Genomic DNA, 67919 nt, shown 5'->3' with positions numbered 1-67919 from the left:
CATTTCTGGACTTTACTATGAGTTTGTGTGTTTTTCTGTGATTTCAGGTAAATTCTGACTGAAATTGAGGGATTTGAGCAAAACTCTGAAGAAGGCTGACAAAAGGACTGCTGATGCTGTTGGAATCTGACCTCCCTGCACTCGAAATGGATTTTCTGGAGCTACAGACCTCCAATTGGCACGCTCTCAATGGCGTTGGAAAGTAGACATCCAGGGCTTTCCAGCAATATATAATAGTCCATACTTTATTCGAAGATTGATGACGTAACTTGGCGTTAAACGCCAAGTTCATGCTGCTGTCTCGAGTAAAACGCCAGAAAAACGTCATGATCCGGAGTCAAACGCCCAAAACACGTCATAACCTGAAGTTTGACGCCAAGAAATGCCTCTACACGTGGATTGATCAAGCTCAGCCCAAACACACACCAAGTGGGCCCCGGAAGTGGATTTATGCATCAATTACTTACTCATGTAAACCCTAGTAGCTAGTCTAGTATATATAGGACATTTATCTATTGTATTAGACATCTTTTGACCACTCTAAGTCTTTTATCATTCGGTCACTTGATCGTGGAGAGGGCTGGCCATTCGGCCATGCCTGAACCTTCTTTTACTTATGTATTTTCAACGGTGGAGTTTCTGCACACCATAGATTAAGGGTGTGGAGCTCTGCTGTACCTCAAAGATTAATGAAGTTCTATTTTCTTTTATTCAATTCTCTATCTTATTCTTATTCCAAGATATTCATTCGTACTCAAGAACATGATGAATGATGATGAGTTAGATAACCCTCATTATTATTCTCACTGATGAACGCGCGTGATTGACAACCACTTCCGTTCTACATGCAACAAAGCTTGAATGTGTATCTCTTAGATTCCCCAACAGAATCTTCGTGGTATAAGCTAGATAGATGGCGGCATTCATCTGGATCCGGAAAGTCCAACCTTGTCTGTGGTGTTCCGAGTAGGGTCCTGGGAATCCGGAAAGTCTCACCTTGTCTGTGGTATTCCGAGTAGGATTCCGTTCATGAATGACTGTGACGTGCTTCAAACTTTAACCTGCTGGGCGTTAGTGACAAACGCAAAAGAGGGATTCTATTCCAGTAGGAGCGGGAACCAACCGGTGATTGGCCGTACTGTGACAGAGTGCGTGCATTAGCTTTCACTGCGAGGATGGGATGTAGCTATCAACCATGGGTGATGCCTCCAGACTGGTTAGCTGTGCGAGTGACAGCCGCACAGGTTATTTCCCCGAGAGGAATGAAAGTAGCCACAGCTGATAGTGAACCCCTATACAAAGCTTGCCATGGAAAGGAGTAAGAAGGATTGAGTAGAAGCAATGGGAAGGCAGGCGTCCGAGAGCTCTACAGCATCTCCATTCCGCTTATCTGAAATTCCCACCAATGAATCTGCATAAGTATCTCTATCCCTTTTATTATTCCTTTTTATTAGAACAATCCAATTATCCCTTTTTATTAACTTCTTTCTATTTTATTTAAACCCATAATCCAATTTTAATCTCCCTAACTGAGATCTGCAAGGTGACCATAGCTTGCTTCGTACCAACAATCTCTGTGGATTCGACCCTTACTCACGTAAGGTTATTACTTGGACGACCCAGTACACTTGCTGGTTAGTTGAACGGAGTTGTGAAGAAAATAAACAGTGCCATAAGAGTATACATCCTTTATAAACAAATAACAAGTGATCACAATTTCGTCCACCAAGTTTTTGGCGCCGTTGCCGGGGATTGTTCGAGTATGGACAACTGACGGTTCATCTTGTTGCTCAGATTAGGTAATTTTCTTTTCAAAAATCTTTTTCAAAATTTTTCTTTTAAATTTTCGTTTTTCTTCACATTATTTTCGAAAATAATTAATAAAAATCCAAAAAAAATTAGAAAATCATAAAATCCAAAAATATTTTGTGTTTCTTGTTTGAGTCTTGTGTTAATTTTTAAGTTTGGTGTCAATTGCATGCTTTTAAAATTTTTTCTTGCATATTTTTCGAAAATTCATGCATTCATAGTGTTCTTCATGATCTTCAAGTTGTTCTTGATAAGTCCTCTTGTTTGATCTTGATGATTTCTTGTTTTGTGTCTTTTGTTGTTTTTCTTGTGCACTTTTGCATCCATATTTTTCATGCATTAAAGATTTCTAAGTTTGGTGTCTTGCATGTTTTCTTTGCATCAAAAATTTTTCAAAATTATGTTCTTGATGTTCATCATGATCTTCAAAGTGTTCTTGGTGTTCATCTTGACATTCATAGCATTCTTGCATGCATCTTGTGTCTTGATCCAAAATTTTCATGTTTTGGGTCATTTTTGTGTTTTTCTTTAAAAATTTTAAAAATCAAAAATATCTTTTCCTTATTTTCCTCCAAATTTTTGAAATTTTGGGTTGACTTGGTCAAAAATTTTCAAAATTAGTTGTTTCTTACAAGTCAAGTCAAAATTTCAATTTTAAAAAATCTTATCTTTTCAAAATCTTTTTCAAAATCATATCTTTCTCAAAATTTTTTATTTATTTTCGAAAATTTCAAAAATATTTTTCAAAATATTTTCAAAATCTTTTTCTTATCTTTATATGTAATTTTCGAAAATTCACTAATAATTAATGTGATTGGTTCAAAAATTTGAAGTTTGTTACTTTCTTGTTAAGAAAGGTTCAATCTTTAAATTCTAGAATCTTATCTTGTAGTTTCTTGTTAGTTAAGTCATTTTAAAAATTAAATCTTTTTCAAAATATCTTTTTCTTAAAAATCTTCTTATCTTTTAATTTATCTTTTTCAAAAATTTTATATTTTTCAAAATTTGATTTCAAAATATCTTATCTAACTTACTATCTTCTTATCTTTTTCAAATTTGATTTCAAATCTTTTTCAATTAACTAACTAACTTTTTGTTTGTTTCTTATCTTTTTCAAAACCACCTAACTACTTTTCTCTTTCCTATTTTCGAAAATATCTCTCTCTTTTTCAAAAATTCTTTTTAATTAATTAATTGTTTCATGTTTTAATTTTAATTACATTTTATCTCTAATTTTCGAAAATCACTAACCCCTTTTCAAAAATTATTTTCGAATTTTCTTTTCTCTTTTCTTATCCTATTTAATTATTTAATTACTAACACTTCTCTTCACCCCTCTTCATCAAAAATCCGAATCTATTCCTCTTCTTCTACCCCTTTCTTTTTCTACTAACATAAAGGAATCTCTATACTGTGACATAGAGGATTCCTTCTTTCTTTTTTTGTGTTCCCTTTTCTTTCATATGAGCAGGAACAGGGACAAAGGCACTCTTGTTGAAGTTGATCCAGAACCTGAAAGGACTCTGAAGAGAAAATTAAAAGAAGCTAAATTACAACAATCCAGAAGCAACCTTTTAGAAAATTTCGAACAAGAGGAAGAGATGGCCGAAAATAATAATGATAATGCAAGGAGAATGCTTGGTAACTTCACAAAGCCAACATCCAAGTTTGATGGAAGAAGCATCTCCATTCCGGCCATTGGAGCCAATAACTTTGAGCTTAAGCCTCAACTAGTTGCATTAATGCAACAAAACTGCAAGTTTTATGGACTTCCATCTGAAGATCCTTACCAGTTTTTAACTGAGTTCTTGCAGATCTGTGACACTGTAAAGACAAATGGAGTTAATCCTGAAGTCTACAGACTCTTGCTTTTCCCTTTTGCTGTAAGAGACAGAGCTAGAGTATGGTTGGATTCTCAACCCAAGGATAGCCTGGACTCATGGGATAAGCTGGTCACTGCATTCTTAGATAAGTTCTTTCCTCCTCAAAAGCTGAGCAAGCTGAGAGTGGATGTTCAAACCTTCAAACAAAAAGATGGTGAATCCCTCTATGAAGCTTGGGAAAGATACAAGCAGCTGACAAAGAGATGTCCATCTGACATGTTTTCTGAATGGACCATATTAGATATATTCTATTATGGTCTCTCTGAATTTTCGAAAATGTCATTGGACCATTCTGCAGGTGGATCTATTCACCTGAAGAAAACGCCTGAAGAGGCTCAAGAACTCATTGACATGGTTGCAAACAACCAGTTTATGTACACCTCTGAGAGGAATTCCGTGAACAATGGGGTACCCCAGAAGAAAGGAGTTCTTGAAATTGATGCTCTGAATGCCATATTGGCTCAGAACAAAGTGTTGACTCAACAGGTCAACATGATCTCTCAGAATCTGAATGGACTGCAACATGCATCCAACAGTACTAGAGAGGTAGCTTCTGAAGAAGCTTATGATCCTGAAAACCCTGCCATGGCAGAAGTTAATTACTTAGGTGAACCTTATGGAAACACCTATAACTCATCATGGAGAAATCATTCGAATTTCTCCTGGAAGGATCAACAAAAACCCCATCAAGGTTTTAACAATGGTGGACGTGCAAGGCTGAATAATAGTAAGCCATATCCATCATCTTCTCAGCAACAGACAGAGAACTCTGAACAAAATAATTCTAATTTAGCCAATATAGTCTCTGATCTGTCAAAGGCCACTTTCAGTTTCATGAATGAAACCAGATCTTCCATCAGAAATCTGGAAGCACAAGTGGGCCAGCTGAGTAAGAAAGTTATTGAAACCCCTCCCAGTACTCTCCCAAGCAATACTGAAGAAAATCCAAAAGGAGAGTGCAAGGCCATTGATTTAATCAAAGAGGCCGAATGCACTAGGGAGGAAGAGGACGAAAATCCTAATGAGGAAGACCTCCTGGGACGTCCCTTAAGCAAGAAGGAGTTTCCTATTAAGGATCCAAAGGAATCTGAGGCTCATCTAGAGACCATAGAGATTCCATTAAACCTCCTTCTGCCATTCATGAGCTCTGAAGACTATTCATCCTCAGAAGAGGATGAAGATGTGACTGGAGAGCAAGCTGCTCTATATTTGGGAGCTATCATGAAGCTGAATGCCAAGCTGTTTGGTAATGAGACTTGGGAAAGTAAACCTCCCTTGCTCATTAGTGAACTAGATACTTGGATTCAGAAAACTCTACCTCAAAAGAAACAAGATCCTGGCAAGTTCTTAATACCTTGTACCATTGGCACCATGAGCTTTGAAAAAGCTCTATGTGACCTGGGGTCAGGGATAAATCTTATGCCACTCTCTGTAATGGAGAAGATGGGGATCATTGAGGTACAACCTGCCTTGTTCTCATTACAATTGGCAGATAAGTCCATAAGACAAGCTTATGGGTTAGTAGAGGACGTGCTAGTAAAGGTTGAAGGCCTTTACATCCCTACTGATTTCATAATCCTAGACACTAGGAAGGAAGATGATGAATGCATCATCCTAGGAAGACCTTTCCTAGCCACAGCAGGAGCTGTGATAGATGTCAACAGAGGTGAATTAGTCCTTCAATTGAATGAAGAATATCTTGTGTTTCAAGCACATGGCTATCCCTCTGTGACAAAAAAGAGCAAGCATGAAGAGCTTCTCTCAGTTCAGAGTCAAGAAGAGCCCACACAGTCAAACTCTAAGTTTGGTGTTGTGAGGCCACAACCAAACTCTAAGTTTGGTGTCCAAACCCCATATCCAAACTCTAAGTTTGGTGTTGGGAATACCACACTTAAATTGACCTGATCACCTTGTGGCTCCATGAGAGCCACTGTCAAGCTATTGACATTAAAGAAGCGCTTGTTGGGAGGCAACCCAATTTTATTCATCTAATTTTATTTTATTTTGTTTCTTTGTTATTTTTGTGTTTTATTAGGTACATGATCATGAGGAGTCACGAAAAAATCAAAAAAATTAAAAACAGAGTCAAAAACAGAAGAAAAAAATTTTTCACCCTGGAGGACGCACGGGCTGGCGTTCAACGCCCAGAAGGAGCATCTTTCTGGCGTTCAACGCCAGAACAGAGCACCATTCTGGCGCTGAACGCCCAAAACAAGCAACAACCTGGCGTTTAACGCCAGGATGCGCACACAGAGGACAATCTGGCGCTGAACGCCAGAAACAAGCATGAAACTGGCGTTCAACGCCAGAAACATGCATAACATGGGCGTTTAACGCCCAGAACGTGCATCAAGGGGCGTTTGAACGCCAGAATGATGCATGAAGGCATGTTACATGCCTATAGGGTGAATTAATGGTATTTCTTTTCACCTCAGGATCTGTGGACCCCACAGGATCCCCACCTACCACATTTCTTTTAATCCTATTCACACTCTCCTAATCCAAATCTCATTCTCAACGTCACACTTCCCAAAAACCTTCACCAATCACCTCAATTCCTCTTCCCAACTTCCCCATTCACCATTCACATCAACCCCTCTTCCCCATACACCCCACCTACCCCCACTACTTTCAAATTCAATTTCCCACCCTTTTCCACCCAATATGGCCGAACCTATACCCTCCCCTCTCCCTATAAATACCCTTCTTTTCTTTTACATTTCCACACAACTCAAACCCACATTCTCCACATAGCCGAACCCTCTCTACCATATTTTCTTCTTCTTCTTCTACTCTTCTTTTCTTTTTGCTTGGGGACAAGCAAATTTTTAAGTTTGGTGTGGTAAAAAAAAAGCCTAAGCTTTTTTTTTTCATTCACCATCAATGGCACCCAAGACCGGAGTCTCCTCAAGAAAAGGAAAAGGGAAGGCAAAAGCTTCCACTTCCGAGTCATGGGAGAAGGAGAGATTCATCTCCAAGAGCCACCAAGACCACTTCTATGATGTTGTGGCAAAGAAGAAAGTGATCCATGAGGTCCCTTTCAAACTCAAGAAGAATGAGTATCCGGAAATCCGACTTGAAATTCAAAGAAAAGGTTGGACCAAGTCCTTACGGACATATGTGTGGAAGGCGCCCAATGGAGAGTAGACTCCAAAGGCAAGCCAGTCCAACTAAGAAGACTGGACCTCAAGCCTGTAGCTAGAGGATGGTTGGAGTTCATTCAAAGATCCATCATCCCTACAAGCAACCGATCTGAAGTTACTGTGGATCGGGCCATCATGGTTCATAGCATCATGATTGGTGAAGAAGTAGAGGTTCATGAAGTCATAGCCAATGAACTCTACAAAATAGCTGACAAGCCTTCATACATGGCACGGCTAGCATTCCCCCACCTTATATGCCATCTATGTTACTCAGCTGGAGTTATCATAGAAGGAGATGTCTCCATTGAAGAAGACAAGCCCATTACCAAGAAAAAGATGGAGCAAACAAGGGAAGCTCCTCACGGCCTCCAAGAAGAACATGAGGAAGTGCATCATCAACAAATGCCTCAAGGAATGCACTTTCCTCCCAACAACTATTGGGAGCAACTCAACACCTCCTTGGAAGATTTGAGCCATAATGTGGAACAACTAAGGGTGGAACACCATGAACACGCCCTCACTCTCCAAGAAATAAGAGAAGATCAAAGAGCAATGAGGGAGGAGCAACAAAGGCAAGGAAGGGACATAGAAGAGTTGAAGAACATCATTGGTCCTTCAAGAAGAAGACGCCACTAGAGGTGGATTCATTCCTTGTTCTTTATTTCTTTCTGTTTTCGGTTTTTAATTATTGTGTTTATCTATGTTTTGTGTCTTTATTTCATGATCATTAGTATGTAACCATGCCTTAAAGCTATGAATAAAATCCATTAGTCCTTCACCTCTCTTAAAAGAAAAATGTTTTAATTCAAAAGAACAAGAAGTACATGAATTTCGAATTTATCCTTGAATTTAGTTTAATTATATTGATGTGGTGACAATACTCTTTGTTCTCTGAATGAATGCTTGAACAGTGCATATGTCTTTGGATCTTGTTGTTTATGAATGTTAAAATTGTTGGCTCTTGAAAGAATGATGAACAAAGAGAAATGTTATTGAGGATCTGAAAAATCATGAAATTGATTCTTGAAGCAAGAAAAAGCAGCGAAAAAGAAAGCTTGCGGAAAAAAAAAGAAAAAAATGGCGAAAAAAGAAAGAAAGAAGGAGCAGTAGAAAAAGCCAATAGCCCTTAAAACCAAAAGGCAAGGGTAAAAAGGATCCAAGGCTTTGAGCATCAATGGATAGGAGGGCCCAAGGAAATTAAATCCAGGCCTAAGCGGCTAAACCAAGCTGTCCCTAACCATGTGCTTGTGTCATGAAGGTCCAAGTGAAAAGCTTGAGACTGAGTGGTTAAAGTCGTGATCCAAAGCAAAAGAGTGTGCTTAAGAGCTCTGGACACCACTAACTGGGGACTTTAGCAAAGCTAAGTCACAATCTGAAAAGGTTCACCCAGTTATGTGTCTGTGGCATTTGTGTATCCGGTGGTAATACTGGAAGACAAAGTGCTTAGGGCCACAGCCAAGACTCATAAGTAGCTGTGTTCAAGAATCAACATGCTTAACTAGGAAAGTCAATAACACTATCCGAAATTCTAAGTTCCTAGAGAAGCCAATCATTCATAAACTTCAAAGGAAAAAGTGAGATACCAAAACTGTTCAGAAGCAAAAAGCTACAAGTCCCGCTCATGCAATTAAATTAATATTCATTGATATTTTGGACTTTATAGTATATTCTCTTCTTTTTATCCTATTTGATTTTCAGTTGCTTGGGGACAAGCAACAATTTAAGTTTGGTGTTGTGATGAGCGGATAATTTATACGCTTTTTGGCATTGTTTTTATATAGTTTTTAGTAAGTTTGAGCTACTTTTAGGGATGTTTTCCTTAGTTTTTATGTTAAATTCACATTTCTGGACTTTACTATGAGTTTGTGTGTTTTTCTGTGATTTCAGGTAAATTCTGACTGAAATTGAGGGATTTGAGCAAAACTCTGAAGAAGGCTGACAAAAGGACTGCTGATGCTGTTGGAATCTGACCTCCCTGCACTCGAAATGGATTTTCTGGAGCTACAGACCTCCAATTGGCACGCTCTCAACGGCGTTGGAAAGTAGACATCCAGGGCTTTCCAGCAATATATAATAGTCCATACTTTATTCGAAGATTGATGACGTAACTTGGCGTTAAACGCCAAGTTCATGCTGCTGTCTCGAGTAAAACGCCAGAAAAACGTCATGATCCGGAGTCAAACGCCCAAAACACGTCATAACCTGAAGTTTGACGCCAAGAAATGCCTCTACACGTGGATTGATCAAGCTCAGCCCAAACACACCAAGTGGGCCCCGGAAGTGGATTTATGCATCAATTACTTACTCATGTAAACCCTAGTAGCTAGTCTAGTATATATAGGACATTTATCTATTGTATTAGACATCTTTTGACCACTCTAAGTCTTTTATCATTCGGTCACTTGATCGTGGAGAGGGCTGGCCATTCGGCCATGCCTGAACCTTCTTTTACTTATGTATTTTCAACGGTGGAGTTTCTGCACACCATAGATTAAGGGTGTGGAGCTCTGCTGTACCTCAAAGATTAATGAAGTTCTATTTTCTTTTATTCAATTCTCTATCTTATTCTTATTCCAAGATATTCATTCGTACTCAAGAACATGATGAATGATGATGAGTTAGATAACCCTCATTATTATTCTCACTGATGAACGCGCGTGATTGACAACCACTTCCGTTCTACATGCAACAAAGCTTGAATGTGTATCTCTTAGATTCCCCAACAGAATCTTCGTGGTATAAGCTAGATAGATGGCGGCATTCATCTGGATCCGGAAAGTCCAACCTTGTCTGTGGTGTTCCGAGTAGGGTCCTGGGAATCCGGAAAGTCTCACCTTGTCTGTGGTATTCCGAGTAGGATTCCGTTCATGAATGACTGTGACGTGCTTCAAACTTTAACCTGCTGGGCGTTAGTGACAAACGCAAAAGAGGGATTCTATTCCAGTAGGAGCGGGAACCAACCGGTGATTGGCCGTACTGTGACAGAGTGCGTGCATTAGCTTTCACTGCGAGGATGGGATGTAGCTATCAACCATGGGTGATGCCTCCAGACTGGTTAGCTGTGCGAGTGACAGCCGCACAGGTTATTTCCCCGAGAGGAATGAAAGTAGCCACAGCTGATAGTGAACCCCTATACAAAGCTTGCCATGGAAAGGAGTAAGAAGGATTGAGTAGAAGCAATGGGAAGGCAGGCGTCCGAGAGCTCTACAGCATCTCCATTCCGCTTATCTGAAATTCCCACCAATGAATCTGCATAAGTATCTCTATCCCTTTTATTATTCCTTTTTATTAGAACAATCCAATTATCCCTTTTTATTAACTTCTTTCTATTTTATTTAAACCCATAATCCAATTTTAATCTCCCTAACTGAGATCTGCAAGGTGACCATAGCTTGCTTCGTACCAACAATCTCTGTGGATTCGACCCTTACTCACGTAAGGTTATTACTTGGACGACCCAGTACACTTGCTGGTTAGTTGAACGGAGTTGTGAAGAAAATAAACAGTGCCATAAGAGTATACATCCTTTATAAACAAATAACAAGTGATCACAATTTCGTCCACCACCTACTGATAAACCCCATTTGTAGGGTTTATCTTGTACTAAATTTAGGGGATTTTATAACCTTTTACCCACATTTATCCATTGAAATAGCATGGTTTTATAACTTCTCCTTTAATTGTGCTTAAGAGTGAAAACATGCTTTTTAGGTCTTAAAATAAATAAATTTAATTCAACTTAATTCCATTAGATGCCTTGATATGTTTGTTAAGTGATTTAAGGTTTAGGAGGCAAAGATTGGATCAAGGGAATGAAGAAAGAAAGCATGAAAAGTTAGAGAACTCATGAAGAAATGAAAGAGCCGGAAAGCTGTCAAGCCGACCTCTTCGCACTTAAATGACCATAACTTGAGCTACAGAGGTCTAAATGATGCGGTTCCGGTTGGGTTGGAAAGCTAACATCCGGGGGCTTCGAAATGATATAAGATTTGCCATAGTTGCATCGCACATAGGGGCACGCACGCGCACAGTACGCGGACGCGCCGATGGTGGCACATGATCCACTTAATGCAACTCGTGGCCAGCGATTTTAGAAGCCTTGTGGGTCCAATCCAACTCATTTCTAATGCTATTTAAGTCAAGGATTGAAGGGGAATCAACATACTTTTAATCATTAGCTTAGTTTAGTAGTTAGAAGTAGTTTCTAGAGAGAGAAGCTCTCACCTCTCTCTAGAATTAGGATTAGGATTAGGTTTAGTTCTTAGATCTAGGTTTTAATCTTTGCTTTCTTCCACTTCTATCTCTCAATTCTTTGTTGCTACATTCATCTTCTTCTATTCTTTTGTTGTAATTTCCTTTAGTTGTTCTTATATTTTGTTGTAGATCTACTTTTGTTCCTTCCTTTCTCTTTCAATTCAATCAAGGTAATTCATAATAATTGTGTTCCTTTTGATTTGTTGTTGTTAATTCTTTGCAATAATTGTTGTTAGATCTTGTTCTAGTACTCATATCTTGCCAAGAGCTTTGTTAGTTGTTAGTTTATTTCCTTGCTATTTATATTTCTTGTATAAAATCTTAAAAACCCCAAAATAACTCATAACCAATAACAAGACACTTTATTACAATTCCTAGGGAGAACGACCCGATGTTTGAATATTTTAGTTTATAAATTTTAGGGGTTTGTTTTAGTGACAAACAACTTTTTGTATGAGAGGATTAGTGATTGGTTTAGAAACTATACTTGCAACGAGAATTCATTTGTGAATTCTAAACCGTCAAAAATCCAATCATCACCTACGTAAAGAACACGCACGCACGATAGAAGCTCAACCACGTGAGGACTTCAGCAACTCCCACTCCAAATTGCTTCCCGAGTTCATTTCTTTGCTCTGTTATTTTTGATCCCTTGAAGTCATTGAAGTACCTTAACTCTGAAACATTCAAAGAAAATTGATCACGAGATCGAATGGTATAAAAAAGAATTAAGAAATCAATGATTAAGAGGAAGAAGAAGAGGAGGAGGAGGAGGAGGAGAAATGGCACCAGATTGGATGAGCTTCTGTTCTTCTTTATTAGTTGCGCAGCTGCAGAATGAAGGAGAAGATGAAGCTAGGATTTTGATAAAGAAATGACAAGTTCTAGTATTTACAAAAAATATATTAGGGATAAAGAAGGAAAAAAAATCGTTAAAATGGGCTCGAAATCCCATGTCCCCATATGTCCCAAGTAGAGGCTGATACAGAAATTTGACTAAAAGACATGTACAAAGATGTGTATTTTGTCCTTGTCTCCTAAACTAAACATATTACAAAATGTGGTATTGTCCATTGTCTCTATCTCTGTAGTGCATCCAAACATAGCTCATAGGAACACATCCCCAACACCAGAAATATGAACTAGTAAAAAGGGGAAAAATCTCGGTAATGGTGCATACAAGATTAATTACACAATATGGCATATGTAGAAAACAGAAACTTATAGAGGACATGACGAAAATGGTAACTTGGTAAGGAAGTATCCCCACAGGTACCAAAACCGTACAAGGTTAGTATTTGAATGCATATACTGAAGATAAAAGTGGTATGTCAAAGTACTAATTTGTTGTCCATTCATGTTTGAGGTTTACCTTTTCTCCTTTGATATAATCCTCGCTGTGGCATTTTTACAAATATCTTTGGTGCATTCATGTTCCACTTCAGAACCCAATTTTCCTATCAGCTTCCTCCAAAAATAGAAACCCATATGAGGAATTATCCTGGACCACAGGGCTAGCCCTTAAAATGGTAGTGATTTCATCAGCTTCTACTAGTGTTTTTTAGTTTCTTTCACCTACCAAATGTAAATGAAAGAATCTCCCAGTTAAGCATAAAGAATTAAGGGAGAAAATTCAAATTCAAGTAATATCCAACTTAAATTCAAGACAAGACAAACCAACTCAAGGAAAGCAAAGGTGAGCAATGAGCCGTACTCAGGGGAGTAGACGATGCAACGAGGCGAGGCAGGGCGGCAACAGCACGATGGCACAAGGCAGGGCAGTGAAAGCGAGACAACGTGAGGCAGGAGCGATAACACGAAGACACGGGATAGGTGAACACGCATCGGAGACAGGGCTAAGGAAGCAATAAGGAAGGGCGAGCAGGGAGAGGGAGATAAGGACTGGTTTTGAGACCTTTTACCTGGATTAGGGTTTGTTCATCATTTTTCAAAAAATTCTGATGCTGAGAAAAGAAAAAGAACAAACACATATTATTTTTCTAGTTAATTGATTTTTATTTTTCCTTTTTTTGAAAATAATTTGATAATTTAATTTTAATTTTAATTATTATTAAAAAAGGGTATACTTGTTATAAAAATAAAATGAATTATTTATTTATTTAAAAAAATTAATTATAAAGATATATTTATTTTTTATAATTATTAATGTATTTATATATATATATATATATATAATTTAATATTTTTTAAAAAATAAATAAAAAACAAATGCTAGTAGAGATAAATATAATTCATATGACAAGTTTTTATGTGTCTACTTTTTTTATATTGTATCAATATGTATAAATTAGTAATTGTACCAAACTAATCACCCTTGTGTATAGATATAGTTCTTTAAAATTCTAGAAGAGAGTATCAAGGCCACTATGGCACTACTTGATCCCTTGTATTCGTCCCTGGTTTCATCGTTGATTGAGATTTTCATTGAGTTGGTTTTTCTTTTATTTATGTTAGAATTTTTGTTTATCATTCTTTCTTTTATGTTTATAGCTACTTTTTATATTTTATTCTATTCAAGCACACTATAGTGAACTGCATGTAGGTGCGGACAACCTGCTAGTATATATATAATCAGAAATTTCTCTTTATGTAAACAACAATATTTAATTATTTATACTTAATAATTTGTTATTTGTTGTTCTTTTTCATCATTTCTCTATTGACTAATGTTTATACCACAGTTTTAAAAACTAGACCGGATCGGCCGGTCTAACCGTGAAGTGGTATATAAAAACCGTTCTCAAATTGTTGAACCAGCTGGAAATTGGTCAGTCGGACTGAATTAGAACCCGGCCAGTTTTTGAAAAACGACATCGTTTTTGCATTTTGTTAGAAAATGAAATGGCCATTCTCCTTAGCCTCAACCTCTTAAGTCATTCCTCTGTCTTTCTCCCCAAAACACAATCCTAGGTTACAAGTCCCCTACTGCCACAAGGAGTGAGCCTCATTGCTACCGTTCGTTGCTCTTAGGCACCACCATGTTTGTCCGGTCATCTGTGCTTCTTCCTCATTCAGCAATTGGTGCGTCTTCCTCGAGCTCGCCGTTTGTTGCTGCCTTGTTGGTCTTCGTCTGCTCAGTTGCTCTTTTGCCGCTATTCGTCGTGCTTAGCCACAACCATATTGGTATGGTCGTCGTGGTTGAAGAATCCAACCCCTCTCCTCATTCACAAAGCGTAACTTCTTCCTTAAGCTCGCTGTCTGCCGTCTACCCTTCGTTTGTTGAGTCACACTTTTGCCTTCGTCTATCGTTCTGCTTGTCTTCTGGTCTTCGTCTCCATCGTGCTTCTGCTCCTCTGCTTATACTACTTAGAAGGATGGCAATGGCTTCATTTTTTTCTAAAGGATGGTTCTTTGTTCTTACATGGTTCTTAGCTAGTTCTTTGTTCAGAAGTCAGAATATTGAGTTTTGGAATTCTACTAGTGCCTTTTAATTTGATGAGCTTCTGTTTATTATGATCGAATATTTGAAAATAGGTGTTTAGAATTGAATTATAGCCTGGAATTTTGGGTAGAAAGTTATGGAATTTGAAAATAGGTGTTTGAAATTGAATTATGATTTTTTTTGCAGCTCACTATGGTTATTATTCCACGTTCCTTTTTTTTAGTTAAAAATCTCTTACGCTATTATCTCTGTTCAGTACTCTACTGTGCTGCTATTTTCTGGGTTATGATTATCTTGTATAGTAATGTGTTGCTGGAGTGATGTGTTGCTTTGTGTTTTGTGATTAATTGTGCTTAGATTGTGAGTTTGTGACTACATTTCTAGAGTAATATGTTGTTAGAGAATTAGAGCCAATTGCTTGATTAATTAATCACATGAAACACTAATTCAAATATTTTTTTTCACTTGAAGCCTTGAAGATGTGAATGTCATAAACATTGTCATTTTATTCTATTATAATATTTGTGAACATTGCAGATTTAAGCTACTAAGCAGCAACTTGCTTTCTAATTTTGTTGTAATTCAATTGATTTGTTAGGTTAGAGATTTTAATTTCTGAATTCTAATATATGAATATTGTTTCCATATGATCATGTTTTAGGAATCAATATTATTTAAAATAATTCTTAATTCCATACTCATATATGAGATTTAGAGTTCAAATTAATCCTTATAAAACGATTTTTTTGGTTAAACCACAATTGAATCGGTTAAACTAATAAATCAGTGACTAGAACGGTTCAATGACCAGTTCGATTTTCAAAACCTTGGTTTATACACCATTTAGGACACATATATAAAGTATTTTTTATATATGAATTTAGTATATGCATTATTAGTTTCTTTTTGTTTCTTTCTTTTTGTTAGTTTGTTAATAAAAATGATTTGAGAATCAAATTTTGTGAAATGACAAACCAAATAGTATATCAATAGATTTTTAGACTTAAATAAGATTTCTATTGCTATAATATATATATATATATATATATATATATATATATATATATATATATATATATATTGTATTTACAGTTTGTTGGTTTTTGATCTAATATACTTAAAAAATATTTATTTTAGTCATTGTCGTTAACTTACTCTATTAAATATCTACACCACAAATAAATCACATAGTTATAGGCTAAAGTTAATATTGTGATATTTAATGTTAATAATCATATATTATTTAAAATTTAGTTAAATTGTAATTTATATATTATTTAATTAAATTAAAAACAAACAGTTTAACCAGTAATCGATGGTTGAACTATTAATACGCTTATCCATGGTTACAAACATAACTCAAGTTTAACTTAATTTATTTAACTCTCCTTTTTTTCTTAATTCTTACTTCTAAGGATCCAACAAAAAGAAGAATATATAAAATTCACTGTTTTTAAGAAAAATAAAGAGAATTCAGCATAGTTTAAAAAGATTTATCCATTCTTTATTGGTGTCTAACATAAATACAAAGGTACTTTTCTCTTCTCCTCTTCATTTCTTATCCTTTCTTATCCATGGTTATTTTTCAATTTTTTCATTGTAGTTTCTATCTAAAATTCTGCATATTTGTCGTTGTCACAAGACATAGAAAATTGTGTTTTTTTTGTTTGATTTGTGGGATGCTCATTAAATTATAACGATGAGATGTAAGTTTTAAAGGGCTTGTGCATTTCAATTTAAAATTATAGAAGTAAAAAATAAAATAAATTAATTGGTATAAAAAGGGAAATGTTGTTGTTATTGTGCTATAGCAGATAAAACAAAATCATAGTTATTTTGAAGGATTAATATACAAAATTAAAAAGTCTTCTTATTCTTCTTGAGATTTTTTTATATCTGTACATGAAACAAATGAGAGGTGATTTATTAGTTTCTTTTTTCCTTTGTTTTTATTCCTTGTTTCATTTAGGTCATCATTAACTATAGTCTTCAGTTGTAAATATAAACTCAGGTTATAGATCTTCGTATATGTTTACGTGCATATACGTTATGTATGCTTTTATCTTGAGTTATAAAGATATATTATGTACTTATATATTGTGATGTTATTATTACATATACCTACCTACCTAATGTGCTATATTCTTATATGTATCCTATGTTCTTTGAATAGTTGCTATGTTTGAAAGATGTAAAATTTGGCATTAATTGTATTATCATAATATAGAAAGTGTAAAATTCATCTTTGATTGTTATCACTAGATTTTAAGTGAATAATTTCATATTACCATTTCAAATTCAAAAACACCTAGACTTTTATTTTGAATGTGGTGGATATTGAATAGAATAACTTACAGTTTCTATTCAAATTTGATAGAATCATTTACATTTCATGTAACAACCCTTAGCAATATAGTTTGAATTTTATAATGCATCTTTTCTAACAAACAAAAATGTTATGAAAATGTAAAGTTGAATAACCTATCAGTGTTAGTGAAGTACATTGTTAGTATATCCTAATTACAACTTGGGATCAAGATGAAAATTGTAGAGTCATTTATTTGCTATATCCACAAATTGATAAGTTTTGATAGGAACCAAGTAAGGAGAGGGTAGTTAAAAATCTTTTCTAGGTGAGTGGGAGGAGTGAATATGGTGAAAGAAAAATAAGAATAATTGAGAGTTTTCAAGTGTGGTTCAGTGATACTTTTTCTTTTGGTATCTTTTAACACTTGATCCAGCCAAGTGATGAAAGTAAAACAAGAGTGCTACCATAGTGGAATTTTACAAACAAAATTAGAAAAGAACATGACAATTAAATACATCACAATAGAGTTACCGGTAAGAAAAATCTTTATGGTTCTTTAGGTAAATCCTTAAATTCACAATGCTTTCTCATGATGATTCCTTTTTGTTGTTGGAAGAAACATTACAAAGCCACCATCAAGTAAATATTATTATCATCATGACTCATCAACAATTAACAAGTAAAAATTCTACTAGGTTCATGTATTACCAGGTTACACAAATATAAAGACTCAATAAGTTTCACAACATGCACGGCCAACTTGGTCTTCACCAAAGTTACTGTCCACCATTTTGATATTAGTTTATTAATTAACAATCCATTGCTTAGTAATTAAACATACCAAAAGAAGGAAGATATTTTAAGGTTGTAAATATTTTCAAACTTATTTTGGATTAAGAATATTATGATAACTCATTCTTACCCTGGATACGACTTATGCAATTTAGACATGCAATTTAGAAGCATGATGTATACTCCGTATATCATATTTGTTATAAAAAATATTTTCTAGTTAAGAAAATTTGAACCATGTACTTTATAGTGTGTTCCATATGAATGAAAAATACTTTGTATGAATGTTAGAAATTTTTCTCCATTTTATGAGTGTTGTTAGTGAGTTTGAGTAAAAAAATATGATAGTATCATTCATGTGAGTGATTCTAGGGCCAATTAGTTGTGAGTATTAAACTTATATATTTACTTACAAGTAGTAATGTTACCCAAGGTATTGGCCTTCATCTTAACACATATTTTTCAAATATGTAATTGTTTTTGAAGCTTCAATTAGTATCCATTAGTTGTGCTGGAATTGGTCTGGAGCTTACATTCAAATAAATTAAAATATAACCTATATTGTCTATTATAAAGGCACATATCAATGATTAACTTCAAGAACATAAAAATGTCTTTTCCCACTTAGTGGGGTCAAGATATGTATTAAATAATCCTTTTGTATCCTATCATGATCCATGACTATAACTAGGCCAATAAAATTAAATTTCTTTTCAATTGTTTAAGTCACGATTAAAGTTCTCCTTGGAAAATTTTTTGACTACCATGCATTTATTTCAGTTCTTTTAGTAAGGCTTTAAAGTCTTTTTAGCACACAATGAAACAACTAAGACAAGATTAGGCTTCCTTATTTATAATAGGTGCTATCAAATCTATTATTTTTAATTCTAAATATCCTGATGTGCAATTCATCTTTATCTTTGTAGCATTGAGCTCATTCTCTTGTTGGATTTTTAATGCATAACATCCACCAATGCCCTACGAATTCGGAGGTCCTATATGTATATTAAAGTTTTCTCTCAAGTGATGCTTTTCTATCAATATGAAGGCTAAAAACACTCTTTCCTTTTGAAGATTAAAATATTCTTTCGGGTTGCAAGTGTTCATGTGGACCATGTGAGTTAGCCCTCAATTTTTAGTATTTAATGCATCATACCTTGAGATATGTAATGATGCCTTTTCTAGCTTTCCATATAAATTATATATTGGATATGATGTAATATTTGGTTAAATATTTTATGATTTTTTTTGTTAACAAATCTTTATTTTGTTTCAGTGATGAGCAATAATTTGACATTGGAAGATGCATGGATTCTACGGTGCTGATAGTTTTGTGGAGCTAGGTGAATGTTGGGTAGAAATGATTAAATACGTGGCTAATGAACCATCCATTGGACTTTTTTTTATCCAACAACATACTCAAACAGATGTGCCCAATATTATTAAACTTCGAAACAATGTTATTGTGAAGTCTCGTGAAACAAGTTTACACACACAAGATTTAGAAGATTCGATCGTAATGGTTAGATCGATGAAGGAGTGTGGATTTTCTATAGTTGATGAGATGATTGGAGACATTAAAAAATCTCTAATAACTATGGGAACAAAACAACCAAAAAAGGGGTTGATTCATCCTGCAACAAATATTGATAGAACTAGTTTTGCGGGTAATTCTGCTATTTATGCTCTTGAAAGCAGTGAAAAAAGGAGTAACTAGTTTTCTAATGTTTTAAATTTTTCAAAACGAAAGCCATATCTCTACCCTAATATACCATTTTTAATCACTAATGCAGGCATTACATCTTCGCAGGGTATGAAAACTGAAGAGTTCAACTTGTCAAACTTGATTAAAGATGAACCTCAATTTCAATCTCAACCTCAACACAATGATGTTAGGGATCTTGAGAAGTTATTAGTCTCAGAAAAGTATGATGACTTCAAAGCTAATATAGAAGCTAAACTTGAGGAGTGGCTAAAAGGAACTAACAGCCATTATGACAATTGTCAAACAGTTCACGATAAAAAGCTTTAGTTTGGTTACACTTTGTTTAAAAAGCTTCAAATTTCAGTGTATTTCGTGACATTATTTGAGAATGCATTATATTGACAGAAAGAAAGAACAACATTGTAGCAAAACAAGCACATATAACTCAAAAAATGTATACATATATTAGAGGCTAATATTTTATCATAAAGCAGGTTGAATTAAAATACTTTTAAACTAATTTTAACCAATTAAAATTCTTTCTATTATCATAAAAATAAAATTTTACATATTAAATTTGATTAAAAATGTTCTAAGGCATTATTGTATGATAAAAGTTCATCATTAATAGAAAACTCTTTAAGTATTAAAATCCATAATTTTCATCGGTTGAAAGATTTAGAGAGTAATTTTAAAAGCTTTTACCGGTTAAAAGTTGTTGTCTTCTAGTTGGTGGCAATAGTGGTAGAAAGATTGTTGTTGTTGGTAGTTGTGGAGGTAGTAGAAGATGTGATAATGAGGAGAAATAAAAAATGGAGTTGGAGGTGGTGTGTGACTCATGATAAAATATAGGGTTAACTTTGAAAAAAAAAATAAAAGAATTAAAAATTAAAAAAATATTTTTGGAACAATTTTAGTTTTAGGATAATGTAACATTTTTGTTCCAAATGGTTGAGATAAGGGTGTTTAAGGCTCGGTCTGAATGGTCTGAAATCTGATCTGAATTCAATACATATTTTGCCAGATTTGGATTTGTTATTTTATCTCTGTTAGCTTAGAGCGAAATTAGTGATGTCATATTATACTTTTATACTTCAATTAATATATTTATATCATATAGTATTGTTTTTGGTTTAAAATAATGTGGTATAAATATGATATAATATTCGTTAAATTTAATTTCTAAAAATAAAGTTTAATATTTTAGTATATAAAATTTACAAATATATATATACTAATTTTACGTTGGGTCAATCCGATTTATTTCGGATCACTTTTGGGTTGGGTCAAAATAGATATGATGATCTTTTAGAGCTAGATCTGGGTCTAATTAAACCTGGTCCAACCCAACCCATGAACACGCCTAGTTTGAGATAACATCAACGTATTTTTTTACAAAGGAAACTATTTTTATTCATAGAAAAGTCAAATAATACTTACAGAATACAAAGAAAATCTTTGTTCTACATTTAGAAAAAGATAAATATCTTCTATGTTGAACTATAAACTAACAACAGACATATAATTCAATTATAAAGAATATTAAAAAGTAAAAATAGAAAAAAGGTCGAGTCTATTTTATTTCTAAATCTACACAGATGTGCTGCAACATAACAAGATATTTTTTCTTCTTTATATAGATCTGATCATCTTCTTCATTTATAACTCTTTCTATGAACAAACAATTATTTTTGCAGTATCTTTTTTTTAGATATGGAGAGATCTGCACTATTATACCAACTTCAACTATGAAAGAAAAAAATCACCACAAAAGAGAAGAAAATACCACAAGAGATTATTTAATCTAGAACCTCAGATACTAAACTAGGCTAAAATGGTAAAATAAAAATAGAAAAAAAGGATAAAGGAGAGCAAGAGAGAAGTGAGAAAGAAGGGAATGGAAGAAACATGGTTAGAAAAGGAGGAGGTTGAAGGCATAATAGGAGAAGGGAAAAAAATGAGAGAGAGAGAGAGAGAGAGAGAGAGAGAGAGAGAGAGAGAGAGAGAGAGAGAGAGAGAGAGATGTTCTTGGAAAGGTATTGGTGGGTTTTGCTAAGTATTTAGCAATTTGGTCTAAATGCACTTCAATGTTCTTGAAAGTGATTTCTTGTTCCTCTCTAAATTTTCTAGACCATTGGGTGAAATCATCATCCTTAATTCTTTGAATGTGATCCTCAATTCTTTGATTGTAATCCTCACTTCTTTAACAATATTGTTCAAATGCTAGCTCAAGAGATAAAGGTTGAGCATGATTTTGTGGATATGTGGGTGTTGTGGTGAAGTTTTTTTAGGAGTATGGAAGGAATTTTGTGAGTTGTGAAATGAATTTTGTGAATTTTGAAATGAATTTTGTGTATAGTGAAATGAATTTTGTGGTTGAAGAATTTTGATATGAAAAATTTGGAGGTGAGGTTGGACAATTTTGCATAAATGCATCTAGAGATGATGTCTCTTGATGAATGGGATAGAAAACATTGGATTCTCGTGGGTTTGGACCTTCCCAACCACAATTTGGATAGTTGTTCTATTCATAGGAGTATGAATCATTTTATGATCTTGGAAAGTATCCCATTGGGTTTGATTGTTCAAACTCTATCATTCCCTGATCCTGATATCCTCAACCACAATTAGTATAGTAACTTGAATCATTTTGTGGTGGTAGAAAATATTCCATATGGTATGATTGATCAAAAGATGATGTATACTCCATTCTTCTTTGAAAATGCTCTTGTATCAAACAACACAATCACCAAGAGAAATTGAAATTCCTTATGTCACAAATAAGGAACTCTTACTGAGGCAATAACACAAACACTTAACTTGCAATAAGAAAAGAGAAATAAAAAAAGCAAAGTAAATGACAAAAATGAAAAAAATGCCTAATCTAGATAATTAATCAACCGGTAGTATGTTAATCACAATTAATCCCCGTCAACGGCGCCAAAAACTTAATACAGAAAAATTAATCCGCATAACTACTGGCAAATGCACCGGGTCGTATCAAGTAATAAAACTCATTTAGAGCGAGGTTGATCCCACGAGGATTAAAGGATTAAGCAATCAATAGTTAATTGATTATTCTAATTAGACTGTCATATTTGAATGATGAGTAAACAGGAAATGTAAATGACATGAAATTAAAATGAAAGCAATAAAGTGCAAGAAGGTAAATGACAAGAATGTAAAGTGCTGGGAAGTAAAGAGCAAGAAATATAAAGTAGGAAAAAGTAAAGTGCAAGAAAGTAAATAACTATAAAGTAAATATAAAAACTAAGGATAAAATGAACATTAGGATCAAGAGATATTGCATTCTCCGGATCAATTGCTTCATCTCATCTTCAATCATGCAACTCATTGATCTCGTGGCAATCATGAGTGATTGAATCCCAATCCCTTGGTAATTCAATCTCTATACTCTTGATTAATTGCCAATTTCTTAATTTAATTGCTCATGAGAAGAGATGAAGAATGGTCCCTGATTATCCCACACACTCTCCTGAATCTAAGTATTGAGAAGATTAAATGTCACAATATCCAACCCAAACCCAAATCTATTCAAGTGTGAGAAAGATCTTCAAGCATGACTCTATAATCCCCTTTCCTAAGGCTCATATAGAATCCATATGAACTTAATCTCTTTTCCAAGATAATTGAGTTCTTGAATGAAGAACGAAAATCTTTCTAGTAAATCAAAGAGAGATAAAGAGAAGAAGAAGAATAAAAATAAACTAATCCATTGAAAAATAATAAAGCTCTCTTTTCCAATGAAAAGAGTTAGTGATTCATAACTAAAATATTTACAAGTAAAAAAGTGGAAGAGGAGAGAAATGTGGGTGAGAAGAGAGGGTCTGAAGACCCCTCCTAGTGAAATTCCCAACCAAGAGTCCCCTTCTATGATGAACTAAAGCCTATTTATAAGCTAGCCTAGATTACAAATTCAAATAAAATTCAAAGCAAATTACAATCAAATGAAAACTAACTATTGTAGATGATTCTTATGGCCTTGATTGGTTGACAGTTGTGGGCTTGCTTGCTTGAAGTTTAATTGGACTTGGAGTGGAATTAAGTGAACCAAAATGATGTTCCAGGGGTCAATTGGGCGTTATTGGCACCAACACTATTAGTTTCCAGCGTTGCCAATGCCTATTTTATTTTTGCCAAAAAGTGTTCTTGTGCGTACGCACACTGGGTCATGCATACGCACAGATGCAAAAATATTCAAAATCAAGTGTCGCAGGCGTTGTTGCAAAAAAACGCCTTTTATCATTGGTGTTGGCAACGCCAATGGCTTGTTCCAGGGGCTGCTTCAGCGGTGTAGGACGTTGTCAACGCCATTCCAAAGGTAGCAACGCCTTTGCAATGTCCCAAGGTTGATGTTGTTGGAGCCAAGGGTGATGTTGCCAACTCCATTTCAAAGTTAGCAACGCCTTCGTATTTTTGGTTCTTCATTCTTGCTATGGCGTTGTTAACTCCATTTCAAAGGTAGCAACGCCTTTGTATTTTTGCTCTTCAATCTTGGCTTTTTCTGGAGGTGGCATGGCGTTGTCAACGCCATTTTAAAGTTAGCAACGCCCAAGTGCTTTGTTGAGTGTTTGTGGGGCTTAAAGATGCCTATCGTTTGTGCTCCAATTTCATGCTCACTATAGACTATTATACATCGTTGGAAAGCTCTGAATATCATATTTCTAATGAAACTAGAAGCAAATCATTCGGATCTCTATATCTCAAGTTATGCTCCTTTGAAAAAGACAAGGTCATGCTGCCAGGGGTCGCAGGCGTTGTTGAGGGCAACGCCTTTGTATCTTGGCGTTGCCAACGCTAGCTTATGAAGCTCAAAATTAATGCCCACCCCATACTATTATATATTGTTAGATAGCTCTAGATGTCTACTTTCTAATGCTTTTAAAAGCACACCATTTGAAGCTCTAAAGCTCAAGTTATACTCTATGGAAGTTGAAGATGTCAGCTGGCCTTACTACAGGTTGATACTATGTTTATCTTTGCATTTTCGGGGTGAATGTTATCCCTCAGATTTAGTGTCCACCATGTAGTGCCATATATGATTGGAAAGCTCTAGATTCCTACTTTTCAATGCCACTTAAATCACCTCATTTGGAGCTTTGTAGCTCAAGTTATCATTGATGGAGTATGAAGGGGTCAAAGTTGCAAATCCTTTTGAATTCTTTGCTGTAGTTGGCGTTTGCCAATGCAACGCCTTCGTATCTTGGTGCTGCCAACGCCACCTTCATTCATGCTCATGGGTCATGGGCCACGCTTTTAAAGCGTGACCTAAGGTTCCAAAGCGTATCCAAGCTTCAAAGCGTGTCCAAAAGTTTCTCTTTTCTTCTTTTGAGCTTGTTTTGTGCTTTTTGCTTCTTTTTCTACCATTTTCTACAAAATTAATCAGTTCAAAGAGATTAATGCAATATATGACTTAAGCACAAAAGCATTCCATAATTAAGCTTTATGTATTAATCTTTTATATGAAAAAAGCATAGACAAACACAACATGATGCGCATGCATCAATACACCATGGATCCCACTTTATCCCACGTATCATATGTACATATGTAATATGTGTAATGCGCATGCATCAATACACCATGGATCCCACTCTATCCCACGTATCATATGTACATATGTAATATGTGTAATGCTTAATTGACGTAGCTTATTTCGTTTACAGTGTAAACGCAATATACTCAAACTCAAATTGTTTATACTGTAAATGAGATAAATAAAAATATGGAAATCAATAAAAAAAAAGCTACAAATTACCTATTTCAGTTAATAAAATAATATTTTATTTTATTTATTTAAAAAAATTCGTTGTTTGAGACATTAATTTTTCTATGCATAAAGTGCTAACTTTAGTGGCCCTGTTGAATAGTATGTTAATTAAGATATCAACTTAAAAAATTGTAGTCAATTGGATATCGTTGCAAGGAAGTGCTATGCTAAGGTTTTTGCTATAGTATGAACACAAAAGTTCTATAAACCAATTATGAAGTAATAAATATGCATTGCATTAACTTTAATGTTTTTTGCATAATCCAAATAATTTTGTGTGTCATTTTATGTGCTAACAAAATCACACGTCAACTAAGACATATCTTATATATATCAATACATGAATTCTTTCCCTCTTTCAATATAATTAGCAAATAATTCATCAGTGCATACATCGCATGTAGGATATATAAGACCATTAGAAAGAAAATTTAAAGCAATAATACGTATAATGATTTAAAGTTGTCCAGAACGACATAATTAGAAAGAAAACATAAATTTATAAGGTTAAGATTATGAGATTTCTTTCTTATTGCAAGGCGTGGCCAATACTCCCCCAGATTTGCTTGCCTCCATGAGGAGACATAGCACTCTCCTTCTAAGACGGACTTCTGGAAAGTGTTGATGTGTTTCTCATGAGAATACACTATAGAAAGACCATGTCCAAATTAACTACTGAGAGGCGGATTCAAGGGGAGTCAAAGGTGGCTATGGTCCTCCATTTTTTTTTAAAAATTAATATTATTAGTTTATTATTATTATATAATTAATATATATATATTATTAATTAAATATATTTTTGTATATTACACACTAAACAAATTTACATATTAGTAATTTAATATATATAAATTATAATATATATTATAATATATTAGTAACAATTAACAAATAAGTTTAAAAAATAATAAAAGAGTATAAATATATAAATAATTGAAAAGTTATTGAAAAATATAAGTTTGGATTAATGTAAAAAGTAACAATTATAAAAAAAATTTTTATTTTGATTTTTTCTATGACAACAGTAACAACTGAACAAATTTTTTAAATAATAAAAATTATTAAAATTATACTTTAAAACAAGATGAAAGATAAACTTTTAGCATAATATTATATGATTGTATATGTTGAAAAAGAGAATGTTTTAAAATTTTAGATGGTAAATTGATAATTTTAATTATATGAAATATTTTAGACCAAATTGAAAAATACTAAAATTCTAAAATATGCAATTGAATGTTAATTTTTATATAATATAATTATTAATTTTTTATCTCTATATATACTATAAATTATATTTTGTTGACTTTTTATTATGTTATATTTTAATTTATTTTATATTTAATTTGGCCCTCTCTTATAAAATTTTTGGATTCGCCACTGTAGCTACTAGGTGTTGTTGGATTTAACAGTATGGCTAAGACGTGAATTCATGGTTAGCATCATATACATTCATTATATGTATTGTTTTATTTATTTGAGTGTACATAATTTTTTGAGATTACTTACTTGATTATGTGTTAATTGTGGTATTTCAAGTAGTTTTATATACTATTTATCTTTTTCCTTTACCCTGTTAGGAACAGTTAGGTTCTCACCTATGGCTAGTAACATATATTTCATATCACAACGGATTTCATTGGCAGATAAAGTCACTCCTTTAAATTTCTGTTATTCTTTGGTTATTTAACCTAGGCTTTTCTCTCTATTTGGAGGTAGTCCTTGTAAAAGATTTGACTTGAGGAGACATGATCTTATTCTTATTATAGGTGGCTTTTTCATGAAACAAGACTCGGGAATTATTTTTTATATTTATATAAAATTTAATTTTAATGTACTGACATATAAAATATTTTATACAACTATCGAATAATATCCAATTCGATATAAATATTTTTATTAATATGACAATATGTTATTTTACACTTATAGTATATCAACAATTAAATTCATGTATATATATGTTTTATAAATTTTATATCATTTGAATTTGTAATTATCATTGAAAATCCTTCCTCTTATTTCACTCGTGCCATTTTTTTCAATGATCACACGTGAAATTTTATGAGAACCGAAATCTTTATAAACTCCTATTTATGTAAATACTAATATTAGATGTGACTATGTGAGCAACAAACTAAAAAATGCAGTGACACCTTGGTAGTTAGGGTTACACCGTCTAGTTCGTCAAAATTGATTTTATGTAAAAATGACGCTACCATAATTTATATTAGAAATTTTATTTCAAAACTGAGATATTATTTTGTTATTTTAAAATGATAAATATAAGGGATAGAAATTCCATGTTAGAATTATTAACAAATTAAAAAGATAAATTAATTTTTTATTAAATAATAAAATTATATTAGTATTTTGTAGTTCTGAAATTACAAACATGTTTTAAAAAAATTTTCTTATGTGCTTCTAAGAGCTCTCAAACTTTTAAAAACTGGACTGAAAGTACCTCGACCTTTTGAATTAGTAAACACTACATTTACTACCTCAGTTGGGTCAAGATGTCCAATATCTCCATTACCAATTAACAATCAGTTATATAGTTAACAATTTTATAATCATTTATACTCACAAATTAGGTTGCTTAATCAGCTACAATACTGACACCGATGTGACCTACTGCAGCATGCCAGACACACCAACGACACGCAACATTCCCGACACAATTGGAACCAGCCTCCCCCACGAACATAAACTTCATCTTAGAACTGCCCCAGAAATGTACAAATAATACAGCTCCTTATAACATCATCTGTTCATTCGTATCCCATACCCATAATACTAAGCACTGAATTTTATTAGCAGTACCAGAGGGGAAGAATCAGCTAGTTCCAAATATGGCACTCAAGATTTGCATACTTACATTACAACCCGATTGAAGCATATTCAAATACCGGCAAAGTAGAGTAAAATGTGAACATGGATACTATCAAACCAACCGCATGAAAAGGGCATCGTACGAATTCAACAGAGCTTTAGTTCCTAAGCGATTATGAAGGGTAGGACGGTCAACATAAACGACTCATAGGTGAAATTTGCGGTGCCACTTAAGTTAGTATCCTTCTCCTTGAATTTGTCAGTTAGCCCCTGCATTACACAATTACAAGTTACATTATTTTATTTTATTTTATTTTACTTCATTTCATTCATAAGCAAATATAAATCCATCACCATGGTCCCAAATAGAAAAGATGGAATATGTGCTTTAAATCATCTTATAGGTTGAGTGTTCAACTGACAAGAAGCAACATACTAAAGAACAAAAAAATCATCTTATAAGTTAAGTGTTTGGATTTTAGCATGGAAGTTTGGATTATATACGAGTTTTTAAAAGATACAGAAAACAAATTTCACATTGATATGGGAATTTAAAGGAATTATATATAAAATATAAGCTTCTAATCCAACTATTAGCTTTTCAAAAATTGCACAATCAAAAAGTTATTCAATGATGTAGCATTCACTTAAAATTACACTAGCGTTGTGTTATATAATTTAAGTGAATATTGCACCTTTGAATAACTATTTAAATGTGGATGAAGTCTATAACCAATGTCATACACTTATGTTACTATTATAGTTGTTTGCATCCGGTTCCTGAAATCCCCAAAATATAAACAGTGAAATTTTATTACAAGATGGTTTTGTTAGTCTGTAAACCAGTAAAAGACCAGACCAGTAAGAATTAACTTTACTTCCAGAAACTGATAAAATCATTTAGTATCTTACCTTAACAGTAAGGCAACACCTGCATTAGCAAACAAGGAATGAGAATCAGCTCTACAACTAAATAGAATATGGCATACACAATGCTAGTATAAGGAGGTCCTCCCCCCCCCAAAACAAAACACAAAACCATACTCAATGAAATTGTCATATTCAATAGCCCTGGCTCTTCCATCAGTTTTGTCATACTTGGAGATAAGCAATTCCAACAACATAGGAGAGAGAGAATAACCCAAGCTCAGTAAAGCCTCTCGCAACTCATTCGAGTCAATTCTTCCGCTCCTGTCCCTATCAAATCTTTCAAAAGTCGCCTGTATCAATAATTGCAAATCAAGAAAAACATTTGTTCCAAAAGACACTATAATTTTGTCAAGTTGAGAATTTAGATCAACATAAAAAATAAGCTTAAGAGAAAAAAGGAAATACCCTCCAGCTCTGAAGACTCTGAAAGAGAGATGTGAATTCCTTGGGGCCTGCATCAAAGTCCACAATTGAAACAGTGAGGGGGTTGGGGGGAGGGGGGGGGGGGGGGGGGAAGAAAACTGATTACGAGATCAATAAAGTAACAGCATACTCCACTATATAAGTGTAAATCAAGTCAAAATTGATCTGTGTTCCAATTTTTCAAATTTTCATTGCATATGTTAATAGTGGTGATGGTTTTGTACTTTACCTGCTACATTTTTGCTTTAAACATAAACCCTTTAATCTCTCTTACTTGAAAATCAATTTACTCTGGAACAACTATATAATTTTCTGACTCACTCCAGTTCATCTCTCAATTAATTAAGATCTATTCCTCTCTATTTTTAAAGAACAGATTTTAACACTTCTTCAGAGACAGAGACTGCAGAGTAGCAGAGGCAGTATAGTACGTAGTTGCTAAAAGTGGCTAGTTAAGGACTGTAAGTGCAAGTGTGTCGTGGCACAGGGAGCTGATAAAGTTAGTTACCTAGTTTACACAGTAATAAACTTCGCTATTTCATAATTGCTACCACTGCTACTATATAAGATGAGTTACTTGTATTCTGTCGTATATGTAAGCAATCAAAAGTTATCCGGATTTTCTCTTGACTCTTCTCTGTTTCATTACTTCTTTTCAGATTTTGATGCTATTAGAGCTCTTTTGACAGCTCTGCTGCGCATCTACTAATCGTGCCACCTAAAGTTCAGAACCAAGTGAATCAGTTTCAGTTGCAGGATCCTTCTCAGCATCCTTAGTACCTTCGTCCAAATGAAAATCCTAATCCAGCTTTTATTAAACTCATACCGTACCTGGATGTGCTGATTAAGCAAGCTTTGATCTTGAAGAATAACTTCAATTTGTAACAGATTCATCACCAATACGTGATGAATTTCAATTCAGCATTCAAAGTATGGGAGTGTTGCAACAACACAGGACATAGCTGGCTTATGCACTTGATATTACAACAATAGTATAGGAGCCTGTGGCAAACTCTCAATTTATCCTCCCAAGGTCGGTTTTCTCATTTCAAGGTATCAATTGTTTAGCTATGTCAACTATTTTGGGCTGTTACCTAGTCAAAAGTCGCGCATTTAGAGTCTCGCATCTGAAACCAAACTTGCTTGTTATCTTAATGTGAAATTTGCTTACATTTTTCTTTCATTGTTCAATGGTTATGGTGAAAAGAAAAATTAAATTTGTTCCTTACAATGATTTTTCCCTTTCTTTTTTTGCATAAAGCATTGAATATGTAGCAAGGCTGTGTTCTTGGTTGTAGCTAGGCTTTAATTTGCAAGCTTTGGGGGTGGACCAATGGGTTGGGTGAGCGTGTCTAACAAAATGTTGCTTAATTAATAACCAAGGATAATCCTAAACAATGTATATAGTTGAGGCTTACCTAAGCTGTTTAATTTGGAACGCAGCAAGTATCTTGACTTTGAAATAATAAATTATATTCAAATAAAATATTCCAACAAATATCATATAATTAAAAACTTGTGCAACATTGTTAAAAACTTGTGCAACACTTTTAACAACCAAATCGAGTCAATACTCAAAATAGCCCCTGAAATTTGACCCCTCATTCAATTTAGCCATCCAATTTCCAATTGACCCAAATTGTACCCTTAAGGCGTGACTCAAGCTAGCCCCTCCGTCTATTTCCGTCACCGGAAAAATGACATGGCACGTTTAGTTGACACCCGACACCTAAAATATAACAAAACGACGTCGTTCATTGAGCAAACTCTCAAATGACCCTTCTTCCTCCTCCTCCTCAATTTGGCGCTCTCTCACCTCGATTCACGGTCACCGCGCCTCTCGCCTCCGTCGTCGCACCTCTCTCCTCCGTCTCGCCTTCTTCTCACTCTCTTACACGGTCCCTCATAACGGCGCTGCAGTTCTCCTCCTCTATGTTATTTTCCATTTTATTTATCTTTTTATTTATCAAAACCTCATAACCATTTGAATCCGCCTGACTGAGATTTACAAGACGACCATAGCTTGCTTCAAGCCGTCAATCTCCATGGGATCGATCCTTACTCACGTAAGGTATTACTTGGACGACCCAGTGCACTTGCTGGTTAGTTGTGCGGAGTTGTGAAAAGTGTGATCACAATTTCGTGCACCACACTTCCTCCCATATTGAAGGCAACCCATCTTAGCACAAGAACCAATGAGGGGCACAAAGGTGTAGCTGTTGGGAAGAAACCACTGTGCAAAGAATGAAAGAAAAAAGCAAGAGCTCGATAAGGAACGTCGCTGTTAGAATAAGCATGGATCACTATGTTAGCGCAAAAGGTGTCTAAGGTGTTGTTGAAGTGACGGAAGATCAAAAGGGTCTAAGCGATGTCACATAGGTGTAAGGCGCAGCTTAGAAGGGTGCGTGCAGTGTGGGAGTCGTGGAGGAGAGCAGCGGTGGTGAGGAGTGCTTGGATTTAGAGGAGATGGCAGGTGGTGTGGCACGCGCTCTGGAGGATCGCATTGAAAAAGCGTTGAAGGGGGAGAGAGTGGTTGTGGTTGTCTTGGTGGCAAAAGATGAGGAAATGGAGAACGATGAAGATGTATAAGAAGATGAAGATGAAGAAAGAGTGATGGTTGGATGGGGAAAACGGTGTTTCAAAGAAGTTAAAGTTGTCGAGAAGAGACTCTGGTCATTTATTTAGAGGTGGCATGGATAGCTTGACTTTCTGACCGTTCAATCGCCATTGACAACATGTCTCTATTCTGCTCAACTAAACGTGCCACTCATTTTTCAGGTGATGACAAAAATAGACGGAAGAACTAGCTTGAGTCACACTTTAAAATTTCAGAATACAATTTAAGTCAATTAAAAATTAAATGGCTAAATTGGGTAATTTTGAATATTAACTCCAGGAAGTCTGATCTTGCACCATAATAAGATATTCCATGTCTAGTTTCCTAAGAAATCTTTAGCTACCGGAAACTAAGTAGAAGCAACAAACCCAGCAGCTCCTGTGGTATAAGCGTCCGCAAGATCTCTCCAAAAGTCAACTCCAACATGCAAATCGACACCTATGCCTACGCATAAACACTCCCTAAACTCCTCCTTACACCAGTTCTATTATTTTAATATATTTTATATCTTATATAATATCACGTTATCTATGTCATTATCAATATCAATCAATATCATACTATAAATATAAACAAAATAAAAATAAATCTAATTATTAACGTCATTTTTCCATAGAATATATTTATATTTCCATTTAGTAATTTATTTAAAGCAGAACCACTGCAGGTTTGCAATGGCACGTCACTAAGGGTATTATGGTCATAATAATTCCCCACAAGTTCCAGCGTAGAGCAGCGACCGTGTCATTAGAATCGAATAAAAGACCAGAGATACGTGTAACCCATCACCACAATGACAATGAGCACACGCGTTCTTCTCTTCGAAAGTAGGCCAACTAAAACCGCAACCAAAAAAATTAAAAGAAAGGCGGTGGGGGGCAATAATCCAGTAAAAAAATGCACAAAGGAGCAGGTGAAGGGAAAAAATTGTATAGGTAACTTAACAAAAAATTACAATGTTGATCAAATTTATTAAAATGCGTGTATGTTAAATAACCATGAAAATAAAACGAAACTAACAATAGAAAATAGCAAAAAGGAGCAATGATAAAATGGAAAAATTTGCATGTATACTCGTACATTTTAACTGTTAATTTTAATTATAAAAAATATATAATTAAAATTAACAATTAAAAATGACTGACACATCGGTTTATCAATATATTTGAAAACTTTTCTGATAAAATGGCAGTACTGCCATACCACTTGCCAAGGTGAAATTAGCACCGGCCACCGGTAAACGCACATCCACCGCCACGCTTTAAAGAGAAAACGTTAAAAGAAAAAAAAAAAAACTAAACCCTACCTCCCAAATTAGGAATCTCAGCCAAATTGCAAGCAACCGTTCAAAACACAAAATCAGAGATAATAATTAATAGCAGTAACATAAAAGGAAGGTTCCAGAAAGTACCGATTTTCTTGATGTTGGTGTTGGTGAACATATTCATGAGGAGGTGTACGGTCCTCAAGCTGAAGCTCTGATTATAGGAAGACAGAGCCTTCTGCAACTCCCTATCGTCGATCTGCCCGCTTCGGTCAACATCCACCATCTCGAAACACGCCACGATGCTCGGGTCCGTCCCGGGAGGGAACGTTGACGGCACCAGCATGGCGAACGGGCTACCGTAACCGCCCGATGCCGGGTATGCTGTCGCGACGCCGCCATGGCCGTAAGACTGGCCTCCCGGCGGGGCACTGTGGCCGTAAGGCTGGCCTCCCGGCGGGGCACTGTGGCCGTAGGGCTGGCTGCCAGGCGGGGTACTGTGAGCGTGAGGCTGGCCTCCCGGCGGAGCACTGTGACCGTGAGGCTGGCCGCCTGGCGGAGCACTGTGGCCTTGAGGCTGGCCACCCGGCGGGGCACCATAGCCGTAAGGCTGGCCGCCTGTTGGAGCACCGTAGCCGTAGCCGTAACCTGACATGTTTGGGATTAAAAGGAGCAAGAAAGAAGCGAAACGAGTTGGGGTAGAAACAGAAATTGATAGAGATATATGATTGTGACACGGATTCGAGCGTTTTTCGCTTTTATAGTGTGAACCGCAGTTGTACTTGCAGTATCGGGAGCGTTCAATGGGCAAAAAGGGGAAATGATAATTCTATTATCAATTTTTAGTAATGACACCTTAGGTATGATTTTTTTTTTAATTATATATTTAGATAAGGTGTCATTATTAAATAATATTAACACTCTTTCAAACTTACTCGGCCTCTAGACCATAGGCATTCTCCCGGTCTCTCACACTCACAGGAAAACTACCGGCTACCGCCACTGCACGGTTGTTGTTTGGGATGATAAAACTCTTCGAAACGCGGGATCTCTACGGAAACTATCTCGAATAGGATTTGACTATGGAAAATTTTTTTGAGGAAGGTGCCGGGATTCGAGCGGAGATTTTCGCTAATTCTCGAAATTCATAAATTTACTGAATTATCCTTAATAGTTTACATTCACATAGAAATCCAAAATTCCTAATCCTCATTTGTCTAACCCTTCTTTAATTTAGAGATTTTAATGTTGTCCATATTCCATCCAACTCCTCTGTAGCCACTCCCTCGCCAAAGTCCCTTTCGAATTGTCACACCTCACGGTGCCATCATCCTCAATGCATCGTGCTCTCTATTTGCGGCGTCCATTTCCGTAACTATGTTGTCGTGTCCATTTTTCTCTCTTGCCGTGTCTCCCACCTCATCCATTGCTTTGTCCTCTGACTCGCCGTTGCGTCATTTTAAAAGAAGTCATCATCTTGTCGTTTAGACTTTTTTTATAAAATCTTGCTATTTTTGTATAGGATGGATACTTGTAACTCGATTCATATGGAAATTAATAATTAGTTAGAACTATTAGATAAATGAGGAATGGGGTCCCTGCGGAGAATGGGGCCTTGCAAGGAATGGGGATGGTGAGCAATAATCCCCTACGGCGGAGAACAAGAACAGGGACAGGGAGCAAATTTGGGGGCGGGGATGGGGAGCAGGGAGGCATCCCCCGCCTCCGCCCTACCTCGTTGACATCTCTAGTTACTGCCACGATTGTCGGCTCCTCTGCCTTATCTCGCCGGCTTATGTGCGTCGTCGCCCTCCGTATGTGGCTCGCCTACACTGCATGTCTACATCATTGCATGTGCATCTCTCGTCATCGTCGCGTCCTCGTCCAGAGTGGCTCGCTATCGTTGTTGCCTCTCTCTCGCTAGTTTCTGCTTCGCCATGTTTGGATAGCTTGGTTTCTCTTTTCTCTAGTTGCGTTTTGTAAACAAAGCATCAGGTTCAGGTACTATTTATTTATTTTTTTAGTTATTCAATTATTGGTTTATAATTTAATTAACTCAGTAAATGATTAATGACGTTGATTATGAATCTATTTATTTTTTATTGTTGATTCTTGGCAGTGTAATATATTGGTTTAATGGTGAATTGATATTTTTTCTGATTATTGGTTTTTGTGGTTATTTTTGTTGCGCTATATCGTTGGGTCTGTGAATTTATAATTTTATATTGTTGGATAGGGAATAGGTCTTGCGAATTTAGGATAGTTATTATTATTATATTATTGTTGTTTCATATTGTTTTAGGGTGGCTTCATCAAATATACCATCAGTAACACCATCCTCACAAGAATAAGGATCAACTCCTGATACAACAATTGAAACCCAAAAAAGTAACAATAAAGCAAAAAATGATTCTACATGAGCCCATTGTAAATAAGTTATGAAATCTAAAAAAACCACTCTCTTATTATATATTGCGACAAACTTATTAGGAGGTAAAGAAATTCATCGGTTTAAGCTTCATTTGGCTGAAAAAGGAGGAGATATTGAGTCATGTCGAAAGGTGTCAGCACTAGTGAGACAAGAATTTTATCGAAACATTGAAGATCTTTGAAGCAAGAAAAGAAAAACTCGAAAAGAATATACAGAAAGTTATAATTCTTGTGATGAAGTTGAAAGATAATTTGATGAGATCGAACGTAATGAGATGCGACAACAACTAGCTTTAGAAAAGGAAAATAAGTCAAAGGATTAGAATCTTTCTTTTTTCATCGGCAACAACACCTGGATCTCAATCAACTATCAAGAGTGTTCTCCAAAGCAAAGAAATTGTGGAGAAGTATGACATTGAAATTGCGAAATGGATGATGGATGCCTCTATACCATTTAATGCAGTTAATTTAGCTTAGTATCAGCCAATAATCGATGCAATTGCAAGCATGGGTACAGGATATAAAGGGCCAAATTATGCAAGAGTTCATGGGTATTTGTTGAGCAAATTGGTTGAAGATGTGAGAAAAATAATTGAAGGCTATCGTGAGATTCGAAAACAAACTAGATGTACCATTATGGTCGTTGGATTAACTAATCGTTGTAGGCACACTTTAATTAATTAATTGGTTTATTGTCCTAAAAGAACTGTTTTTCTAAAGTCAGTCGATGCTTCTCATGTCTCGAAAACTACTGATGCTTTGTTTAAGTTATTAGGAATGTTGTATTATTTGTTGGTTCTGAGAGTGTTGTGCATATATGATAGATAATGCTGTAAATTATGTTGCTGTTAAAAGGTTGTTAGAATAAGGTTTCCTAAATTGTATTGGTCTCTTTGTGCAACTCATTGTGTTAATTTGATACCTCAGGATATTATGAAGTTGAAAAAGTGAGTAAAACTGTGTCACAAGATTCAATGATTACGAAGTATATTTATAATCATTTCCATCTTTGTACTTGATGATAAAATTTATAGGTTGGCAGGAAATACTTCGTCCATCTCTAACTCTATTTGTCACTAATTTCATTGCTTTGCAAAGTATTTTAGTTCAAAAAGATGTTTTGAAAGTTATGGTGACCTCTAGAGAATGGAGAAGCTCAGCTTACTCAAAAGAAGCCAAAGCTAAAATGTTTGTGGATCAAGTCTTGGATTCTAAATATTGGAGTCAATGCACTGATATTGTTAAGCTTATTAAGCCACTTGTCCGTATATTACATATTATAAACAGTGAAGATAGAGCTACAATGAATTCTCTTTATCAATCTATTTATAAGGTTAGAAAAGAGATAGTAAAAATATATTTTAAAAAAAAAAGAAGGTTGTTAATCATTATTTGAAGATTTTAGATACACGTTAAATTTACAACTTCGAAAAAATCTTCATGCTACTAGTTATTAGTTAAATCTAACTTTTTGATTTAATGCTAAAGAATTTGAAAAGAACAAGTAAACGACTTCTGGCCTACTAGATGTCATTGAGAAATATGTTTATGGTTATCCAAATTTGAATTCTAGGCTAACAAGTGAGATGAGAATCTTTAAGAATGTTGAACAAGATTTTGAAAGGTAGTTTGCAATACGTGAATGAAGCATAATAATGCCATGTGAATTTTTTCATACAAATAGTCTTTTATGATTGTGATATATTTATGTTTGTGATATATTATTCCTTTTTATGTTAAGATCAACGGTGGAAATCTTATAGATGTGGAGAGCCAAATTTGCAAAAATTGGCAATTCGTGTTTTAAGCCGAATTTGTAGTTCTTCAAGTTGTGAGTGTAACTAGAGTATTTTTTAACACATTCACTCAAATAAGAGGAATTGGTCAAAGCATAAAAAATTTAATGATCTTGTTTATGTTCATTACAACTTAAGGTTACAGTAAAGGTACTTTCTTAATTATTATTTCTTGAAAGCATTACTTTTAAATTTTAGTCATCATAAGGGTAATCAAGTAACTTGATAATATAGAAACCAAATGAAAAAGCAAAGTTATGATTCAATTTGTCTTGATGCATTTGAGGATCATTCAAATGGATATTAAAAGATTCATGACCATTTTTAACTCTTGAATAAGTCAACACTTTACGAAATGGTTTTACAAATATGTCTCTTCAATCAGCTTTAGATTGTTTAAGTAGGTTTTTTATTTATTTAAACAACTTGTTGCTAGTCGGATTATAAATTGTGATCAATTATGATTTTGGTATGCTTTATAAAATATTTTACATTATTATTGATACTAATTTGTGAAATATTACTCAAATACTAGATCAATTAAATTTGAAGATGATCAAGATTATAATAGAGTTAATAATAATTCTATAGCAAATGCAAATCAAAATGAAACCAATCACGATGTGTCAGATGTAACACCCTACCATACAGAGTCTTATGCTTAAGTCATAATTCAGAGATGGCAAGGTATTACGACCTCAAAAATAAAAATTTAGTACATATAGTAGTATGAACGATTGATTATAACTAGGAGCCTTTGTAGAAAAAGGGGTAAACAAAAATCGCAACTCGAAAGCGCAACACTCCGATCGATAACGTAACGAACAAGGATAACTAACGCGTGATTATATATATACAAAGGAGTGTCAAAAACAGGAATATCAAGACTCAAGATCCGGCTGCGAAGATAACCGGTCCGAGCATAGTAATATATACATATGATAAAAATAAGGAAAACCCCAAAGGAAACCCAAAGGGACACAAATACATAAAACCTATTCTCCAAAATTCTCCCATAAGAGGAGTCATCACAGTTTGTATTATTTAATGGAGATAAAAGTATCTAAGCAAAACATATAAGCCAAAACATAGCCCCGAGAACAAAGGATCTTCGCAAATCTAGAAGTCTCCAGCATGTCTCAGCGGGAAATCACACGTCCTGCATCTGAAAACCACAAAATCCGCATGGGTGAGAACCAGAGGTCCCCAGCATGGTAACAGCTTCCACATATATAATACATAATAATGGAGGAAAGCCGAAGGCAATCCTAGAACTTCCTCCGGATAATATCAAAGCTTATAAACAAGCTAAACCATAAAGGGCATCTGAAGAAAGATCCTTCAGTCTAACTAATACTTCCCTTTCCAATTCCTTCAGACCTCCCAACCACCAGCAGGAGTATAATGTAGCAAACACAGTTATATCAAACAAAGAATATACAAATAGGAACAGTTAAGGCATTTAGACAATTAGCAAGTAATATGCAGTCAAGTAGGCAATCTCAAACAATTCATATAGTATGCATATGATGAATGCCTGTCCCTAACGGCTGATGATATCATCTTGTCGGTTATAGAGCCAACCCGACAAGTCCTGGTCGCTAACCATTGGACTGTCCCTTTGTCACGCATCCCCAACTCGAGTTATACTCGTTATAAACTTGATCATAATCATGATCTATATCCATCACCCTCACTGGTGAATATTTACGGGGGCGAGCTCATCCGGGTCTTTCACAGTGCCCGGCCACACTTACGACATAGGGTCAACAGAGTATCAAGTCTCAACCTGGAGCACGTGGTGGCTAGCCACTGCTACTACCCAGGGAAACTCGTGTCTCAGATAGTGGAAGTGCAAATCTCAATTATCAATAATTCAGCATAAACATGCATGAATTCTCATCCATGGATCAACATCCATATCAGCCATCCGGCTCACGGTTCAGTCTAGAACCAGTCAATATGCATAGCATACACAGCCATTCCGGCTAACGGTTAAATCCATAACCAGCCAATATTAATAGCATACACAGCTATTCCGGCTCACGGTTCAATCCAGAACCAGCCAATTCATAAACAATTACGGCCCTTCGGCCAATGGCATAACAAGCACTTCCACCACCATCCTCCACATCTCACATAAACATCAATGATCCTCATTGATTATTCATTTTTCCCTTGCTTCACTCGCAAGTTACCTCATTCACTAGCCCTTTTCTAATAGCTAGGCATATCATAATGATTTAAGATATAAGTGGTGAGATCGGAGGCTTAGAAGTATGAAATTTGGCTTTTAAAACTCAAAAATCAACTTTGGGATGAAAACAGGCCCACACGTACGCGCACTCCACGCGCACGCATGGATGGCCTAAAAAAACTCATCGGCGCGTAGGCGTCATGCACGCTAACGCGTGGATTGAAAACTAGCAAATCGACACGCACGCGTCAACCACGCGTACGCGTGAGTGCTCTCGTGCCCCAGGCACAAAACTGGCACAGTCCTGGCATAACTTTCTGGAAAATGGCTGGGCATTGGGTGCAGCATAATCGGCGCACCCGCGCACATCACGCGCACGCGTGGATGGCGCTTTCTGGAAGATCGGCGCATACGCGCCAAGTGCGCCTACGCGCAAGGGTTTATTCTGCTAAAAATTTTCTAAGTTAAAAGCTGCAGAATTCACAGATTTAAACCCCAATCTTCCAACGGACATAACTTCCTCATTTTAAATCGTTTTTCACCCGTTCTTCGAACGGCATGGACTTCCCAGATCCAGTTTCATTTCTAAACAGATTTGACACAAAACGGAGATCCGTAGTCCAAGTTATGTCCCACCAAAGTATACCCAAAAACCATATTTTCATACAAAACCACAATATGCCATTTTCAAAACAAGCCATTTTCAATTCTTTTCAAAATCAATCACAATATGCCAATTTCATCCCTTTTCTTTGAAATCAATCAAAATATATCAAATTCAACATCAAGCCTCCTCAACTCACACATTGACACTTTACCACAATTTACAAAATCACTATCTCATCATTTTAACCCACTTCACCCAAGTGGCTCAAACTCAAACATATTGACATATCATATACTATTCCTCATGCCAATTCTCAACAACACCAATTTCAATAAATCATTATTGCACACAATCAATATCATACTCACCATTAACATGGTCCAACCCACAATTCAACCATAACCAATCATCAAGCATATATCACAATATGCATATTTCTCATACATCATACCACCAAGGCATCAATAATCATCATCACATATATGACCACATCATATATCTCAATCATTCAACAACATCAACCATTCAATGCCTATCTTAGGGCCTCTAGCCTAAGTATTTCCTACCACATTACATATTAGATACGGGAAACCGAAACCATACCTTAGCCGATTTTCCCAAGCTCAACCGGAGCACTTCCAAACCACTTATCCACAAGCTCTCGAGGCCTCAACACCTCCAAGAACAGATTTTTTTTCACCACCAAACCCTTTCCAAGCTTTTCAAAATCACTAATTAAGCTCCAAAATTCACATATACACAACCTATGTGATGAGCGGATAATTTATACGCTTTTTGGCATAGTTTTTACATAGTTTTTAATAAGTTTAAGCTACTTTTAGGGATGTTTTCATTAGTTTTTATGTTAAATTCACATTTCTGAACTTTACTATGAGTTTGTGTGTTTTTCTGTGATTTCAGGTAAATTCTGACTGAAATGGAGGGATTTGAGCAAAACTCTGGAAAAGGCTGACAAAAGGACTGCTGATGCTGTTGGATTCTGACCTCCCTGCACTCGAAATGGATTTTCTGGAGCTACAGAACTCCAAATGGCGCGCTCTCAACGGCGTTAGAAAGTAGACATCCAGGGCTTTCCAGCAATATATAATAGTCCATACTTTATTCGAAGAATGACGACGTAACTTGGCGTTAAACGCCAAGTTCATGCTGCTGTCTGGAGTTAAACGCCAGAAAAACGTCATGATCCGGAGTTGAACGCCCAAAACACGTCATAACTCGGAGTTCAACTCCAAGAGAAGCCTCAGCTCGTGGATTGATCAAGCTCAGCCCAAGCATACACCAAGTGGGCCCCGGAAGTGGATTTATGCATCAATTACTTACTCATGTAAACCCTAGGAGCTAGTTTATTATAAATAGGACGATTTATTAATGTATTAGACATCTTTGGTCTCAGTTTTGTTTTATTCTTCATCCTAAGAGGCTATTGATCACGTTTTAGGGGGCTGGCCATTCGGCCATGCCTGAACCTTTCACTTATGTATTTTCAACGGTGGAGTTTCTGCACACCATAGATTAAGGGTGTGGAGCTCTGCTGCACCTCAAGTATTAATGCAGTTCTATTTTCTTTTATTCAAATCTCTCTTATTCTTATTCCAAGATATTCATTCGTACCCAAGAACATGATGAATGTGATGAGTTAGATAACCCTCATTATCATTCTCACTCATGAACGCGCGTGATTGACAACCACTTCCGTTCTACATGCAACAGAGCTTGAATGTGTATCTCTTAGATTCCCCAACAGAATCTTCGTGGTATAAGCTAGATAGATGGCGGCATTTATGAGGATCCGGAAAGTCCAACCTTGTCTGTGGTGTTCCGAGTAGGATCCTGGGAATCCGGAAAGTCTCACCTTGTCTGTGGTATTCCGAGTAGGATTCCGGTAATGAATGACTGTGACGTGCTTCAAACTTGCAACCTGCTGGGCGTTAGTGACAGACGCAAAAGAATCAAGGGATTCTATTCCAGTAGGAGCGGGAACCAACCGGTGATTAGCCGTATTGTGACAGAGTGCGTGAGCATTAGTTTTCACTGCGAGGATGGGATGTAGCCATCAACCATGGGTGATGCCTCCAGACGATTAGCCGTGCGATTGACAACCACATAGGATCATTTTCCCGAGAGGATGAAAGTAGCCACAGCTGATGGTGAACCCCTATACAAGGCTTGCCATGGAAAGGAGTAAGAAGGATTGAGTAGAAGCAGTGGGAAAGCAGGCGTCCTTGAGCCATACAGCATCTCCATGCACTTATCTGAAATTCTCACCAATGAATCTGCATAAGTCTTCTATCCTTTTTATTATTCCTATTTTATTATTTCTACTTTCGAACCCACAAATAATGTTTAATCTGCCTAACTGAGATCTACAAGGTGACCATAGCTTGCTTCATACCAACAATCTCTGTGGATTCGACCCTTACTCACGTAAGGTTTATTACTTGGACGACCCAGTACACTTGCTGGTTAGTTGAACGGAGTTGTGAAAATAAACAGTGCCCTAAGAGTACACTCATCAAAGTATAAAGAACATGTGATCACAATTTCGTCCACCAAGTTTTTGGCGCCGTTGCCGGGGATTGTTCGAGTATGGACAACTGACGGTTCATCTTGTTGCTCAGATTAGGTAATTTTCTTTTCAAAAATCTTTTTCAAAATTTTTCTTTTCTTTTTCGTTTTTTCCAAAAATATTTTCGAAAAAAATCAATAAAAATCCAAAAAAAATTAGAAAATCATAAAAACCAAAAATATTTTGTGTTTCTTGTTTGAGTCTTGAGTTAATTTTTAAGTTTGGTGTCAATTGCATGCTTTAAAAATTTTTCTTGCATTTTTTCGAAAATCCGATGCATTCATAGTGTTCTTCATGATCTTCAAGTTGTTCTTGATAAGTCCTCTTGTTTGATCTTGATGTTTTCTTGTTTTGTGTTGTTTGTTGTTTTTCATATGCATTTTTCGTTTGTTAGAGTCCATGCATTAAAGATTTCTAAGTTTGGTGTCTTGCATGTTTTCTTTGCATCAAAAATTTTTTCAAAATAATGTTCTTGATGTTCATCATGATCTTCAAAGTGTTCTTGGTGTTCATCTTGACATTCATAGCATTCTTGCATGCATTCATTGTTTTGATCCAAAAATTTCATGCATAAAGTATTTTTGTTGTTTTTCTCTTTCATAATTAAAAATTAAAAAAAAATTAAAAAAAAAAATATCTTTTCCTTATTTCCCTCCAAATTTTCGAAATTTTGGGTTGACTTGGTCAAAAATTTTCAAAATTAGTTGTTTCTTACTAGTCAAGTCAAAATTTCAATTTTAAAAATCTTATCTTTTCAAAATCTTTTTCAAAAATCATATCTTTTTCATTTTTTTTCTATTTTTCAAAAATTTCAAAAATCTTTTTCAAATTATTTTCAAAATCTTTTTCTTATCTTTATATGTAATTTTCGAAAAGTCACTAATAATTAATGTGATTGGTTCAAAAATTTGAAGTTTGTTACTTTCTTGTTAAGAAAGGTTCAATCTTTAAGTTCTAGAATCTTGTCTTGTAGTTTCTTGTTAGTGAAGTAAGTAATTTCAAAATTTTTGAATTAAATCTTTTTATCTTTTATTTTATCTTTTTCAAAAATTTTATCTTTTTCAAAATTTGATTTTAAAATATCTTATCTAACTTACTATCTTCTTATCTTTTTCAATTTTGATTTTAAATCTTTTTCAATCAACTAACTAACTTTTTGATTGTTTCTCATCTTTTTCAAAACCATCTAACTACTTTTCCCTCTTCTATTTTTGAAAATACCTCTCTCTTTATCAAAAATTCTTTTTAATTAACTAATTGTTTCATGTTTTAATTTTAATTACATTTTATCTCTAATTTTCGAAAATCACTAACCCCTTTTCAAAATTATTTTCGAATTCTCCCTCCTCTTCTCTTCTTCTATTTAATTAATTAATCACTAACACTTCTCTTCACCTCTCCTCATCCAAAAATCCGAATCCTTCTTCTTTCTTATACCCCTTTCTTTTTCTACTAACATAAAGGAATCTCTATACTGTGACATAGAGGATTCCTCTTTCTTTTCTTGTTTTCTTCTCTTTCATATGAGCAGGAACAAGGATAAAGGCACTCTTGTTGAAATTGATCCAGAACCTGAAAGGACTCTGAAGAGAAAATTAAGAGAAGCTAAATTACAACAATCCAGAAACAACCTTTCAGAAATTTTCGAACAAGAGAAGGAGATGGCTGAAAATAATAATAATAATGCAAGGAGAATGCTTGGTGACTTCACAAAACCAACGTCCAAGTTTGATGGAAGAAGCATCTCCATTCCTGCCATTGGAGCCAATAACTTTGAGCTTAAGCCTCAACTAGTTGCTTTAATGCAACAAAACTGCAAGTTTTATGGACTTCCATCTGAAGATCCTTATCAGTTTTTAACTGAGTTCTTGCAGATCTGTGAGACTGTAAAGATGAATGGAGTTGATCCTGAAGTCTACAGACTCTTGCTTTTCCCTTTTGCTGTGAGAGACAGAGCTAGAGTATGGTTGGATTCACAACCCAAGGATAGCCTGGACTCATGGGATAAGCTGGTCACTGCCTTCTTGGATAAATTCTTTCCTCCTCAAAAGCTGAGCAAGCTGAGAGTGGATGTTCAAACCTTCAAACAAAAAGATGGTGAATCCCTCTATGAAGCTTGGGAAAGATACAAGCAGCTGACCAAAAGATGTCCATCTGACATGTTTTCAGAATGGACCATATTAGATATATTCTATTATGGTCTCTCTGAATTTTCGAAAATGTCATTGGACCATTCTGCAGGTGGATCTATTCACCTGAAGAAAACGCCTGAAGAGGCTCAAGAACTCATTGACATGGTTGCAAACAACCAGTTTATGTACACCTCTGAGAGGAATTCCGTGAATAATGGGGTACCTCAGAAGAAAGGAGTTCTTGAAATTGATACTCTGAATGCCATATTGGCTCAGAACAAAGTGTTGACTCAACAGGTCAACATGATCTCTCAGAACCTGAATGGGTTGCAACATGCATCCAACAGTACTAGAGAGGCAGCTTCTGAAGAAGCTTATGATCCTGAGAACCCTGCCATGGCAGAGGTTAATTACTTAGGTGAACCTTATGGAAACACCTATAACTCATCATGGAGAAATCATCCAAATTTCTCCTGGAAGGATCAACAAAAACCTCAACAAGGTTTTAACAATGGTGGACGCAATAGGCTGAACAATAGTAAGCCATATCCATCATCTTCTCAGCAACAGACAGAGAACTCTGAACAAAACAATTCCAATTTAGCCAATATAGTCTCTGATCTGTCAAAAGCCACTTTCAGTTTCATGAATGAAACCAGATCCTCTATCAGAAATCTGGAGGCACAAGTGGGCCAGCTGAGTAAGAAAGTTATTGAAACTCCTCCCAGTACTCTCCCAAGTAATACAGAAGAAAATCCAAAAGGAGAGTGCAAGGCCATTGATTTAATCAAAGTGGCCGAATGCACAAAGGAGGAGGAGAACGAAAATCCCAGTGAGGAAGACCTCCTGGGACGTTCCTCAAGTAAGAAGGAGTTTCCTATTAAGGATCCTGAGGAATCTGAGGCTCATCTAGAGACCATAGAGATTCCTTTAAATCTCCTTCTGCCATTCATGAGCTCTGAAGAATATTCATCCTCTGAAGAGAATGAAGATGTGACTGGAGAGCAAGTTGCTCAATACTTAGGAGCTATCATGAAGCTGAATACCAAGCTGTTTGGTAATGAGACTTGGGAAAGTGAACCCCCCTTGCTCATTAGTGAACTAGATACTTGGATTCAGAGAACTCTACCTCAAAAGAAACAAGATCCTGGCAAGTTCTCAATACCTTGCACCATTGGCACCATGAGCTTTGAAAAAGCTCTATGTGATCTTGGGTCAGGGATAAATCTTATGCCACTCTCTGTAATGGAGAAGCTGGGGATCATTGAGGTACAACCTGCCTTGTTCTCATTACAATTGGCAGATAAGTCCATAAGACAAGCTTATGGAATAGTGGAGGATGTGCTAGTAAGGGTTGAAGGCCTTTACATCCCCACTGATTTCATAATCCTAGACACTAGGAAGGAAGATGATGAATGCATCATCCTAGGAAGACCTTTCCTAGCCACAGCAGGAGCTGTGATAGATGTCAACAGAGGTGAGTTAGTCCTTCAATTGAATGGGGACTACCTTGTGTTTAAGGCACATTGCCATCCCTCTGTGGCAAAAGAGAGTAAGCATGAAGAGCTTCTCTCAGTTCAGAGTCAAGAAGAGCCTCCACAGTCAAACTCTAAGTTTGGTGTTGTGAAGCCACAACCAAACTCTAAGTTTGGTGTTCAAACCCCATATCCAAACTCTAAGTTTGGTGTTGGGAATACCACACTTAAATTGACCTGATCATCTTGTGGTTCCATGAGAGCCACTGTCAAGCTATTGACATTAAAGAAGCGCTTGTTGGGAGGCAACCCAATTCTATTTATTTAATTTTATTTTATTTTGTTTCGTTGTTATTTTTGTGTTTTATTAGGTACATGATCATGAGGAGTCACGAAAAAATCAAAAAAATTAAAAACAGAGTCAAAAACAGAAGAAAAAAAATTTTCACCCTGGAGGTAGCGCAGACTGGCGTTCAACGCCAGTAAGATGCATCTGTCTGGCGTTCAACGCCAGAACAGAGCACCATTCTGGCGTTGAACGCCCAAAACAAGCAACAACCTGGCGTTAAACGCCAGGATGGTGCACGAAGAGGACAAGCTGGCGCTGAACGCCAGGAACAAGCATGAAACTGGCGTTCAACGCCAGAAACATGCATTACATGGGCGTTGAACGCCCAGAACGTGCATCAATGGGCGTTTAAACGCCAGAATGATGCATGAAGGCATGTTACATGCCTATAGGGTGAAGGAATGGTATTTCTTTTCACCTCAGGATCTGTGGACCCCACAGGATCCTCACCTCAGGATCTGTGGACCCCACAGGATCCCCACATAACATATTCCCACCTTACCTCCTAATCCTAGTTTTTGTGAATGTGATTACTCTTCCCCATGTCACACTTCCCAACATCTTCTTCATCAATCACCTCAATTCCTCTTCCCAATTACCCCATTCACCATTCACATCAACCTCCTCTTCCCCATAAACCCCACCTACCCTCATAAAATTCAAATTCAATTTCCCACCCATTGCCACCCAAAATGGCCGAACACTAACCCTCCCCTCTCCCTATAAATACCCTCCCATTCTTCTTCATTTTCACACAACACAAACCCCTTCTTCTCTCACATAGCCGACCCCACTTCTCTCCCTCTCTACCATATTCTCTTCTTCTTCTTCTACTCTTCTTTTCTTTTTCTTGCTCGAGGACGAGCAAATTTTAAGTTTGGTGTGGTAAAAGCATAAGCTTTTTGTTTTTCCATTACCAATGGCACCTAAGGCCGGAGTTTCCTCAAGAAAAGGAAAAGGGAAAGCAAAAGCTTCCACCTCCGAGTCATGGGAGATGAAAAGATTCATCTCCAAGAGCCATCAAGACCACTTCTATGATGTTGTGGCAAAGAAGAAGGTGATCCCTGAGGTCCCTTTCAAGCTCAAAAAGAATGAGTTTCCGGAAATCCGACATGAGATCCAAAGAAGAGGGTGGGAAGTCATAACCAACCCCATGCAACAAGTCGGAACATTGATGGTTCAAGAGTTCTATGCCAATGCATGGATCACTAGGAACCATGACCAAAGTATGAACCCAAGCCCAAAGAATTATCTAACAATGGTTAGGGGGAAATACTTGGATTTCAGTCCGGAAAATGTGAGGTTGGCGTTTCATTTACCCATGATGCAAGGTGATGAACGCCCCTACACAAGAAGGGTCAACTTTAATCAAAGGTTGGACCAAGTCTTTACGGACATATGTGTGGAAGGAGCCCAATGGAGAATAGACTCCAAAGGCAAGCCAGTCCAACTAAGAAGACTGGACCTCAAGCCTGTAGCTAGAGGATGGTTGGAGTTCATTCAAAGATCCATCATCCCTACAAGCAACCGATCTGAAGTTACTGTGGATCGGGCCATCATGATTCATAGCATCATGATTGGAGAGGAAGTGGAAGTTCATGAAGTCATCTCCAATGAACTCTACAAAATAGCTGACAAGCCTTCACCTATGGCACGGCTAGCTTTCCCCCACCTTATATGTCATCTATGTTACTCAGCTGGAGTTATCATAGATGGAGATGTCTCCATTGAAAAAGACAAGCCCATCACCAAGAAAAGGATGGAGCAATCAAGGGAAGTTCCTCACGGCCCTCAAGAAGAACATGAGGAAGTTCATCATCAACAAATGCCTCAAGGAATGCACTTTCCTCCCAACAATTATTGGGAGCAACTTAATACCTCCTTAGAAGATTTGAGCCATAATGTTGAACAATTAAGGGTGAAACATCATGAGCACTCTATCATTCTCCAAGAAATAAGAGAAGATCAAAGAGTAATGAGGGAGGAGCAACAAAGGCAAGGAAGGGACATAGAAGAGTTGAAGAACACCATTGGTCCTTCAAGAAGAAGACGCCACTAAAGGTGGATTCATTCCTTGTTCTTTATTTCTTTCTGTTTCGGTTTTTAATTATTGTGTTTATCTATGTTTTGTGTCTTTATTTCATGATCATTAGTATGTAACCATGCCTTAAAGCTATGAATAAAATCCATTACTCCTTCACCTCTCTTAAAAGAAAAATGTTTTAATTCAAAAGAACAAGAAGTACATAATTTTTGAAATTATTATTGAATTTAGTTTAATTATATTGATGTGGTGACAATGCTTTTTGTTTTCTGAATGAATGATTGAACAGTGCATATGTCTTTTGATCTTGTTGTTTATGAGTGTTAAAATTGTTGGTTCTTGAAAGAATGATGAACAAAGAGAAATGTTATTGATGATCTGAAAAAAATCATGAATTTGATTCTTGAAGCAAGAAAAAGCAGTGAAAAAAAAAATGGCGAAAATTTTAAAGCAAGGATCCAAGGCTTTGAGCATTAATGGATAGGAGGGCCCAAGGAAATTAAAATCCAGGCCTAAGCGGCTAAATCAAGCTGTCCCTAACCATGTGCTTGTGTCATGAAGGTCCAAGTGAAAAGCTTGAGACTGAATGGTTAAAGTCGTGATCCAAAGCAAAAGAGTGTGCTTAAGAGCTCTGGACACCACTAACTGGGGACTCTAGCAAAGCTGAGTCACAATCTGAAAAAGGTTCACCCAGTTATGTGTCTGTGGCATTTATGTATCCGGTGGTAATACTGGAAAACAAATTGCTTAGGGCCACAGCCAAGACTCAAAAGTAGCTGTGTTCAAGAATCAACATGCTTAACTAAGAAAGTCAATAACACTATCCCAAATTCTAAGTTCCCAGAGATACCAATCACTCTAAACTTCAAAGGAAAAAGTGAGATGCCAAAACTGTTCAGAAGCAAAAAGCTACAAGTCCCGCTCATGTAATTAAATTAATATTCATTGATATTTTGGACTTTATAGTATATTCTCTTCTTTTTATCCTATTTGATTTTCAGTTGCTTGGGGACAAGCAACAATTTAAGTTTGGTGTTGTGATGAGCGGATAATTTATACGCTTTTTGGCATAGTTTTTACATAGTTTTTAATAAGTTTAAGCTACTTTTAGGGATGTTTTCATTAGTTTTTATGTTAAATTCACATTTCTGGACTTTACTATGAGTTTGTGTGTTTTTCTGTGATTTCAGGTAAATTCTGACTGAAATGGAGGGATTTGAGCAAAACTCTGGAAAAGGCTGACAAAAGGACTGCTGATGCTGTTGGATTCTGACCTCCCTGCACTCGAAATGGATTTTCTGGAGTTACAGAACTCCAAATCGCGCGCTCTCAACGGCTTTGGAAAGTAGACATCTAGGGCTTTCCAGCAATATATAATAGTCCATACTTTATTCGAAGAATGACGACGTAACTTGGCGTTAAACGCCAAGTTCATGCTGCTGTCTGGAGTTAAACGCCAGAAAAACGTCATGATCCGGAGTTGAACGCCCAAAACACGTCATAACTCGGAGTTCAACTCCAAGAGAAGCCTCAGCTCGTGGATTGATCAAGCTCAGCCCAAGCATACACCAAGTGGGCCCCGGAAGTGGATTTATGCATCAATTACTTACTCATGTAAACCCTAGGAGCTAGTTTATTATAAATAGGACGATTTATTAATGTATTAGACATCTTTGGTCTCAGTTTTGTTTTATTCTTCATCCTAAGAGGCTATTGATCACGTTTTAGGGGGCTGGCCATTCGGCCATGCCTGAACCTTTCACTTATGTATTTTCAACGGTGGAGTTTCTGCACACCATAGATTAAGGGTGTGGAGCTCTGCTGCACCTCAAGTATTAATGCAGTTCTATTTTCTTTTATTCAAATCTCTCTTATTCTTATTCCAAGATATTCATTCGTACCCAAGAACATGATGAATGTGATGAGTTAGATAACCCTCATTATCATTCTCACTCATGAACGCGCGTGATTGACAACCACTTCCGTTCTACATGCAACAGAGCTTGAATGTGTATCTCTTAGATTCCCCAACAGAATCTTCATGGTATAAGCTAGATAGATGGCGGCATTTATGAGGATCCGGAAAGTCCAACCTTGTCTGTGGTGTTCCGAGTAGGATCTTGGGAATCCGGAAAGTCTCACCTTGTCTGTGGTATTCCGAGTATGATTCCGGTAATGAATGACTGTGACGTGCTTCAAACTTGCAACCTGCTGGGCGTTAGTGACAGACGCAAAAGAATCAAGGGATTCTATTCCAGTAGGAGCGGGAACCAACCGGTGATTAGCCGTACTGTGACAGAGTGCGTGAGCATTAGTTTTCACTGCGAGGATGGGATGTAGCCATCAACCATGGGTGATGCCTCCAAACGATTAGCCGTGCGATTGACAACCGCATAGGATCATTTTCCCGAGAGGATGAAAGTAGCCACAGCTGATGGTGAACCCCTATACAAGGCTTGCCATGGAAAGGAGTAAGAAGGATTGAGTAGAAGCAGTGGGAAAGCAGGCGTCCTTGAGCCATACAGCATCTCCATGCACTTATCTGAAATTCTCACCAATGAATCTGCATAAGTCTTCTATCCTTTTTATTATTCCTATTTTATTATTTCTACTTTCGAACCCACAAATAATGTTTAATCTGCCTAACTGAGATCTACAAGGTGACCATAGCTTGCTTCATACCAACAATCTCTGTGGATTCGACCCTTACTCACGTAAGGTTTATTACTTGGACGACCCAGTACACTTGCTGGTTAGTTGAACGGAGTTGTGAAAATAAACAGTGCCCTAAGAGTACACTCATCAAAGTATAAAGAACATGTGATCACAATTTCGTCCACCACTAAGCCACAATCATCATACCCATACACAACATCTCAATACCCAAACATCATAGAACAACAAAATTACACTAGGGTTGAGAATCTTACCACAACCAAGGTCCAAGGAGACAAGATTAACCTTCTCCTTCAAGAGAGTTGGGTCCTATAACATCAAAGAACCCAAAATCTCAACATTTCACCCATGAAACTCGAAAATAAGGGCTGGAATTTCGAACAGCAACACGTGGCTTACCTTAAGATTGATTGTATGGGTTTTTTAGAGCTCTCCACGGTGAACGCGTGGCCGCAAACGGAGCGGCAATCGGAGCTCTAGATCAAAAGTTATGGTGGTTTGAAGATCAAGCAAAGGAGAGAACTTGAGAGAGTGTTCTTCTCCTCCCTCACTCTATTTCAGCTTGTGTGTGTAACAAATGAGGAGAGAGAGTACTGAAAAGAGTAAACACCCAACCCGGTCCCTGTCCATTTTCAATTAGGACAATGCGATCCCTCACCAAAAAACTAACCCACACCGGTCCCTGTCTATGCAAAAAATCACTCATCGCGCCCCCTCCCGTGTATCCCCCGTCCATAGATGACGGAAAAAGCTTATGTGTCAGTTACCGGCGCTGATCTGTCAGTTAACCCAGTGTGAAGTGCCAAGGTGGATAAGTGGGAATGGACAGGGGTCGATTTGTCCCCCTGTCACATTAAAAAACGACGTCGTTGCTAGGTTAATAATAAGCAAACGTTTCCTTCATCATTTCATTCCTCAACTTCTGCATAAAGTATTCATAGTCTAAACAAGAAACCCTAGGGGACCATGGTTGGAAGTGGAGAACGTTGTGCATCCTCCAACCTGCGAGCTGGTGATAGTTGGAGTTATAGCATGAACTCTAATGAGAGTATTGTAGGTAGAAGGAAGAAGAGATGGGTCTCCCCAAAATGCTGTTGCGGGTCTGATGCTGTTCTATTCATGTCTGGGACCAAAAGTAATCCGAATAGGTTATTCTTACGGTGCCCTAAATTCAAGGTATGTTCATGTAAAATTTTGTGTTGAATATACAAAAATTCTATATTTAGTTCCAGGTCTGTTCATGGTTTTAACATTTTTGTATCTGTCTATATGTAGACTGCAGAAGGATGTTGCTCATTTTTTGTATGGCTAGATGATTATGTCTCTTCCTTTAATGAGCATTTTTCGAAGACAACATCAAAAGGGGTATTGCAGAAGAACCAGCAACGATTTGAAGGCCTTAGTGATGCGGTGGATGACAAAGTAGAAGAGTTAGAAATGAGGTTGATTGGATTAGAAAATCAATTGGGAAAGAGCAAGAAAAAAATGGGTGAAAGTAGATGCTTGGAGTTAGGTTGTAGTATTTTTGCATTTTTGTTTGGTGTTATGGTTGCCTGTTTATTTAGGACAACTATGTATGCAACCTAATGAATAACTTTAGGGTATCTAAGAACTGTGTGGCAAGATGAGATTGGAAATGTAAACATTTTGGATGTAAGTTATATGAAGATGAATTATTATGATGAGTGTTTAAAGTTTGTTACCTGATCTTAATGCAAATTAGAGCAGCAAATATTTGTGCATGTAACATAGATTGAAGTAAACCTTGTAAAGCATAGCAAAAAATACTATTATATTCATATTGTCAAGAAAGATGTAACTCATATGTTCATAGTGATAATATCATTGCAGAGGCAACATGACCCTAATCAAAACTTAGACATTTGTAAATACCAAAATACTAAAATAACAGCAAAACATTTGCTGACATAATTGTATCCTTCAAACTAAAGTCTCAAAATACCAAAATAACAGTATCACATATCTCAGTATCACATATCTAAACTCCTATTATAAGTGTCACCCCTGCTTAGGAGGCCTAAGTCCTGGAGGCCGGTAGCCGGGTGTTGGCACAAATTTCAGAAGTCGTGATGCTGTAGTTGAATTTGCAGCTGCCATCGTCTCTTCAGAAATCGCATCATGACTGGTTCCTGGAGTAGTCTTCCCAGCTATTGAGTCATTTGATTGGAGATGTGAGCTGTGAGGCATCAGGTTTGGGGCTTGGGAAGGTTGAGATTTGAACCATAAGGTTGGCCCCGGTGCTGGTATGGGTGGAGGCACGAAAGATGGAGCTGGAGGCCTAACAATCTGCTGCTTCTCCCTAACTGTTGGAGGGTTGTCGTTGGAGTTTTTTCCTGCAGCCTGTAACAATTTAGGTTTAGCAGCTATATGAATGAAAATTTTAAGGGATTGAGATGTAATAATTTGTTGGATGAAACAGGTTTTATTTTTTTAAACAACAGGAAAAAAAAGTACCTCCTCAGCTGGTGGTGCAGATTGCGAAACTGAAATTTCTTCTCTCTGATTTTTGGGTAGTTTCTTCTTAGCTTTTCTGGCTTTGCTCTGTGACAAAATTCAATATATCATAGAAAGCAAGCAACAAAAGACAATTCTCAAACTCAGCCATTGTACATAACACAACCATTCTCAATCAAGCAACATATAAACCTAATCAGTACATGACACAGTCTTTCTCAAGCAAGCAACATATAACTCTAATCAGTACATAACATAGCCATACTTAAGCAAGCAATATATAAACTTAATCAGTACATACACAGCTATTGTACCTCAATTCTCAAACATAGAGTAAAGAAGTTATTGTTTAGGATAAGTCAATTGTTAAAGCTAAGACATTGTACCTGATCAGTGTTTGTGGCTGGAGCAGTATTTGTTGCTGGATCAGTTGATGATTTGTGAGTTGTTGTCTTCTTCTGTGCTCGTCTCTCCTTTTTAGTCATAGGCTTCCAGTTGGGATCTTGTGCTGTATTCGGACATGTCTTGTAGTAATGGCCTGTTTGGCCACACTTAGAGCAAGTAACAACGAATGTCTTCTTCGCCTTGGTGGTGCTCATCTCTCTCTCAACTGGATCGACTCTTCTCTTCATCTTAGGTCTATGAGCAGCTCTCTTGATAGAGGGAGGCAGTGGCCTTGGTGCATTAGTAGGTGTCCAGTACTCTTCACTGTTGACTGGTTTAATGCAATGTGAATAAGTTGCTCTGATGGCTTCCATAGTTAGCCACTTATGCACGAAATCCTCAGCCTTAAGACCCATTTTAGCTAGTGCTGCAACTGCATGTCTACAAGGCATTCCTATGTACAATAACAAATTGATGTAGAATCAGAAAAAGACAATAAAAATATAATGATAAACCAAAAATTAAAACAACAAAATAATTATCCAATAACTATATAACCAGACTTACCAGTCAACTGCCATACATTGCATGTACATGTCCTCTTGTGAAGATTGACACCCACTTTATGGTTTTGAGAATGAACCTCAAAGAGGACTCTTTCCGAATCACCAGCCCATATAGCTCTCCATTTATGACTCTTAGGCTTGATAAATTGATCCAACTTCTTATGTTGGACTGGTGCAAGTGGTCCAATGTGAGCCTCCAACTTCTTCTTGTGCGTTGCCATCTTTCGCATTATGTAGCACCGCAGCCCTTCACACATGCTTAGAATAGGCTTTTCCCTATGCTCCACAATCTTCGCATTCCATACTTCACACATATTATTAGTTATGTTGTCCACTTTCGGCCCATGACTAAAGTACGCCTTACACCACACAGCCGGATCAAATTTTTGCATATACTCCCATGCTGGTGCACTTACTCGCTTTAACTTCTCCATCGAAGCAGCTAATTCAGTGTGTGTGGTGCACCTTGCACATTCCCAAACCAATTGTTTCGTCTCTTCATCTTTGAAGTGCTTGATGAAGTTCTTCCAGATATTTAGTACACAATTCCTGTGGTGAGCTCTCGGAAATATCTCCTTCAAGGCCAATGCCAACCCCTGTATCAGTCCAAGGACATGATATGATTAGAAAATTCTAATTAGCAATGATGAAAAATATTAAAATTGTAATGCTTCATTCATTTCATTTAAGATCTATTGTGGCATGCACCATTGCTAAGTGTTTCTACAGTCTAACAAGTTATGTGAGCAATTTAAAGATAATTAACATAAAATTATATGTTCGATGATGCCATGCCATGAAGCATTTTGAGATGTGATAATAAGAAATCACATATCAGATTTCAGCAACTTAACTAGTTATGATTCCCAAGAATTTTTTATTTTTTTAGAAAGATATCTTGGAAAATAAAGAATCATATCTTTACTCATAAGTAAATTCAAGTTAAAATATGTTTTCCTGTCTTTTAGCATCATGCTAAAACTAGAAATCTTAGTATTATATACAAAATTATAATATATTATTTCTATCAATCTCACAAGATGATTCAACTAAGTGATATTATACTCTTGCATAATAATAGCAATAACAATAACAACAATAATAAATTATGCTGATTTATGGTTTGTGAGCATGGAAGGCCATCCCTCTACATGGTTGTCATTTAAAATATGAGTATAGTGCTATTTCAAAAATGTAGAATAAACATGAACTTAACAGCATGTTCAATGTATTGTATTAGACCAAATGCTATTGAAAAGTTAGTAGGTAAAAAATAGAAATAAAAAAAGAAAGGTTAGGTGGCAACCGTAAGTTTGTGATCTCCAAGTCCTACTTTTACAAAAAAAAAAAGTCACAAAGGAACACACAATATAAAAATCCCCACAAATGATTATTACACTTACAAAAAATCTTCACATTTGATATTTGCAAACAGAACTCCAAGCCTAAGTAAGGCCAAAAAGAAAACTAAAAAACTTACAACCAATGGATTCCAAACACCACACAACACTGATAGCACCCCAAAATAGAGATAACTTATCTTCAATCTCCAAACACCACTAATGGATTCCAACCACCAAATGCCACAACCACCACACAACACTGACCAAACTAATGAAAACCAAAACCAAATCATAGTTCTTTCCGAAGAACACAACACCCCAAAATTAATGTTTTGTAATGATTGTTCCATTTTAGTCACATGCCCAGGAAGAACAAATCTCATAATCACTCAGATTCTTAATTGAACCATTCATGTAGATATAGCCAAGCAGTTTCACTCCGTTTTCATGACACATGTATCATATTGCAAATTTTTAAGATTTCATTTGATCTCATTGAGGTCTTCTCAGAGACTTATCACATGTAGAAACTGAAGACAAACCAACCAATCACCATTTTCTTATCTATCACAGTGGTGTGCTAAATTTAATACACAATCAAATTTGTTTAAGAAAAAAATCTGGTGTGAACCCCTTTAGACAGTGCTAACGAATTGCAAAGGCCAATAATAACCAGTAGATTTTTTTGATGGAAACAATTAACCTTTTCTGGAAAAAATAAGAGTAGCTTCTAATTAAAATTATTTTCAGTTTCTGAAATCAAGTTGTCACAACAATTTTTTGAGAATCAGCAACAAACACACCCATAACTTTCCTTCTTACTTTAAAGTGGCTTCAAAGTACATAAAAATTAATTCCTCAACTAATAAACTGAAAAATAAAAAAAGTTTTATCTCAATGAAACAGAGATTACCAACCAAATCAAAGCGTAGAACATACATAATCATTCAACACAAGTAACTAATTAGCAGGGTTTAGAGCTGACCTTTTGTTGATCGGAAATAAAATTCAGTCCCAACTCAGTGCAATCCCCCAGATCCTGCTTCAATACTGACAAAAACCAGCCCCAGGTGTCTTTGCATTCGTTCGGAACCACAGCATACGCAATTACAAAAAAGTGGTTGTTGGCATCTTGCCCCACTGCAGATAATAGCTGTCCACCATAGTAACCTTTGAGAAAGCACCCGTCCAACCCGATTAGAGGCCTGCACCCAGCTATAAAACCCCTTTTACATGCATCCAAACTTATATACAGTTTGTCGAACAGTGGCAGCGACTCTGGCTGAGGTATGACATCAATCATAGCTGTGCTCCCTGGATTACTCCTGTGTAGTTCCATCAGATAGTCACGAAGCTTTCCATATTGAGCTTGTTCATTGCCTATAACTATCTCTCTGGCAACCTTCAGTCCCCTGCTTATCATTTTCTCACTAAGATGTACATTGTACTCCTCAATCATATACTCCCTTGCCTGTTTAGGCTTTAACTCAGGCTGAGTCAGTAGCCTTTTCACTAACTTTGATGTCACCCACTCTCTGCTAGCTAGATTACTGCCAAAATCTCTAGCACAGTTGTGCTCATTAACCAGTGTCTTCACCTGATAACACCCCCCAGCACTGTTCCAAGAGGTTAGAATCAACCAAGGACAATTCTCTCCTGCACATGCAGCCCTCGCCCTCTTCTTTTCATTCTTTAGATACATCACATCCTTCCCTTCATACACAAAGTAGTCCTTTAGTGCATTCTTAAAACTTTCCATTGTGATGAATGTTTGCCCCACCTTAAATTCAACTTCCCCATATTCTGTCTCCTCATTGAAAGCATCAAATGCAGTCCTGTTTTCATCATCATCAGACACCGGACTGTTAAATGCTTCACTCTCATATTCATAAGGCTTTTCATAATCTGAGTCTAGCTCTTCCCCAACAATATCAGAACTTGATGCCATTGTATTCCCAACAAATTCATGTCTAGCCTCCACACCACCACCTGCTTCAGGCCCATCAACTACTGCACCTTCTGTCCCAGTTTTTTCATCCCTTAGAATATGTTTCCTCCTCCTACCAGAATACCTCTTGGAAGCCCGTTTCTTGGCTGTCTTTGGAGAATAACATGGACCACCTTTACTTGGTCCAGGCTTATCCCTATTTTTTATTGGGCCATCCTTGCTTAAATTTCTATTTGGGCCAGACTTAACCGCACCATCTGGTCCATTCTTCACCTCCTCAGTTGGACCCTGACTAGCTCTCTTCCTTGGTGACACCGTTTTCTTTTTTTTTTTTTCAATCTCTCCTTCCTTTTCTGTACCTCACTATCGTCACTGCTATGAGTCTCTTCATATTCTGGAGGAGGTGGCTTATATGGCTCGTCCTCAGTTGTTTCATACCCATCACCTGAGGAAGATGGGTCACTCATAATAACCTCCTCAGCTTGCATCTCCTCATCCACAACATCTGGCACACTAACCGGGTGATCAAAGTATATATGAATCTCGTTTGTCTCCTTGTTTTTAATCTTGTTAGACCTCATGTCATTTATCTCAGTATCACCCCTCATTACATGTAAGCCGAATTCCAAATCAGGTGCCATACAATCAAACCAAAATATAGTCTTGTACTCCCTATAACCCAACTCCTTCAGTAACGTTTCAAAATCAAAGAAGTTTACCAAATCAATGTCTAAAGGTGGCCACTTCTTGACTTTTCCATCAACATATTCTAATTTGCCCTGTGCATTCCTCTTAAAAATTCCTCCATGATGAAAAACAGGAACTACTTCAAGCTCATCCATCTGAAAATTATTTTTACTAATCAAAATCCAATTCATGACAGTTTAACATCACTGTGCCAATCATCTAAACTACTGAAAATTAACATCAATTATTTAACAAATTAACTAAAGAAGTTCAAAATCTATTCAGCATCACAACATTTATAAAAATAAACAACCAGGCAACCCATTTCAACCCACTAAACACTAAGCACCAACATGCAATTTAGGAACACAGATTGGATTAGAATAATGTTTTAGATGCCCAAATTCATTACTAACCTGAATGCCGACACAAGCTGCCTCCTCCACTACACGGCGTCAGTGACTCCGTCAAGTGTGGCGTTAGAGCTCACCTCCGAGTCCTTCCTGGCGGCCTTGTCAGCACCCTTGTCAGCACCAACACTTGCTACTTCCACCACTCTCTTTCCTATCACGCAGAGAAGGTTGAGGGGTTTTGGTTCTTCTGTAAATTTGAGTTAGGGCTTGGGGGGTTATGAGGGTGAGAATGATGTTTGCTTATTATTAACCTAGCAACGACGTCGTTTTTTAATGTGACAGGGGGACAAATCGACCCCTGTCCATTCCCACTTATCCACCTTGGCACTTCACACTGGGTTAACTGACAGATCAGCGCCGGTAACTGACACATAAGCTTTTTCCGTCATCTATGGATGGGGGATACACGGGAGGGGGCGCGATGAGTGATTTTTTGCATAGACAGGGACCGGTGTGGGTTAGTTTTTTGGTGAGGGATCGCGTTGTCCTAATTGAAAATGGACAGGGACCGGGTTGGGTGTTTACTCTACTGAAAACTAGGGTTTTGGTTAAGTTATGTTGGGCCAAGGGCCCACTTTAGGTCCTATTGGCCCGGTTTGGCCCGTTCGGTCCAATCTCAGTCCGAATTCTATAAAATTGGTACCGAAATTCTCGTCTCAATCTCCTCTATCACATTTAGCCATAAAAATCACATTTTGGGCTTTCTAGAATAAATTCTCATCTATGGGTTAATTAGCCATTAATTAACCGGGTTTTACATTCTACCCACCTAATTGGGAATTTTGCTCACAAAATTCAAATGCAATTACCTGGGAATAAATGTGGATAATCCGTTCGCATCTCCGACTCGAGTTCCCAAGTGTGTTCCTCAACACCGCCTCGTCTCCATGCCACTTTGACTAATGAAACCTCTTTTCCACGCAACCGTTTGATACTAGTATCATCAATTCTGACCGGAGTCACTGGAAGCGTCAAATCTTCCCTCAACTGAACCGACTCAGGTTCCAACACATGGCTAGCATCAGGAGTGTACTTCCGAAGCTGCGACACGTGAAACACGTCGTGCAGATTCGAAAGATGAGGTGGTAGAGCCATCCGATACGCCACCGGCCCAATCTTTTCCAGGATCTGAAATGGACCAATGTATCGAGGATTCAACTTCTTTGCCTTAATTGCCCTACTTACTCCCGTGGTCGGAGTAACCTTAAGGAAAACATGATCTCCTTCCTCAAATTCTAAGGGCTTTCGCCTCTGATCGGCGTAACCATTTTGATGACTCTGCGCCGTAAGCATCCTATCTCGGATTCTCCTGACTTGTTCAGTGGTCTCAGCTATCATTTCCGGCCCCAACAAGCCTTTCTCTACAGCTTCATACCAACATAGCGGAGATTGACATTTTCTCCCATACAAGGCCTCATACGGAGCCATTCCAATGCTCGCATGATAACTATTATTGTATGCAAACTCCACTAATGGCATATACCGATCCCAACTCACCGGTTGGTCCAAAACACAAACTCTCAACATATCTTCTAGTGTTTGGATCGTCCTCTCAGATTGACCATCTGTTTGAGGATGGTAAGCCGTGCTCAAGCTTAATCGGGTTCCAAAAGCTTTCTGAAATGCACCCCAAAACCTTGAAGTGAAACGAGGATCTCTATCAGAGATTATAGTAGCAGGTACACCATGAAGTCTCACAATCTCCTTTATGTATAACCGTGCTAGCTCCTCTAGGGTGTAAGTCATCCGAATGGGCAAAAAGTGAGCTGACTTCGTCAGTCGGTCCACAATCACCCAGATAGCATCAAAACCAGCCCTAGTCCTTGGCAATCCCAACACAAAGTCCATTGCAATACTTTCCCACTTCCATTGTGGAATCTCTAAAGGTTGCAACATCTCGGAAGGTCTTTGATGTTCAATCTTTACCTTTTGACAAGTTAAGCACTTTGAAACATATTCCGCCACATCATTCTTCATACCCGGCCACCAAAACATCGCCTTTAAATCATGGTACATCTTAGTACTTCCCGGGTGAATGGAGAATCCGCTTTTGTGTGCCTCCTTTAAAATATCTTGCCTCAAAGTGCCAACATCCGGCACAATGATCCTACCCTTGAATCTCCATAACCCATCTTTTTCTTCCGACACTCTCCACTGTTTCCCTTGCTCAATAGCCGGTAACACCTTCCATAACGCTTCATCATCTTGATGAGCCTTTAGGAGTTCGGACTTAAAGTCACTTGAGATTTCTAATCGGCTCAAACACAAGGTTCCGGATACTTCTCGAGTACCAATTTTCAGACTCTCGAATCCCTTGAGCAACTTCTCCTCTTGAAGCATCATCCAAGCCGCATATAACGACTTCCGGCTTAACGCATCCGCCACTACGTTCGCCTTTCCCGGATGGTAATGCAACTCAAAGTCGTAGTCCTTCAACAATTCCATCCACCTTCTCTGCCTCATATTAAGCTCTTTCTGATCAAAGAGGTACTTCAAGCTCTTATGATCGGAGAAAACTTGGAATTTAACCCCATAGAGATAATGCCTCCACACCTTCAAGGCAAACACAACCGCAGCGAGTTCCAAATCGTGCGTAGGGTAACTAACTTCATGAGGTCTCAACTGTCGTGAGGCATACGCCACCACATTATGGTGCTGCATCAGCACGCACCCTAGACCCTTCAATGAGGCATCACAATACACCTCAAATGGCTCATTCGGCTCGGGTAACACTAACACAGGTGCAGTGGTCAACTTTTTCTTCAATGTCTGAAAGTTCTCCTAGCACTCAGGAGTCCAAACAAATGGAGTGTCTTTGCGGGTTAACTTTGTCATTGGCAAAGCTATCTGTGAAAAGCCCTTGATAAACCTTTGGTAATAGCCAGCTAAACCCAGAAAACTCATTATCTCTGTTACGGTGGTTGGTTGCTTCCAATCCATCACAGCCTCCACCTTAGTTGGATCTACGGCTATTCCTTTCTTACTCACCATATGGCCCAAAAACTTCACCTCACTCTTCCAAAACTCGCACTTAGACAGTTTTGCATAAAGTTTCTTCTCCTTTAGAATCTGTAACACGGTCCTCAAGTGTTCCGCATGCTCTTCTTCAGTCTTGGAATAAATCAGTATGTCATCAATGAAGACAACAACGAATTTATCCAGAAACGGACGGAAAACTCTGTTCGTGTAATCCATGAATACCGCAGGAACGTTCGTCAACCCAAAAGACATTACAGTGTACTCGTAATGACCATAACGAGTCCTGAAAGCGGTCTTAGGGATATCCTCACCCCTCACCCTTATCTGGTGATAACCAGATCGCAAATCGATCTTGGAGAAAACTCCAGCTCCTTGTAACTGATCCATGAGATCGTCAATTCTCGGCAATGGGTACTTATTCTTTATTGTAACCTTGTTCAGCTGCCTGTAATCCACACAGAGCCGCATACTCCCATCCTTCTTCTTCACCAGTAACACTGGAGCACCCCACGGAGAGACACTTGGTCGTATAAAATTCTTTCCCAATAAATCCTCTAACTGAGACTTTAGCTCGTTCATCTCTAACGGTGACATCCTATAAGGAGCACTTGAGATTGGTCCCGCCCCGGGCACCAATTCAATAGCAAACTCAACCTCTCGGTTAGGTGGAAACTCATCAATATCATCAGGAAATACTTCCGAAAACTCACACACAACCGGAATCTGTTCCAACCTTTGATCATCACCCGAAACACCCGCGGTTAACAACATGATACCCTGACATTCGGTTCCAGAACAGTTCACCATCATCGAATTCAAGTAATAATTATTCACCACGACCGGCCCTTCAGTATCTTCTGGCATAAAGTACACCGACTTTGTAGAACAATCTAGCAGAACATGGTTCTTAGATAACCAGTCCAATCCCAAGATAAGATCAAGACCAATCATCGGCAAGCAGATTAAATTATGAACAAAATCACGCTGCTTGAACCTAAAGGAAACTTCCGGGCATCCTAGCCTAGTCACCATGGCTTTATGGGTAGCATTGTATACTCTTAGATCATAACCTAAGGTTACAATCTTAAGTCCTAACTCATGGGCTTTCTCAAATGCAATGAATGAATGTGATGCTCCCGAATCAAATAAAGCATTTAAAGTTTGACCAGCCATTTCACAGTTACCTCGAATGAGTGTCTCAGATCCCTCAGCTCCTATAGCTGAAGTGGTGAACACCCGACCAGTCTGCTGTGCTTTCCCTGCACCTTGTTTTTTCTTCTCCGGGCAGTTTGGGACCTTATGTCCCGCCTTACCACAGAAGTAGTATAAACCCCATCCGGCCATGCATGGTGCTCCCGGATGGTGACTTCCACACCTAGTACAAGCTTGATCATCCTGAGGTTGTTTCCCAAACTTCTTCCCTTGGAAATTGTTGTTGTTGTTCGGCCTCCTGAAAGAGCTTCCCCTCTTGAAAGACGGGCCTCTAGGTGCAAAGCTCTTCCCTCGGTTCTGTGGGAATGAACCTTTGTGAATCCCTTTCTCAGCGGTTGCCCTTTTCACACACTCTTCAGCAACCCTACACTTGTTTACCAACTCGGAGAAGGTCCTAATCTCCATTGGTCCCACTGAACTGAAAATATCATTCCGGAGTCCTCCTTCATACTTAACACACTTCCATTCCTCATATTCCACCGGAGTCCCTTAGCACATACGAGAAAACCTGAACAGCTCCTCAAACTTGTCAGTATACTCTGATATGGACATAGTACCCTGCTTCAGCTGTAACAATTCAAGTTCCTTAGCCGTCCTAGCAGAAGTCGGAAAGTACTTCTTATAGAACTCTTCTTGAAAGACATTCCAAGTGATATAGTCATCACCCTACTGCAGAAGACGTCGGATACCTTGCCACCAATGCGACGCTTCACCTGTGAGCATATAGGTAGCAAACTCGACACGCTGCCCTTCAGGTACCACTTGTGCTCGCAGTGCTCGCTCTATAGCCTGAAACCATGTATCAGCCTCAGTCGGACTAGTAGTTCCCTTGAACTTAGGCGGATTAACCTTCAAAAAGTTTGCCAGTGTCATCAGGCCCTGAACTCCACCTCCCTTATTACCATGGTTGTTCATCTGTTGACCAAGAGCCTCAGCAGTGGCTTGCATAGCAGCAGCCATGTTCTCCAACGCAGTCATAAAGTTCACCGGGTCATTAGGGTTATTCTCCGGTGCACGAGTATTCGTACGACCTCTCACACTACCTCTACCGCGTCCACGAGGCGCCATCTGGTTCCTATACACACCACACAATCGATATTAAGTTGATCAGTCTCAATATCGGAAGTCTAGTGCTTCAAAGTCCCAAATGCATGCTCATGAACGTTTATGCCAATTATATCATGCAGATATACTAATAGCACATAACACACACAGAGAGAATGCACAGAAGCATAGTCAGTCCATTCCTCAGGCTCTACAAGAACGAACTGCTCTGATACCATAATGTAACACCCTACCATACAGAGTCTTATGCTTAAGTCATAATTCAGAGATGGCAAGGTATTACGACCTCAAAAATAAAAATTTAGTACATATAGTAGTATGAATGATTGATTATAACTAGGAGCCTTTGTAGAAAAAGGGGTAAACAAAAATCGCAACTCGAAAGCGCAACACTCCGATCGATAACGTAACGAACAAGGATAACCAACGCGTGATTATATATATACAAAGGAGTGTCAAAAATAGGAATATCAAGACTCAAGATCCGGCTGCGAAGATAACCGGTCCGAGCATAGTAATATATACATATGATAAAAATAAGGAAAACCCCAAAGGAAACCCAAAGGGACACAAATACATAAAACCTATTCTCCAAAATTCTCCCATAAGAGGAGTCATCACAGTTTGTATTATTTAATGGAGATAAAAGTATCTAAGCAAAACATATAAGCCAAAACATAGCCCCGAGAACAAAGGATCTTCGCAAATCTAGAAGTCTCCAGCATGTCTCAGCGGGAAACCACACGTCCTGCATCTGAAAACCACAAAATTCGCATGGGTGAGAACCAGAGGTCCCCAGCATGGTAACAGCTTCCACATATATAATACATAATAATGGAGGAAAGCCGAAGGCAATCCTAGAACTTCCTCCGGATAATATCAAAGCTTATAAACAAGCTAAACCATAAAGGGCATCTGACTAAAGATCCTTCAGTCTAACTAATACTTCCCTTTCCAATTCCTTCAGACCTCCCAACCACCAGCAGAAGTATAATGTAGCAAACACAGTTATATCAAACAAAGAATATACAAATAGGAACAGTTAAGGCATTTAGACAATTAGCAAGTAATATGCAGTCAAGTAGGCAATCTCAAACAATTCATATAGTATGCATATGATGAATGCCTGTCCCTAGCGGCTGATGATATCATCTTGTCGGTTATAGAGCCAACCCGACAAGTCCTGGTCGCTAACCATTGGACTGTCCCTCTGTCACGCATCCCCAACTCGAGTTATACTCGTTATAAACTTGATCATAATCATGATCTATATCCATCACCCTCACTGGTGAATATTTACGGGGGCGAGCTCATCCGGGTCTTTCACAGTGCCCGGCCACACTTACGACATAGGGTCAACAGAGTATCAAGTCTCAACCTGGAGCACGTGGTGGCTAGCCACTGCTACTACCCAGGGAAACTCGTGTCTCAGATAGTGGAAGTGCAAATCTCAATTATCAATAATTCAGCATAAACATGCATGAATTCTCATCCATGGATCAACATCCATATCAGCCATCCGGCTCACGGTTCAGTCTAGAACCAGTCAATATGCATAGCATACACAGCCATTCTGGCTAATGGTTAAATCCATAACCAGCCAATATTAATAGCATACACAGCTATTCCGGCTCACGGTTCAATCCAGAACCAGCCAATTCATAAACAATTACGGCCCTTCGGCCAATGGCATAACAAGCACTTCCACCACCATCCTCCATATCTCACATAATCATCAATTATCCTCATTGATTATTCATTTTTCCCTTGCTTCACTCGCAAGTTACCTCATTCACTAGCCCTTTTCTAATAGCTAGGCATATCATAATGATTTAAGATATAAGTGGTGAGATCGGAGGCTTAGAAGTATGAAATTTGGCTTTTAAAACTCAAAAATCAACTTTGGGATGAAAACAGGCCCACGCGTACGCGCACTCCACGCGCACGCGTGGATGGCCTAAAAAAACTCATCGGCGCGTAGGCGTCATACACGCTAATGCGTGGATTGAAAACTAGCAAATCGACGCGCACGCGTCAACCACGCGTACGCGTGAGTGCTCTCGTGCCCCAGGCACAAAACTGGCACAGTCCTGGCATAACTTTCTGGAAAATGGCTGGGCATTGGGTGCAGCATAATCGGCGCGCCCGCGCACATCACGCGCACGCGTGGATGGCGCTTTCTGGAAGATCGGCGCATACGCGCCAAGTGCGCCTACGCGCAAGGGTTTATTCTGCTAAAAATTCTCTAAGTTAAAAGCTGCAGAATTCACAGATTTAAACCCCAATCTTCCAACGGACATAACTTCCTCATTTTAAATCGTTTTTCACCCGTTCTTCGAACGGCATGGACTTCCCAGATCCAATTTCATTTCTAAACAGATTTGACACAAAACGGAGATCCGTAGTCCAAGTTATGTCCCACCAAAGTATACCCAAAAACCATATTTTCATACAAAACCACAATATGCCATTTTCAAAACAAGCCATTTTCAATTCTTTTCAAAATCAATCACAATATGCCAATTTCATCCCTTTTCTTTGAAATCAATCAAAATATATCAAATTCAACATCAAGCCTCCTCAACTCACACATTGACACTTTACCACAATTTACAAAATCACTATCTCATCATTTTAACCCACTTCACCCAAGTGGCTCAAACTCAAACATATTGACATATCATATACTATTCCTCATGCCAATTCTCAACAACACCAATTCCAATAAATCATTATTGCACACAATCAATATCATACTCACCATTAACATGGTCCAACCCACAATTCAACCATAACCAATCATCAAGCATATATCACAACATGCATATTTCTCATACATCATACCACCAAGGCATCAATAATCATCATCACATATATGACCACATCATATATCTCAATCATTCAACAACATCAACCATTCAATGCCTATCTTAGGGCCTCTAGCCTAAGTATTTCCTACCACATTACATATTAGATACGGGAAACCGAAACCATACCTTAGCCGATTTTCCCAAGCTCAACCGGAGCACTTCCAAACCACTTATCCACAAGCTCTCGAGGCCTCAACACCTCCAAGAACAGATTTTTTTCACCACCAAACCCTTTCCAAGCTTTTCAAAATCACCAATTAAGCTCCAAAATTCACATATACACAACCTAAGCCACAATCATCATACCCATACACAACATCTCAATACCCAAACATCATAGAACAACAAAATTACACTAGGGTTGAGAATCTTACCACACCTAAGGTCCAAGTAGGCAAGATTAACCTTCTCCTTCAAGAGAGTTGGGTCCTATAACATCAAAGAACCCAAAATCTCAACATTTCACCCATGAAACTCGAAAATAAGGGCTGGAATTTCGAACAGCAACACGTGGCTTACCTTAAGATTGA

General features: G+C 37.3%; 2 protein-coding genes across 2 annotated transcripts; one reads left to right on the top strand and one right to left on the bottom strand.

The window, feature by feature from the left end:
* Nucleotides 1–18895: 18895 nt before the first annotated feature.
* LOC130965637 (uncharacterized) lies at nucleotides 18896–19624 on the top strand. Its single transcript, XM_057890401.1, has 2 exons — nucleotides 18896–19259; nucleotides 19386–19624. The coding sequence occupies exons 1-2, from the start codon at nucleotides 18896–18898 to the stop codon at nucleotides 19622–19624; spliced, it is 603 nt and encodes a 200-aa protein (XP_057746384.1).
* Nucleotides 19625–27825: 8201 nt separating this feature from the next.
* LOC130968332 (calcium-binding protein CBP-like) lies at nucleotides 27826–33973 on the bottom strand. The gene is made up of 5 exons (XM_057893536.1): nucleotides 33302–33973; nucleotides 29256–29302; nucleotides 28965–29140; nucleotides 28833–28851; nucleotides 27826–28190 (listed from the first exon to the last, which is right to left on the bottom strand). Exons 1-5 carry the CDS (start codon nucleotides 33807–33809, stop codon nucleotides 28086–28088), a joined length of 855 nt encoding a protein of 284 aa, XP_057749519.1. The 5' UTR covers nucleotides 33810–33973; the 3' UTR covers nucleotides 27826–28085.
* Between the last annotated feature and the right edge of the window lie 33946 nt (nucleotides 33974–67919).

This window comes from Arachis stenosperma, chromosome 3 (assembly GCF_014773155.1).
Source record: "Arachis stenosperma cultivar V10309 chromosome 3, arast.V10309.gnm1.PFL2, whole genome shotgun sequence".
In the NCBI taxonomy this organism is placed as follows: domain Eukaryota; kingdom Viridiplantae; phylum Streptophyta; class Magnoliopsida; order Fabales; family Fabaceae; genus Arachis; species Arachis stenosperma.
This window is presented reverse-complemented; position numbering and strand designations above follow the sequence as displayed.

Coding starts and splice junctions, on each gene's coding strand:
- LOC130965637 (XM_057890401.1), top strand. CDS start 18,896: ATGCATGGATTCTACGGTGCTGATAGTTTTGTGGAGCTAGGTGAATGT. Junction 19,260..19,385: donor TGATAGAACTAGTTTTGCGG/GTAATTCTGCTA, acceptor TCACTAATGCAG/GCATTACATCTTCGCAGGGT.
- LOC130968332 (XM_057893536.1), bottom strand. CDS start 33,809: ATGTCAGGTTACGGCTACGGCTACGGTGCTCCAACAGGCGGCCAGCCT. Junction 29,303..33,301: donor CACCAACATCAAGAAAATCG/GTACTTTCTGGA, acceptor ACTTTGATGCAG/GCCCCAAGGAATTCACATCT. Junction 29,141..29,255: donor AGAGTCTTCAGAGCTGGAGG/GTATTTCCTTTT, acceptor TTATTGATACAG/GCGACTTTTGAAAGATTTGA.